Source organism: Ambystoma mexicanum (assembly GCF_040938575.1).
Source record: "Ambystoma mexicanum isolate Mex_15411 chromosome 12 unlocalized genomic scaffold, UKY_AmexF1_1 Mex_chr12_unloc.1, whole genome shotgun sequence".
Lineage (NCBI taxonomy): Eukaryota > Metazoa > Chordata > Amphibia > Caudata > Ambystomatidae > Ambystoma > Ambystoma mexicanum.
Genome location: NW_027182322.1, coordinates 5,615,995 through 5,684,053, shown reverse-complemented (window position 1 = coordinate 5,684,053; position 68,059 = coordinate 5,615,995). Strand labels below are relative to the sequence as shown.

Genomic DNA, 68,059 nt, shown 5'->3' with positions numbered 1-68,059 from the left:
GCACGTGCCAAATCACCCGAAGGCCACCACCATAAAATTCAGGCATTCATGTTCATGCGTCCTCCATGTTATGTCCTTATAAAGGGATGCATGTTCATGATGACTCCATGTCACACCTGCATACAAGGATGCATGTTCATGCCGCCTCGTTTTCTTGGCTTCATACAGGGATTTTATCTCCTCCCTGTCTCACCCTCATGCAGGGATGCATGACCAATGCTCCTTCCCTTCTCGCCCGCATACATGGATGCACGTTCATGTCTCCTCATTCTCTTGGCTTCATACGGGGATTTTATCTCCTCCCTGTCTCACCCTCAGGAAGGGATGCATGACCAATGCTCCTTCCCGTCTCGCCCGCATACATGGATGCACGTTCACGCCTCCTCCTTCTCTCGGCTTCATACGGGGATCATATCTCCTCCCTGTCTCACCCTCATGCAGGGATGCATGACCAATGCTCCTTCCTGTCTCGCCCGCATACATGGATGCACGTTCACGCCTCCTCCTTCTCTCGGCTTCATACGGGGATCATATCTCCTCCCTGTCTCACCCTCATGCAGGGATGCATGACCAATGCTCCTTCCCTTCTCGCCTGCATACATGGATGCACGTTCACGCCTCCTCCTTCTCTCGGCTTCATACGGGGATCATATCTCCTCCCTGTCTCACCCTCATGCAGGGATGCATGACCAATGCTCCTTCCTGTCTCGCCCGCATACATGGATGCACGTTCACGCCTCCTCCTTCTCTCGGCTTCATACGGGGATCATATCTCCTCCCTGTCTCACCCTCATGCAGGGATGCATGACCAATGCTCCTTCCCTTCTCGCCTGCATACATGGATGCACGTTCACGCCTCCTCCTTCTCTCGGCTTCATACGGGGATCATATCTCCTCAATGTCTCACCCTCACTTCCAACATGTGTAACTTCTTGTTCTCTTTGACGTCTGGGGCATGGGTGGCTACTGCACAGCTCTAGATGTCGCCCACCTGCAAGGTGCTATGGAAAGCACTTTTCCACATTGGACGTGCTATATTAACCCCCTCTCCCCAAATACAATAAAAATAAAGAAATATATGTGCTTCCATAATGTCTACCTTCTAATGTTTCATATGTGTAAGCACATTGTCCTCCTCCTGACCACATTCTAAAACTATGTGCAAATTGTTCCTTCCATAAACTGTCACTTCCTTGGCCCTTTATTTATAATGACTGTTATACTCTCTCTCTTTCCGCCACAGTATAAAAAAGCCTAGCACACCTCATGATTGGACTAAGAAATTCCTGTCATTTAGTTGGAAATGATTTTCCCATTATCCCCAAAAACTCCTCACTGTGTCTAAGAACGCTTTTTTTCACAGGACAATACAGATCAGATTGACTTGAAAGGTCCTTTCACGCGACTACAGAATGCCTCTCATTCCACTAAAAGATACGCCAGTGCCTACAATTGCCTAGGACTAGACTATGAGTCCCAATGTAGAAAGACCACAAGTCCACAGATATGCCTGTTTATTTAAACATCTGTATTATCATCAGCGTGTGACTGTAAAGGCGGGACCTTGCGCTCTCTGTAACGCGCTCCATTGGCAACATCAGTTAAATGTCGTTGGTTCAATCCCTCGCGGATGTTGTTTTTATTCCCATTTGTAACTGGGAAATACTGTTGCTGCAATACATATGTCTTAATCAAGCTAGTGGTTATTGACGTAAATGGCAGTGTTATAATGTTTCATGTACTGCAAATGTCACCACATAATGCGCTCTTAATTAGATTTGGTTGAAATACATTACAGTCACCCGATGAAAAAGTGTGCAAAGAGCATTAAAGAAACAAAAGGTTCATAACAGTAACAGGACATATCGAATTGTTTCAGTCCTCCACAGAGATTGCCAATGTATTAATGGAAATTCTAAAATATCTGCCCAACTGCCGTCACATTGCCTCACCGCAATGCCGTGACTCGGATTCGAACGGAGGTTGCTGCGGCCACAACACAGAGTACTAACCACTATACGATCACGGCGAGCTACTTGGGCTGCCACAATGTGATGTCCCACCTCTGTCATAAGCTGTACTCCATCTGTGATGTCATGACTCATGTTTGAATTAAAGGTTGGTTGTGATGTTATCCATGAGAATAAGTGGACACCTGATCCCCAGTCACTTATTTAAGATCTCAATAATCAAGTCAGAATCCAAATGAAAGTCATCAAAGTGGAGCCAATTAGAAATAATATAGTTACACAAACCTGGCAATGGTGCGGCAGCCAGGGCCGATAATGGCCCGCCAGCCTGAGAGCAGGAAAGTGTGAGAGCAGTGATGGTCTTGTGAGAGTTTACAGCTGTTATTGACCCTGTCCCCTTTCATTGCAGAGTTTTCTCCCTATAAGAAGTGCAGAGGCTCCCTCCGGGGTGCTAATAGTACATTTATTTTTTTGCGCAGGAGAAGTGCTCTTCACCAATTGCACGTGCCAAATCACCCGAAGGCCACCACCATAAAATTCAGGCATTCATGTTCATGCGTCCTCCATGTTATGTCCTTATAAAGGGATGCATGTTCATGATGACTCCATGTCACACCTGCATACAAGGATGCATGTTCATGCCGCCTCATTCTCTTGGCTTCATACAGGGATTTTATCTCCTCCCTGTCTCACCCTCATGCAGGGATGCATGACCAATGCTCCTTCCCTTCTCGCCCGCATACATGGATGCACGTTCATGTCTCCTCGTTCTCTCGGCTTCATACGGGGATTTTATCTCCTCCCTGTTTCACCCTCAGGAAGGGATGCATGACCAATGCTCCTTCCCGTCTCGCCCGCATACATGGATGCACGTTCACGCCTCCTCCTTTTCTCGGCTTCATACGGGGATCATATCTCCTCCCTGTCTCACCCCCATGCAGGGATGCATGACCAATGCTCCTTCCTGTCTCGCCCGCATACATGGATGCACGTTCACGCCTCCTCCTTCTCTCGGCTTCATACGGGGATCATATCTCCTCCCTGTCTCACCCTCATGCAGGGATGCATGACCAATGCTCCTTCCCTTCTCGCCTGCATACATGGATGCACGTTCACGCCTCCTCCTTCTCTCGGCTTCATACGGGGATCATATCTCCTCCCTGTCTCACCCTCATGCAGGGATGCATGACCAATGCTCCTTCCTGTCTCGCCCGCATACATGGATGCACGTTCACGCCTCCTCCTTCTCTCGGCTTCATACGGGGATCATATCTCCTCCCTGTCTCACCCTCATGCAGGGATGCATGACCAATGCTCCTTCCCTTCTCGCCTGCATACATGGATGCACGTTCACGCCTCCTCCTTCTCTCGGCTTCATTCGGGGATCATATCTCCTCAATGTCTCACCCTCACTTCCAACATGTGTAACTTCTTGTTCTCTTTGACGTCTGGGGCATGGGTGGCTACTGCACAGCTCTAGATGTCGCCCCCCTGCAAGGTGCTATGGAAAGCACTTTTCCACATTGGACGTGCTATATTAACCCCCTCTTCCCAAATACAATAAAAATAAAGAAATATTTGTGCTTCCATAATGTCTACCTTCTAATGTTTCATATGTGTAAGCACATTGTCCTCCTCCTGACCACATTCTAAAACTATGTGCAAATTGCTCCTTCCATAAACTGTCACTTCCTTGGCCCTTTATTTATAATGAGTGTTATACTCTCTCTCTTTCCGCCACAGTATAAAAAAGCCTAGCACACCTCATGATTGGACTAAGAAATTCCTGTCATTTAGTTGGAAATGATTTTCCCATTATCCCCAAAAACTCCTCACTGTGTCTAAGAACGCTTTTTTTCACAGGACAATACAGATCAGATTGACTTGAAAGGTCCTTTCACGCGACTACAGAATGCCTCTCATTCCACTAAAAGATACACCAGTGCCTACAATAGCCTAGGACTAGACTATGAGTCCCAATGTAGAAAGACCACAAGTCCACAGATATGCCTGTTTATTTAAACATCTGTATTATCATCAGCGTGTGACTGTAAAGGCGGGACCTCGCGCTCTCTGTAACGCGCTCCATTGGCAACATCAGTTAAATGTCGTTGGTTCAATCCCTCGCGGATGTTGTTTTTATTCCCATTTGTAACTGGGAAATACTGTCGCTGCAATACATATGTCTTAATCAAGCTAGTGGTTATTGACGTAAATGGCAGTGTTATAATGTTTCATGTACTGCAAATGGCACCACATAATGCGCTCTTAATTAGATTTGGTTGAAATACATTACAGTCACCCGATGAAAAAGTGTGCAAAGAGCATTAAAGAAACAAAAGGTTCATAACAGTAACAGGACATATCGAATTGTTTCAGTCCTCCACAGAGATTGCCAATGTATTAATGGAAATTCTAAAATATCTGCCCAACTGCCGTGACATTGCCTCACCGCAATGCCGTGACTCGGATTCGAACCAAGGTTGCTGCGGCCACAACGCAGAGTACTAACCACTATACGATCACGGCGAGCTACTTGGGCTGCTACAATGTGACGTTCCACCTCTATCATAAGCTGTACTACATCTGTGATGTCATGACTCATGTTTGAATTAAAGGTTGGTTGTGATGTTATCCATGAGAATAAGTGGACACCTGATCCCCAGTCACTTATTTAAGATCTCAATAATCAAGTCAGAATCCAAATGAAAGTCATCAAAGTGGAGCCAATTAGAAATAATATAGTTACACAAACCTGGCAATGGTGCGGCAGCCAGGGCCGATAATGGCCCGCCAGCCTGAGAGCAGGAAAGTGTGAGAGCAGTGATGGTCTTGTGAGAGTTTACAGCTGTTATTGACCCTGTCCCCTTCCATTTCAGAGTTTTCTCCCTATAAGAAGTGCAGAGGCTCCCTCCGGGGTGCTAATAGTACATTTATTTTTTTGCGCAGGAGAAGTGCTCTTCACCAATTGCACGTGCCAAATCACCCGAAGGCCACCACCATAAAATTCAGGCATTCATGTTCATGCGTCCTCCATGTTATGTCCTTATAAAGGGATGCATGTTCATGATGACTCCATGTCACACCTGCATACAAGGATGCATGTTCAAGCCGCCTCGTTCTCTTGGCTTCATACAGGGATTTTATCTCCTCCCTGTCTCACCCTCATGCAGGGATGCATGACCAATGCTCCTTCCCTTCTCGCCCGCATACATGGATGCACGTTCATGTCTCCTCGTTCTCTCGGCTTCATACAGGGATTTTATCTCCTCCCTGTCTCACCCTCAGGAAGGGATGCATGACCAATGCTCCTTCCCGTCTCGCCCGCATACATGGATGCACGTTCACGCCTCCTCCTTCTCTCAGCTTCATACGGGGATCATATCTCCTCCCTGTCTCACCCTCATGCAGGGATGCATGACCAATGCTCCTTCCTGTCTCGCCCGCATACATGGATGCACGTTCACGCCTCCTCCTTCTCTCGGCTTCATACGGGGATCATATCTCCTCCCTGTCTCACCCTCATGCAGGGATGTATGACCAATGCTCCTTCCCTTCTCGCCTGCATACATGGATGCACGTTCACGCCTCCTCCTTCTCTCGGCTTCATACGGGGATCATATCTCCTCCCTGTCTCACCCTCATGCAGGGATGCATGACCAATGCTCCTTCCTGTCTCGCCCGCATACATGGATGCACGTTCACGCGTCCTCCTTCTCTCGGCTTCATACGGGGATCATATCTCCTCCCTGTCTCACCCTCATGCAGGGATGCATGACCAATGCTCCTTCCCTTCTCGCCTGCATACATGGATGCACGTTCACGCCTCCTCCTTCTCTCGGCTTCATACGGGGATCATATCTCCTCAATGTCTCACCCTCACTTCCAACATGTGTAACTTCTTGTTCTCTTTGACGTCTGGGGCATGGGTGGCTACTGCACAGCTCTAGATGTCGCCCACCTGCAAGGTGCTATGGAAATCACTTTTCCACATTGGACGTGCTATATTAACCCCCTCTCCCCAAATACAATAAAAATAAAGAAATATATGTGCTTCCATAATGTCTACCTTCTAATGTTTCATATGTGTAAGCACATTGTCCTCCTCCTGACCACATTCTAAAACTATGTGCAAATTGTTCCTTCCATAAACTGTCACTTCCTTGGCCCTTTACTTATAATGACTGTTATACTCTCTCTCTTTCCGCCACAGTATAAAAAAGCCTAGCACACCTCATGATTGGACTAAGAAATTCCTGTCATTTAGTTGGAAATGATTTTCCCATTATCCCCAAAAACTCCTCACTGTGTCTAAGAACGCTTTTTTTCACAGGACAATACAGATCAGATTGACTTGAAAGGTCCTTTCACGCGACTACAGAATGCCTCTCATTCCACTAAAAGATACGCCAGTGCCTACAATAGCCTAGGACTAGACTATGACTCCCAATGTAGAAAGACCACAAGTCCACAGATATGCCTGTTTATTTAAACATCTGTATTATCATCAGCGTGTGACTGTAAAGGCAGGACCTCGCGCTCTCTGTAACGCGCTCCATTGGCAACATCAGTTAAATGTCGTTGGTTCAATCCCTCGCGGATGTTGTTTTTATTCCCATTTGTAACTGGGAAATACTGTCGCTGCAATACATATGTCTTAATCAAGCTAGTGGTTATTGACGTAAATGGCAGTGTTATAATGTTTCATGTACTGCAAATGTCACCACATAATGCGCTCTTAATTAGATTTGGTTGAAATACATTACAGTCACCCGATGAAAAAGTGTGCAAAGAGCATTAAAGAAACAAAAGGTTCATAACAGTAACAGGACATATCGAATTGTTTCAGTCCTCCACAGAGATTGCCAATGTATTAATGGAAATTCTAAAATATCTGCCCAACTGCCGTGACATTGCCTCACCGCAATGCCGTGACTCGGATTCGAACCGAGGTTGCTGCGGCCACAAGCTACTTGGGCTGCTACAATGTGACTTGCACCTCTATCATAAGCTGTACTCCATCTGTGATGTCATGACTCATGTTTGAATTAAAGGTTGGTTGTGATGTTATCCATGAGAATAAGTGGACACCTGATCCCCAGTCACTTATTTAAGATCTCAATAATCAAGTCAGAATCCAAATGAAAGTCATCAAAGTGGAGCCAATTAGAAATAATATAGTTACACAAACCTGGCAATGGTGCGGCAGCCAGGGCCGATAATGGCCCGCCAGCCTGAGAGCAGGAAAGTGTGAGAGCAGTGATGGTCTTGTGAGAGTTTACAGCTGTTATTGACCCTGTCCCCTTTCATTGCAGAGTTTTCTCCCTATAAGAAGTGCAGAGGCTCCCTCCGGGGTGCTAATAGTACTTTTATTTTTTTGCGCAGGAGAAGTGCTCTTCACCAATTGCACGTGCCAAATCACCCGAAGGCCACCACCATAAAATTCAGGCATTCATGTTCATGCGTCCTCCATGTTATGTCCTTATAAAGGGATGCATGTTCATGATGACTCCATGTCACACCTGCATACAAGGATGCATGTTCATGCCGCCTCGTTCTCTTGGCTTCATACAGGGATTTTATCTCCTCCCTGTCTCACCCTCATGCAGGGATGCATGACCAATGCTCCTTCCCTTCTCGCCCGCATACATGGATGCACATTCATGTCTCCTCGTTCTCTCGGCTTCATACGGGGATTTTATCTCCTCCCTGTCTCACCCTCAGGAAGGGATGCATGACCAATGCTCCTTCCCGTCTCGCCCGCATAACTGGATGCACGTTCATGCCTCCTCCTTCTCTCGGCTTCATACGGGGATCATATCTCCTCCCTGTCTCACCCTCATGCAGGGATGCATGACCAATGCTCCTTCCTGTCTCGCCCGCATACATGGATGCACGTTCACGCCTCCTCCTTCTCTCGGCTTCATACGGGGATCATATCTCCTCCCTGTCTCACCCTCATGCAGGGATGCATGACCAATGCTCCTTCCCTTCTCGCCTGCATACATGGATGCACGTTCACGCCTCCTCCTTCTCTCGGCTTCATACGGGGATCATATCTCCTCCCTGTCTCACCCTCATGCAGGGATGCATGACCAATGCTCCTTCCTGTCTCGCCCGCATACATGGATGCATGTTCACGCGTCCTCCTTCTCTCGGCTTCATACGGGGATCATATCTCCTCCCTGTCTCACCCTCATGCAGGGATGCATGACCAATGCTCCTTCCCTTCTCGCCTGCATACATGGATGCACGTTCACGCCTCCTCCTTCTCTCGGCTTCATACGGGGATCATATCTCCTCAATGTCTCACCCTCACTTCCAACATGTGTAACTTCTTGTTCTCTTTCACGTCTGGGGCATGGGTGGCTACTGCACAGCTCTAGATGTCGCCCACCTGCAAGGTGCTATGGAAAGCACTTTTCCACATTGGACGTGCTATATTAACCCCCTCTCCCCAAATACAATAAAAATAAAGAAATATTTGTGCTTCCATAATGTCTACCTTCTAATGTTTCATATGTGTAAGCACATTGTCCTCCTCCTGACCACATTCTAAAACTATGTGCAAATTGTTCCTTCCATAAACTGTCACTTCCTTGGCCCTTTATTTATAATGACTGTTATACTGTCTCTCTTTCCGCCACAGTATAAAAAAGCCTAGCACACCTCATGATTGGACTAAGAAATTCCTGTCATTTAGTTGGAAATGATTTTCCCATTATCCCCAAAAACTCCTCACTGTGTCTAAGAACGCTTTTTTTCACAGGACAATACAGATCAGATTGACTTGAAAGGTCCTTTCACGCGACTACAGAATGCCTCTCATTCCACTAAAAGATACGCCAGTGCCTACAATAGCCTAGGACTAGACTATGAGTCCCAATGTAGAAAGACCACAAGTCCACAGATATGCCTGTTAATTTAAACATCTGTATTATCATCAGCGTGTGACTGTAAAGGCGGGACCTCGCGCTCTCTGTAACGCGCTCCATTGGCAACATCAGTTAAATGTCGTTGGTTCAATCCCTCGCGGATGTTGTTTTTATTCCCATTTGTAACTGGGAAATACTGTCGCTGCAATACATATGTCTTAATCAAGTTGTGGTTATTGATGTAAATGGCAGTGTTATAATGTTTCACGTACTGCAAATGTCACCACATAATGCGCTCTTAATTAGATTTGGTTGAAATACATTACAGTCACCCGATGAAAAAGTGTGCAAACAGCATTAAAGAAACAAAAGGTTCATAACAGTAACAGGACATATCGAATTGTTTCAGTCCTCCTCAGAGATTGCCAATGTATTAATGGAATTTCTAAAATATCTGCCCAACTGCCGTGACATTGCCTCACCGCAATGCCGTGACTCGGATTCGAACCGAGGTTGCTGCGGCCAATACGCAGAGTACTAACCACTATACGATCACGGCGAGCTACTTGGGCTGCTACAATGTGACGTTCCACCTCTGTCATAAGCTGTACTCCATCTGTGATGTCATGACTCATGTTTGAATTAAAGGTTGGTTGTGATGTTATCCATGAGAATAAGTGGACACCTGATCCCCAGTCACTTATTTAAGATCTCAATAATCAAGTCAGAATCCAAATGAAAGTCATCAAAGTGGAGCCAATTAGAAATAATATAGTTACACAAACCTGGCAATGGTGTGGCAGCCAGGGCCGATAATGGCCCGCCAGCCTGAGAGCAGGAAAGTGTGAGAGCAGTGATGGTCTTGTGAGAGTTTACAGCTGTTATTGACCCTGTCCCCTTCCATTGCAGAGTTTTCTCCCTATAAGAAGTGCAGAGGCTCCCTCCAGGGTGCTAATAGTAGATTTATTTTTTTGCGCAGGAGAAGTGCTCTTCACCAATTGCACGTGCCAAATCACCCGAAGGCCACCACCATAAAATTCAGGCATTCATGTTCATGCGTCCTCCATGTTATGTCCTTATAAAGGGATGCATGTTCATGATGACTCCATGTCACACCTGCATACAAGGATGCATGTTCATGCCGCCTCGTTTTCTTGGCTTCATACAGGGATTTTATCTCCTCCCTGTCTCACCCTCATGCAGGGATGCATGACCAATGCTCCTTCCCTTCTCGCCCGCATACATGGATGCACGTTCATGTCTCCTCATTCTCTTGGCTTCATACGGGGATTTTATCTCCTCCCTGTCTCACCCTCAGGAAGGGATGCATGACCAATGCTCCTTCCCGTCTCGCCCGCATACATGGATGCACGTTCACGCCTCCTCCTTCTCTCGGCTTCATACGGGGATCATATCTCCTCCCTGTCTCACCCTCATGCAGGGATGCATGACCAATGCTCCTTCCTGTCTCGCCCGCATACATGGATGCACGTTCACGCCTCCTCCTTCTCTCGGCTTCATACGGGGATCATATCTCCTCCCTGTCTCACCCTCATGCAGGGATGCATGACCAATGCTCCTTCCCTTCTCGCCTGCATACATGGATGCACGTTCACGCCTCCTCCTTCTCTCGGCTTCATACGGGGATCATATCTCCTCCCTGTCTCACCCTCATGCAGGGATGCATGACCAATGCTCCTTCCTGTCTCGCCCGCATACATGGATGCACGTTCACGCCTCCTCCTTCTCTCGGCTTCATACGGGGATCATATCTCCTCCCTGTCTCACCCTCATGCAGGGATGCATGACCAATGCTCCTTCCCTTCTCGCCTGCATACATGGATGCACGTTCACGCCTCCTCCTTCTCTCGGCTTCATACGGGGATCATATCTCCTCAATGTCTCACCCTCACTTCCAACATGTGTAACTTCTTGTTCTCTTTGACGTCTGGGGCATGGGTGGCTACTGCACAGCTCTAGATGTCGCCCACCTGCAAGGTGCTATGGAAAGCACTTTTCCACATTGGACGTGCTATATTAACCCCCTCTCCCCAAATACAATAAAAATAAAGAAATATATGTGCTTCCATAATGTCTACCTTCTAATGTTTCATATGTGTAAGCACATTGTCCTCCTCCTGACCACATTCTAAAACTATGTGCAAATTGTTCCTTCCAAAAACTGTCACTTCCTTGGCCCTTTATTTATAATGACTGTTATACTCTCTCTCTTTCCGCCACAGTATAAAAAAGCCTAGCACACCTCATGATTGGACTAAGAAATTCCTGTCATTTAGTTGGAAATGATTTTCCCATTATCCCCAAAAACTCCTCACTGTGTCTAAGAACGCTTTTTTTCACAGGACAATACAGATCAGATTGACTTGAAAGGTCCTTTCACGCGACTACAGAATGCCTCTCATTCCACTAAAAGATACGCCAGTGCCTACAATAGCCTAGGACTAGACTATGAGTCCCAATGTAGAAAGACCACAAGTCCACAGATATGCCTGTTTATTTAAACATCTGTATTATCATCAGCGTGTGACTGTAAAGGCGGGACCTCGCGCTCTCTGTAACGCGCTCCATTGGCAACATCAGTTAAATGTCGTTGGTTCAATCCCTCGCGGATGTTGTTTTTATTCCCATTTGTAACTGGGAAATACTGTTGCTGCAATACATATGTCTTAATCAAGCTAGTGGTTATTGACGTAAATGGCAGTGTTATAATGTTTCATGTACTGCAAATGTCACCACATAATGCGCTCTTAATTAGATTTGGTTGAAATACATTACAGTCACCCGATGAAAAAGTGTGCAAAGAGCATTAAAGAAACAAAAGGTTCATAACAGTAACAGGACATATCGAATTGTTTCAGTCCTCCACAGAGATTCCCAATGTATTAATGGAAATTCTAAAATATCTGCCCAACTGCCGTCACATTGCCTCACCGCAATGCCGTGACTCGGATTCGAACGGAGGTTGCTGCGGCCACAACACAGAGTACTAACCACTATACGATCACGGCGAGCTACTTGGGCTGCCACAATGTGATGTCCCACCTCTGTCATAAGCTGTACTCCATCTGTGATGTCATGACTCATGTTTGAATTAAAGGTTGGTTGTGATGTTATCCATGAGAATAAGTGGACACCTGATCCCCAGTCACTTATTTAAGATCTCAATAATCAAGTCAGAATCCAAATGAAAGTCATCAAAGTGGAGCCAATTAGAAATAATATAGTTACACAAACCTGGCAATGGTGCGGCAGCCAGGGCCGATAATGGCCCGCCAGCCTGAGAGCAGGAAAGTGTGAGAGCAGTGATGGTCTTGTGAGAGTTTACAGCTGTTATTGACCCTGTCCCCTTTCATTGCAGAGTTTTCTCCCTATAAGAAGTGCAGAGGCTCCCTCCGGGGTGCTAATAGTACATTTATTTTTTTGCGCAGGAGAAGTGCTCTTCACCAATTGCACGTGCCAAATCACCCGTAGGCCACCACCATAAAATTCAGGCATTCATGTTCATGCATCCTCCATGTTATGTCCTTATAAAGGGATGCATGTTCATGATGACTCCATGTCACACCTGCATACAAGGATGCATGTTCATGCCGCCTCATTCTCTTGGCTTCATACAGGGATTTTATCTCCTCCCTGTCTCACCCTCATGCAGGGATGCATGACCAATGCTCCTTCCCTTCTCGCCCGCATACATGGATGCACGTTCATGTCTCCTCGTTCTCTCGGCTTCATACGGGGATTTTATCTCCTCCCTGTTTCACCCTCAGGAAGGGATGCATGACCAATGCTCCTTCCCGTCTCGCCCGCATACATGGATGCACGTTCACGCCTCCTCCTTTTCTCGGCTTCATACGGGGATCATATCTCCTCCCTGTCTCACCCCCATGCAGGGATGCATGACCAATGCTCCTTCCTGTCTCGCCCGCATACATGGATGCACGTTCACGCCTCCTCCTTCTCTCGGCTTCATACGGGGATCATATCTCCTCCCTGTCTCACCCTCATGCAGGGATGCATGACCAATGCTCCTTCCCTTCTCGCCTGCATACATGGATGCACGTTCACGCCTCCTCCTTCTCTCGGCTTCATACGGGGATCATATCTCCTCCCTGTCTCACCCTCATGCAGGGATGCATGACCAATGCTCCTTCCTGTCTCGCCCGCATACATGGATGCACGTTCACGCCTCCTCCTTCTCTCGGCTTCATACGGGGATCATATCTCCTCCCTGTCTCACCCTCATGCAGGGATGCATGACCAATGCTCCTTCCCTTCTCGCCTGCATACATGGATGCACGTTCACGCCTCCTCCTTCTCTCGGCTTCATTCGGGGATCATATCTCCTCAATGTCTCACCCTCACTTCCAACATGTGTAACTTCTTGTTCTCTTTGACGTCTGGGGCATGGGTGGCTACTGCACAGCTCTAGATGTCGCCCCCCTGCAAGGTGCTATGGAAAGCACTTTTCCACATTGGACGTGCTATATTAACCCCCTCTTCCCAAATACAATAAAAATAAAGAAATATATGTGCTTCCATAATGTCTACCTTCTAATGTTTCATATGTGTAAGCACATTGTCCTCCTCCTGACCACATTCTAAAACTATGTGCAAATTGTTCCTTCCATAAACTGTCACTTCCTTGGCCCTTTATTTATAATGAGTGTTATACTCTCTCTCTTTCCGCCACAGTATAAAAAAGCCTAGCACACCTCATGATTGGACTAAGAAATTCCTGTCATTTAGTTGGAAATGATTTTCCCATTATCCCCAAAAACTCCTCACTGTGTCTAAGAACGCTTTTTTTCACAGGACAATACAGATCAGATTGACTTGAAAGGTCCTTTCACGCGACTATAGAATGCCTCTCATTCCACTAAAAGATACACCAGTGCCTACAATAGCCTAGGACTAGACTATGAGTCCCAATGTAGAAAGACCACAAGTCCACAGATATGCCTGTTTATTTAAACATCTGTATTATCATCAGCGTGTGACTGTAAAGGCGGGACCTCGCGCTCTCTGTAACGCGCTCCGTTGGCAACATCAGTTAAATGTCGTTGGTTCAATCCCTCGCGGATGTTGTTTTTATTCCCATTTGTAACTGGGAAATACTGTCGCTGCAATACATATGTCTTAATCAAGCTAGTGGTTATTGACGTAAATGGCAGTGTTATAATGTTTCATGTACTGCAAATGGCACCACATAATGCGCTCTTAATTAGATTTGGTTGAAATACATTACAGTCACCCGATGAAAAAGTGTGCAAAGAGCATTAAAGAAACAAAAGGTTCATAACAGTAACAGGACATATCGAATTGTTTCAGTCCTCCACAGAGATTGCCAATGTATTAATGGAAATTCTAAAATATCTGCCCAACTGCCGTGACATTGCCTCACCGCAATGCCGTGACTCGGATTCGAACCAAGGTTGCTGCGGCCACAACGCAGAGTACTAACCACTATACGATCACGGCGAGCTACTTGGGCTGCTACAATGTGACGTTCCACCTCTATCATAAGCTGTACTCCATCTGTGATGTCATGACTCATGTTTGAATTAAAGGTTGGTTGTGATGTTATCCATGAGAATAAGTGGACACCTGATCCCCAGTCACTTATTTAAGATCTCAATAATCAAGTCAGAATCCAAATGAAAGTCATCAAAGTGGAGCCAATTAGAAATAATATAGTTACACAAACCTGGCAATGGTGCGGCAGCCAGGGCCGATAATGGCCCGCCAGCCTGAGAGCAGGAAAGTGTGAGAGCAGTGATGGTCTTGTGAGAGTTTACAGCTGTTATTGACCCTGTCCCCTTCCATTTCAGAGTTTTCTCCCTATAAGAAGTGCAGAGGCTCCCTCCGGGGTGCTAATAGTACATTTATTTTTTTGCGCAGGAGAAGTGCTCTTCACCAATTGCACGTGCCAAATCACCCGAAGGCCACCACCATAAAATTCAGGCATTCATGTTCATGCGTCCTCCATGTTATGTCCTTATAAAGGGATGCATGTTCATGATGACTCCATGTCACACCTGCATACAAGGATGCATGTTCAAGCCGCCTCGTTCTCTTGGCTTCATACAGGGATTTTATCTCCTCCCTGTCTCACCCTCATGCAGGGATGCATGACCAATGCTCCTTCCCTTCTCGCCCGCATACATGGATGCACGTTCATGTCTCCTCGTTCTCTCGGCTTCATACAGGGATTTTATCTCCTCCCTGTCTCACCCTCAGGAAGGGATGCATGACCAATGCTCCTTCCCGTCTCGCCCGCATACATGGATGCACGTTCACGCCTCCTCCTTCTCTCAGCTTCATACGGGGATCATATCTCCTCCCTGTCTCACCCTCATGCAGGGATGCATGACCAATGCTCCTTCCTGTCTCGCCCGCATACATGGATGCACGTTCACGCCTCCTCCTTCTCTCGGCTTCATACGGGGATCATATCTCCTCCCTGTCTCACCCTCATGCAGGGATGTATGACCAATGCTCCTTCCCTTCTCGCCTGCATACATGGATGCATGTTCACGCCTCCTCCTTCTCTCGGCTTCATACGGGGATCATATCTCCTCCCTGTCTCACCCTCATGCAGGGATGCATGACCAATGCTCCTTCCTGTCTCGCCCGCATACATGGATGCACGTTCACGCGTCCTCCTTCTCTCGGCTTCATACGGGGATCATATCTCCTCCCTGTCTCACCCTCATGCAGGGATGCATGACCAATGCTCCTTCCCTTCTCGCCTGCATACATGGATGCACGTTCACGCCTCCTCCTTCTCTCGGCTTCATACGGGGATCATATCTCCTCAATGTCTCACCCTCACTTCCAACATGTGTAACTTCTTGTTCTCTTTGACGTCTGGGGCATGGGTGGCTACTGCACAGCTCTAGATGTCGCCCACCTGCAAGGTGCTATGGAAATCACTTTTCCACATTGGACGTGCTATATTAACCCCCTCTCCCCAAATACAATAAAAATAAAGAAATATATGTGCTTCCATAATGTCTACCTTCTAATGTTTCATATGTGTAAGCACATTGTCCTCCTCCTGACCACATTCTAAAACTATGTGCAAATTGTTCCTTCCATAAACTGTCACTTCCTTGGCCCTTTACTTATAATGACTGTTATACTCTCTCTCTTTCCGCCACAGTATAAAAAAGCCTAGCACACCTCATGATTGGACTAAGAAATTCCTGTCATTTAGTTGGAAATGATTTTCCCATTATCCCCAAAAACTCCTCACTGTGTCTAAGAACGCTTTTTTTCACAGGACAATACAGATCAGATTGACTTGAAAGGTCCTTTCACGCGACTACAGAATGCCTCTCATTCCACTAAAAGATACGCCAGTGCCTACAATAGCCTAGGACTAGACTATGACTCCCAATGTAGAAAGACCACAAGTCCACAGATATGCCTGTTTATTTAAACATCTGTATTATCATCAGCGTGTGACTGTAAAGGCGGGACCTCGCGCTCTCTGTAACGCGCTCCATTGGCAACATCAGTTAAATGTCGTTGGTTCAATCCCTCGCGGATGTTGTTTTTATTCCCATTTGTAACTGGGAAATACTGTCGCTGCAATACATATGTCTTAATCAAGCTAGTGGTTATTGACGTAAATGGCAGTGTTATAATGTTTCATGTACTGCAAATGTCACCACATAATGCGCTCTTAATTAGATTTGGTTGAAATACATTACAGTCACCCAATGAAAAAGTGTGCAAAGAGCATTAAAGAAACAAAAGGTTCATAACAGTAACAGGACATATCGAATTGTTTCAGTCCTCCACAGAGATTGCCAATGTATTAATGGAAATTCTAAAATATCTGCCCAACTGCCGTGACATTGCCTCACCGCAATGCCGTGACTCGGATTCGAACCGAGGTTGCTGCGGCCACAAGCTACTTGGGCTGCTACAATGTGACTTGCACCTCTATCATAAGCTGTACTCCATCTGTGATGTCATGACTCATGTTTGAATTAAAGGTTGGTTGTGATGTTATCCATGAGAATAAGTGGACACCTGATCCCCAGTCACTTATTTAAGATCTCAATAATCAAGTCAGAATCCAAATGAAAGTCATCAAAGTGGAGCCAATTAGAAATAATATAGTTACACAAACCTGGCAATGGTGCGGCAGCCAGGGCCGATAATGGCCCGCCAGCCTGAGAGCAGGAAAGTGTGAGAGCAGTGATGGTCTTGTGAGAGTTTACAGCTGTTATTGACCCTGTCCCCTTTCATTGCAGAGTTTTCTCCCTATAAGAAGTGCAGAGGCTCCCTCCGGGGTGCTAATAGTACTTTTATTTTTTTGCGCAGGAGAAGTGCTCTTCACCAATTGCACGTGCCAAATCACCCGAAGGCCACCACCATAAAATTCAGGCATTCATGTTCATGCGTCCTCCATGTTTTGTCCTTATAAAGGGATGCATGTTCATGATGACTCCATGTCACACCTGCATACAAGGATGCATGTTCATGCCGCCTCGTTCTCTTGGCTTCATACAGGGATTTTATCTCCTCCCTGTCTCACCCTCATGCAGGGATGCATGACCAATGCTCCTTCCCTTCTCGCCCGCATACATGGATGCACGTTCATGTCTCCTCGTTCTCTCGGCTTCATACGGGGATTTTATCTCCTCCCTGTCTCACCCTCAGGAAGGGATGCATGACCAATGCTCCTTCCCGTCTCGCCCGCATACATGGATGCACGTTCATGCCTCCTCCTTCTCTCGGCTTCATACGGGGATCATATCTCCTCCCTGTCTCACCCTCATGCAGGGATGCATGACCAATGCTCCTTCCTGTCTCGCCCGCATACATGGATGCACGTTCACGCCTCCTCCTTCTCTCGGCTTCATACGGGGATCATATCTCCTCCCTGTCTCACCCTCATGCAGGGATGCATGACCAATGCTCCTTCCCTTCTCGCCTGCATACATGGATGCACGTTCACGCCTCCTCCTTCTCTCGGCTTCATACGGGGATCATATCTCCTCCCTGTCTCACCCTCATGCAGGGATGCATGACCAATGCTCCTTCCTGTCTCGCCCGCATACATGGATGCATGTTCACGCGTCCTCCTTCTCTCGGCTTCATACGGGGATCATATCTCCTCCCTGTCTCACCCTCATGCAGGGATGCATGACCAATGCTCCTTCCCTTCTCGCCTGCATACATGGATGCACGTTCACGCCTCCTCCTTCTCTCGGCTTCATACGGGGATCATATCTCCTCAATGTCTCACCCTCACTTCCAACATGTGTAACTTCTTGTTCTCTTTGACGTCTGGGGCATGGGTGGCTACTGTACAACTCTAGATGTCGCCCACTTGCAAGGTGCTATGGAAAGCACTTTTCCACATTGGACGTGCTATATTAACCCCCTCTCCCCAAATACAATAAAAATAAAGAAATATATGTGCTTCCATGATGTCTACCTTCTAATGTTTCATATGTGTAAGCACATTGTCCTCCTCCTGACCACATTCTAAAACTATGTGCAAATTGTTCCTTCCATAAACTGTCACTTCCTTGGCCCTTTATTTATAATGACTGTTATACTCTCTCTCTTTCCGCCACAGTATAAAAAAGCCTAGCACACCTCATGATTGGACTAAGAAATTCCTGTCATTTAGTTGGAAATGATTTTCCCATTATCCCCAAAAACGCCTCACTGTGTCTAAGAACGCTTTTTTTCACAGGACAATACAGATCAGATTGACTTGAAAGGTCCTTTCAGGCGACTACAGAATGCCTCTCATTCCACTAAAAGATACGCCAGTGCCTACAATAGCCTAGGACTAGACTATGAGTCCCAATGTAGAAAGACCACAAGTCCACAGACATGCCTGTTTATTTAAACATCTGTATTATCATCAGCGTGTGACTGTAAAGGCGGGACCTCGCGCTCTCTGTAACGCGCTCCATTGGCAACATCAGTTAAATGTCGTTGGTTCAATCCCTCGCGGATGTTGTTTTTATTCCCATTTGTAACTGGGAAATACTGTCGCTGCAATACATATGTCTTAATCAAGCTAGTGGTTATTGACGTAATTGGCAGTGTTATAATGTTTCATGTACTGCAAATGTCACCACATAATGCGCTCTTAATTAGATTTGGTTGAAATACATTACAGTCACCCGATGAAAAAGTGTGCAAAGAGCATTAAAGAAACAAAAGGTTCATAACAGTAACAGGACATATCGAATTGTTTCAGTCCTCCACAGAGATTGCCAATGTATTAATGGAAATTCTAAAATATCTGCCCAACTGCCGTGACATTGCCTCACCGCAATGCCGTGACTCGGATTCGAACCGAGGTTGCTGCGGCCACAACGCAGCAGAGTACTAACCACTATATGATCACGGCGAGCTACTTGGGCTGCTACAATGTGACGTTCCACCTCTATCATAAGCTGTACTCCATCTGTGATGTCATGACTCATGTTTGAATTAAAGGTTGGTTGTGATGTTATAAATGAGAATAAGTGGACACCTGATCCCCAGTCACTTATTTAAGATCTCAATAATCAAGTCAGAATCCAAATGAAAGTCATCAAAGTGGAGCCAATTAGAAATAATACAGTTACACAAACCTGGCAATCGTGCGGCAGCCAGGGCCGATAATGGCCCGCCAGCCTGAGAGCAGGAAAGTGTGAGAGCAGTGATGGTCTTGTGAGAGTTTACAGCTGTTATTGACCCTGTCCCCTTCCATTGCAGAGTTTTCTCCCTATAAGAAGTGCAGAGGCTCCCTCCGGGGTGCTAATAGTACATTTATTTTTTTGCGCAGGAGAAGTGCTCTTCACCAATTGCACGTGCCAAATCACCCGAAGTCCACCACCATAAAATTCAGGCATTCATGTTCATGCGTCCTCCATGTTATGTCCTTATAAAGGGATGCATGTTCATGATGACTCCATGTCACACCTGCATACAAGGATGCATGTTCATGCCGCCTCGTTCTCTTGGCTTCATACAGGGATTTTATCTCCTCCCTGTCTCACCCTCATGCAGGGATGCATGACCAATGCTCCTTCCCTTCTCGCCCGCATACATGGATGCACGTTCACGCCTCCTTCTTCTCTCGGCTTCATACGGGGATCATATCTCCTCCCTGTCTCACCCTCATGCAGGGATGCATGACCAATGCTCCTTCCCTTCTCGCCTGCATACATGGATGCACGTTCACGCCTCCTCCTTCTCTCGGCTTCATACGGGGATCATATCTCCTCCCTGTCTCACCCTCATGCAGGGATGCATGACCAATGCTCCTTCCCTTCTTGCCTGCATACATGGATGCACGTTCATGCCTCCTCCTTCTCTCGGCTTCATACGGGGATCATATCTCCTCAATGTCTCACCCTCACTTCCAACATGTGTAACTTCTTGTTCTCTTTGACGTCTGGGGCATGGGTGGCTACTGCACAGCTCTAGATGTCGCCCACCTGCAAGGTGCTATGGAAAGCACTTTTCCACATTGGACGTGCTATATTAACCCCCTCTCCCCAAATACAATAAAAATAAAGAAATATATGTGCTTCCATAATGTCTACCTTCTAATGTTTCATATGTGTAAGCACATTGTCCTCCTCCTGACCACATTCTAAAACTATGTGCAAATTGTTCCTTCCATAAACTGTCACTTCCTTGGCCCTTTATTTATAATGACTGTTATACTCTCTCTCTTTCCGCCACAGTATAAAAAAGCCTAGCACACCTCATGATTGGACTAAGAAATTCCTGTCATTTAGTTGGAAATGATTTTCCCATTATCCCCAAAAACTCCTCACTGTGTCTAAGAACGCTTTTTTTCACAGGACAATACAGATCAGATTGACTTGAAAGGTCCTTTCACGCGACTACAGAATGCCTCTCATTCCACTAAAAGATACGCCAGTGCCTACAATAGCCTAGGACTAGACTATGAGTCCCAATGTAGAAAGACCACAAGTCCACAGATATGCCTGTTTATTTAAACATCTGTATTATCATCAGCGTGTGACTGTAAAGGCGGGACCTCGCGCTCTCTGTAACGCGCTCCATTGGCAACATCAGTTAAATGTCGTTGGTTCAATCCCTCGCGGATGTTGTTTTTATTCCCATTTGTAACTGGGAAATACTGTCGCTGCAATACATATGTCTTAATCAAGCTAGTGGTTATTGACGTAAATGGCAGTGTTATAATGTTTCATGTACTGCAAATGTCACCACATAATGCGCTCTTAATTAGATTTGGTTGAAATACATTACAGTCACCCGATGAAAAAGTGTGCAAAGAGCATTAAAGAAACAAAAGGTTCATAAAAGTAACAGGACATATCGAATTGTTTCAGTCCTCCACAGAGATTGCCAATGTATTAATGGAAGTTCTAAAATATCTGCCCAACTGCCGTGACATTGCCTCACCGCAATGCCGTGACTCGGATTCGAACCGAGGTTGCTGCGGCCACAACGCAGAGTACTAACCACTATACGATCACGGCGAGATACTTGGGCTGCTACAATGTGTCGTTCCACCTCTATCATAAGCTGTACTCCATCTGTGATGTCATGACTCATGTTTGAATTAAAGGTTGGTTGTGATGTTATCCATGAGAATAAGTGGACACCTGATCCCCAGTCACTTATTTAAGATCTCAATAATCAAGTCAGAATCCAAATGAAAGTCATCAAAGTGGAGCCAATTAGAAATAATATAGTTACACAAACCTGGCAATGGTGCGGCAGCCAGGGCCGATAATGGCCCGCCAGCCTGAGAGCAGGAAAGTGTGAGAGCAGTGATGGTCTTGTGAGAGTTTACAGCTGTTATTGACCCTGTCCCCTTCCATTGCAGAGTTTTCTCCCTATAAGAAGTGCAGAGGCTCCCTCCGGGGTGCTAATAGTAAATTTATTTTTTTGCGCAGGAGAAGTGCTCTTCACCAATTGCACGTGCCAAATCACCCGAAGGCCACCACCATAAAATTCAGGCATTCATGTTCATGCGTCCTCCATGTTATGTCCTTATAAAGGGATGCATGTTCATGATGACTCCATGTCACACCTGCATACAAGGATGCATGTTCATGCCGCCTCATTCTCTTGGCTTCATACAGGGATTTTATCTCCTCCCTGTCTCACCCTCATGCAGGGATGCATGACCAATGCTCCTTCCCTTCTCTCCCGCATACATGGATGCACGTTCATGTCTCCTCGTTCTCTCGGCTTCATACAGGGATTTTATCTCCTCCCTGTCTCACCCTCAGGAAGGGATGCATGATCAATGCTCCTTCCCGTCTCGCCCGCATACATGGATGCACGTTCACGCCTCCTCCTTCTCTCGGCTTCATACGGGGATCATATCTCCTCCCTGTCTCACCCTCATGCAGGGATGCATGACCAATGCTCCTTCCCTTCTCGCCTGCATACATGGATGCACGTTCACGCCTCCTCCTTCTCTCGGCTTCATACGGGGATCATATCTCCTCCCTGTCTCACCCTCATGCAGGGATGCATGACCAATGCTCCTTCCCTTCTCGCCTGCATACATGGATGCACGTTCACGCCTCCTCCTTTTCTCGGCTTCATACGGGGATCATATCTCCTCAATGTCTCACCCTCACTTCCAACATGTGTAACTTCTTGTTCTCTTTGACGTCTGGGGCATGGGTGGCTACTGCACAGCTCTAGATGTCGCCCACCTGCAAGGTGCTATGGAAAGCACTTTTCCACATTGGACGTGCTATATTAACCCCCTCTCCCCAAATACAATAAAAATAAAGAAATATATGTGCTTCCATAATGTCTACCTTCTAATGTTTCATATGTGTAAGCACATTGTCCTCCTCCTGACCACATTCTAAAACTATGTGCAAATTGTTCCTTCCATAAACTGTCACTTCCTTGGCCCTTTATTTATAATGACTGTTGTACTCTCTCTCTTTCCGCCACAGTATAAAAAAGCCTAGCACACCTCATGATTGGACTAAGAAATTCCTGTCATTTAGTTGGAAATGATTTTCCCATTATCCCCAAAAACTCCTCACTGTGTCTAAGAACGCTTTTTTTCACAGGACAATACAGATCAGATTGACTTGAAAGGTCCTTTCACGCGACTACAGAATGCCTCTCATTCCACTAAAAGATACGCCAGTGCCTACAATAGCCTAGGACTAGACTATGAGTCCCAATGTAGAAAGACCACAAGTCCACAGATATGCCTGTTTATTTAAACATCTGTATTATCATCAGCGTGTGACTGTAAAGGCGGGACCTCGCGCTCTCTGTAACGCGCTCCATTGGCAACATCAGTTAAATGTCGTTGGTTCAATCCCTCGCGGATGTTGTTTTTATTCCCATTTGTAACTGGGAAATACTGTCGCTGCAATACATATGTTTTAATCAAGCTAGTGGTTATTGACGTAAATGGCAGTGTTATAATGTTTCATGTACTGCAAATGTCACCACATAATGCGCTCTTAATTAGATTTGGTTGAAATACATTACAGTCACCCGATGAAAAAGTGTGCAAAGAGCATTAAAGAAACAAAAGGTTCATAACAGTAACAGGACATATCGAATTGTTTCAGTCCTCCACAGAGATTGCCAATGTATTAATGGAAATTCTAAAATATCTGCCCAACTGCTGTGACATTGCCTCACCGCAATGCCGTGACTCGGATTCGAACCGAGGTTGCTGCGGCCACAACGCAGAGTACTAACCACTATACGATCACGGCGAGCTACTTGGGCTGCTACAATGTGTCGTTCCACCTCTATCATAAGCTGTACTCCATCTGTGATGTCATGACTCATGTTTGAATTAAAGGTTGGTTGTGATGTTATCCAGGAGAATAAGTGGACACCTGATCCCCAGTCACTTATTTAAGATCTCAATAATCAAGTCAGAATCCAAATGAAAGTCATCAAAGTGGAGCCAATTAGAAATAATATAGTTGCACAAACCTGGCAATCGTGCGGCAGCCAGGGCCGATAATGGCCCGCCAGCCTGAGAGCAGGAAAGTGTGAGAGCAGTGATGGTCTTGTGAGAGTTTACAGCTGTTATTGACCCTGTCCCCTTCCATTGCAGAGTTTTCTCCCTATAAGAAGTGCAGAGGCTCCCTCCGGGGTGCTAATAGTAAATTTATTTTTTTGCGCAGGAGAAGTGCTCTTCACCAATTGCACGTGCCAAATCACCCGAAGGCCACCACCATAAAATTCAGGCATTCATGTTCATGCGTCCTCCATGTTATGTCCTTATAAAGGGATGCATGTTCATGATGACTCCATGTCACACCTGCATACAAGGATGCATGTTCATGCCGCCTCATTCTCTTGGCTTCATACAGGGATTTTATCTCCTCCCTGTCTCACCCTCATGCAGGGATGCATGACCAATGCTCCTTCCCTTCTCGCCCGCATACATGGATGCACGTTCATGTCTCCTCGTTCTCTCGGCTTCATACAGGGATTTTATCTCCTCCCTGTCTCACCCTCAGGAAGGGATGCATGATCAATGCTCCTTCCCGTCTCGCCCGCATACATGGATGCACGTTCACGCCTCCTCCTTCTCTCGGCTTCATACGGGGATCATATCTCCTCCCTGTCTCACCCTCATGCAGGGATGCATGACCAATGCTCCTTCCCTTCTCGCCTGCATACATGGATGCACGTTCACGCCTCCTCCTTCTCTCGGCTTCATACGGGGATCATATCTCCTCCCTGTCTCACCCTCATGCAGGGATGCATGACCAATGCTCCTTCCCTTCTCGCCTGCATACATGGATGCACGTTCACGCCTCCTCCTTTTCTCGGCTTCATACGGGGATCATATCTCCTCAATGTCTCACCCTCACTTCCAACATGTGTAACTTCTTGTTCTCTTTGACGTCTGGGGCATGGGTGGCTACTGCACAGCTCTAGATGTCGCCCACCTGCAAGGTGCTATGGAAAGCACTTTTCCACATTGGACGTGCTATATTAACCCCCTCTCCCCAAATACAATAAAAATAAAGAAATATATGTGCTTCCATAATGTCTACCTTCTAATGTTTCATATGTGTAAGCACATTGTCCTCCTCCTGACCACATTCTAAAACTATGTGCAAATTGTTCCTTCCATAAACTGTCACTTCCTTGGCCCTTTATTTATAATGACTGTTATACTCTCTCTCTTTCCGCCACAGTATAAAAAAGCCTAGCACACCTCATGATTGGACTAAGAAATTCCTGTCATTTAGTTGGAAATGATTTTCCCATTATCCCCAAAAACTCCTCACTGTGTCTAAGAACGCTTTTTTTCACAGGACAATACAGATCAGATTGACTTGAAAGGTCCTTTCACGCGACTACAGAATGCCTCTCATTCCACTAAAAGATACGCCAGTGCCTACAATAGCCTAGGACTAGACTATGAGTCCCAATGTAGAAAGACCACAAGTCCACAGATATGCCTGTTTATTTAAACATCTGTATTATCATCAGCGTGTGACTGTAAAGGCGGGACCTCGCGCTCTCTGTAACGCGCTCCATTGGCAACATCAGTTAAATGTCGTTGGTTCAATCCCTCGCGGATGTTGTTTTTATTCCCATTTGTAACTGGGAAATACTGTCGCTGCAATACATATGTCTTAATCAAGCTAGTGGTTATTGACGTAAATGGCAGTGTTATAATGTTTCATGTACTGCAAATGTCACCACATAATGCGCTCTTAATTAGATTTGGTTGAAATACATTACAGTCACCCGATGAAAAAGTGTGCAAAGAGCATTGTAGAAACAAAAGGTTCATAACAGTAACAGGACATATCGAATTGTTTCAGTCCTCCACAGAGATTGCCAATGTATTAATGGAAATTCTAAAATATCTGCCCAACTGCCGTGACATTGCCTCACCGCAATGCCGTGACTCGGATTCGAACCGAGGTTGCTGCGGCCACAACGCAGAGTACTAACCACTATACGATCACGGCGAGCTACTTGGGCTGCTACAATGTGTCGTTCCACCTCTATCATAAGCTGTACTCCATCTGTGATGTCATGACTCATGTTTGAATTAAAGGTTGGTTGTGATGTTATCCAGGAGAATAAGTGGACACCTGATCCCCAGTCACTTATTTAAGATCTCAATAATCAAGTCAGAATCCAAATGAAAGTCATCAAAGTGGAGCCAATTAGAAATAATATAGTTACACAAACCTGGCAATCGTGCGGCAGCCAGGGCCGATAATGGCCCGCCAGCCTGAGAGCAGGAAAGTGTGAGAGCAGTGATGGTCTTGTGAGAGTTTACAGCTGTTATTGACCCTGTCCCCTTCCATTTCAGAGTTTTCTCCCTATAAGAAGTGCAGAGGCTCCCTCCGGGGTGCTAATAGTAAATTTATTTTTTTGCGCAGGAGAAGTGCTCTTCACCAATTGCACGTGCCAAATCACCCGAAGGCCACCACCATAAAATTCAGGCATTCATGTTCATGCGTCCTCCATGTTATGTCCTTATAAAGGGATGCATGTTCATGATGACTCCATGTCACACCTGCATACAAGGATGCATGTTCATGCCGCCTCATTCTCTTGGCTTCATACAGGGATTTTATCTCCTCCCTGTCTCACCCTCATGCAGGGATGCATGACCAATGCTCCTTCCCTTCTCGCCCGCATACATGGATGCACGTTCATGTCTCCTCGTTCTCTCGGCTTCATACAGGGATTTTATCTCCTCCCTGTCTCACCCTCATGCAGGGATGCATGACCAATGCTCCTTCCCTTCTCGCCTGCATACATGGATGCACGTTCACGCCTCCTCCTTCTCTCGGCTTCATGCGGGGATCATATCTCCTCCCTGTCTCACCCTCATGCAGGGATGCATGACCAATGCTCCTTCCCTTCTCGCCTGCATACATGGATGCACGTTCACGCCTCCTCCTTTTCTCGGCTTCATACGGGGATCATATCTCCTCAATGTCTCACCCTCACTTCCAACATGTGTAACTTCTTGTTCTCTTTGACGTCTGGGGCATGGGTGGCTACTGCACAGCTCTAGATGTCGCCCACCTGCAAGGTGCTATGGAAAGCACTTTTCCACATTGGACGTGCTATATTAACCCCCTCTCCCCAAATACAATAAAAATAAAGAAATATATGTGCTTCCATAATGTCTACCTTCTAATGTTTCATATGTGTAAGCACATTGTCCTCCTCCTGACCACATTCTAAAACTATGTGCAAATTGTTCCTTCCATAAACTGTCACTTCCTTGGCCCTTTATTTATAATGACTGTTATACTCTCTCTCTTTCCGCCACAGTATAAAAAAGCCTAGCACACCTCATGATTGGACTAAGAAATTCCTGTCATTTAGTTGGAAATGATTTTCCCATTATCCCCAAAAACTCCTCACTGTGTCTAAGAACGCTTTTTTTCACAGGACAATACAGATCAGATTGACTTGAAAGGTCCTTTCACGCGACTACAGAATGCCTCTCATTCCACTAAAAGATACGCCAGTGCCTACAATAGCCTAGGACTAGACTACGAGTCCCAATGTAGAAAGACCACAAGTCCACAGATATGCCTGTTTATTTAAACATCTGTATTATCATCAGCGTGTGACTGTAAAGGCGGGACCTCGCGCTCTCTGTAACGCGCTCCATTGGTAACATCAGTTAAATGTCGTTGGTTCAATCCCTCGCGGATGTTGTTTTTATTCCCATTTGTAACTGGGAAATACTGTCGCTGCAATACATATGTCTTAATCAAGCTAGTGGTTATTGACGTAAATGGCAGTGTTATAATGTTTCATGTACTGCAAATGTCACCACATAATGCGCTCTTAATTAGATTTGGTTGAAATACATTACAGTCACCCGATGAAAAAGTGTGCAAAGAGCATTAAAGAAACAAAAGGTTCATAACAGTAACAGGACATATCGAATTGTTTCAGTCCTCCACAGAGATTGCCAATGTATTAATGGAAATTCTAAAATATCTGCCCAACTGCCGTGACATTGCCTCACCGCAATGCTGTGACTCGGATTCGAACCGAGGTTGCTGCGACTCGGATTCGAACCGAGGTTGCTGCGGCCACAACGCAGAGTACTAACCACTATACGATCACGGCGAGCTACTTGGGCTGCTACAATGTGTCGTTCCACCTCTATCATAAGCTGTACTCCATCTGTGATGTCATGACTCATGTTTGAATTAAAGGTTGGTTGTGATGTTATCCATGAGAATAAGTGGACACCTGATCCCCAGTCACTTATTTAAGATCTCAATAATCAAGTCAGAATCTAAATGAAAGTCATCAAAGTGGAGCCAATTAGAAATAATATAGTTACACAAACCTGGCAATGGTGCGGCAGCCAGGGCCGATAATGGCCCGCCAGCCTGAGAGCAGGAAAGTGTGAGAGCAGTGATGGTCTTGTGAGAGTTTACAGCTGTTATTGACCCTGTCCCCTTCCATTGCAGAGTTTTCTCCCTATAAGAAGTGCAGAGGCTCCCTCTGGGGTGCTAATAGTACATTTATTTTTTTGCGCAGGAGAAGTGCTCTTCACCAATTGCACGTGCCAAATCGCCCGAAGGCCACCACCATAAAATTCAGGCATTTATGTTCATGCGTCCTCCATGTTATGTCCTTATAAAGGGATGCATGTTCATGATGACTCCATGTCACACCTGCATACAAGGATGCATGTTCATGCTGCCTCGTTCTCTTGGCTTCATACAGGGATTTTATCTCCTCCCTGTCTCACCCTCATGCAGGGATGTATGACCAATGCTCCTTCCCTTCTCGCCCGCATAAATGGATGCACGTTCATGTCTCCTCGTTCTCTCGGCTTCATACAGGGATTTTATCTCCTCCCTGTCTCACCCTCAGGAAGGGATGCATGATCAATGCTCCTTCCCGTCTCGCCCGCATACATGGATGCACGTTCACGCCTCCTCCTTCTCTCGGCTTCATACGGGGATCATATCTCCTCCCTGTCTCACCCTCATGCAGGGATGCATGACCAATGCTCCTTCCCTTCTCGCCTGCATACATGGATGCACGTTCACGCCTCCTCCTTCTCTCGGCTTCATACGGGGATCATATCTCCTCCCTGTCTCACCCTCATGCAGGGATGCATGACCAATGCTCCTTCCTGTCTCGCCCGCATACATGGATGCACGTTCACGCCTCCTCCTTCTCTCGGCTTCATACGGGGATCATATCTCCTCCCTGTCTCACCGTCATGCAGGGATGCATGACCAATGCTCCTTCCCTTCTCGCCTGCATACATGGATGCACGTTCACGCCTCCTCCTTCTCTCGGCTTCATACGGGGATCATATCTCCTCAATGTCTCACCCTCACTTCCAACATGTGTAACTTCTTGTTCTCTTTGACGTCTGGAGCATGGGTGGCTACTGCACAGCTCTAGATGTCGCCCACCTGCAAGGTGCTATGAAAAGCACTTTTCCACATTGGACGTGCTATATTAACCCCCTCTCCCCAAATACAATAAAAATAAAGAAATATATGTGCTTCCATAATGTCTACCTTCTAATGTTTCATATGTGTAAGCACATTGTCCTCCTCCTGACCACATTCTAAAACTATGTGCAAATTGTTCCTTCCATAAACTGTCACTTCCTTGGCCCTTTATTTATAATGACTGTTATACTCTCTCTCTTTCCGCCACAGTACAAAAAAGCCTAGCACACCTCATGATTGGACTAAGAAATTCCTGTCATTTAGTTGGAAATTATTTTCCCATTATCCCCAAAAACTCCTCACTGTGTCTAAGAACGCTTTTTTTCACAGGACAATACAGATCAGATTGACTTGAAAGGTCCTTTCACGCGACTACAGAATGCCTCTCATTCCACTAAAAGATACGCCAGTGCCTACAATAGCCTAGGACTAGACTATGAGTCCCAATGTAGAAAGACCACAAGTCCACAGATATGCCTGTTTATTTAAACATCTGTATTATCATCAGCATGTGACTGTAAAGGCGGGACCTTGCGCTCTCTGTAACGCGCTCCATTGGCAACATCAGTTAAATGTCGTTGGTTCAATCCCTCGCGGATGTTGTTTTTATTCCCATTTGTAACTGGGAAATACTGTCGCAGCAATACATATGTCTTAATCAAGCTAGTGGTTATTGACGTAAATGGCAGTGTTATAATGTTTCATGTACTGCAAATGTCACCACATAATGCGCTCTTAATTAGATTTGGTTGAAATACATTACAGTCACCCGATGAAAAAGTGTGCAAAGAGCATTAAAGAAACAAAAGGTTCATAACAGTAACAGGACATATCGAATTGTTTCAGTCCTCCACAGAGATTGCCAATGTATTAATGGAAATTGTAAAATATCTGCCCAACTGCGGTGACATTGCCTCACTGCAATGCCGTGACTCGGATTCGAACCGAGGTTGCTGCGGCCACAACGCAGAGTACTAACCACTATACGATCACGGCGAACTACTTGGGCTGCTACAATGTGACGTTCCACCTCTATCATAAGCTGTACTCCATCTGTGATGTCATGACTCATGTTTGAATTAAAGGTTGGTTGTGATGTTATCCATGAGAATAAGTGGACACCTGATCCCCAGTCACTTATTTAAGATCTCAATAATCAAGTCAGAATCCAAATGAAAGTCATCAAAGTGGAGCCAATTAGAAATAATATAGTTACACAAACCTGGCAATCGTGCGGCAGCCAGGGCCGATAATGGCCCGCCAGCCTGAGAGCAGGAAAGTGTGAGAGCAGTGATGGTCTTGTGAGAGTTTACAGCTGTTATTGACCCTGTCCCCTTCCATTGCAGAGTTTTCTCCCTATAAGAAGTGCAGAGGCTCCCTCCGGGGTGCTAATAGTACATTTATTTTTTTGCGCAGGAGAAGTGCTCTTCACCAATTGCACGTGCCAAATCACCCGAAGGCCACCACCATAAAATTCAGGCATTCATGTTCATGCGTCCTCCATGTTATGTCCTTATAAAGGGATGCATGTTCATGATGACTCCATGTCGCACCTGCATACAAGGATGCATGTTCATGCCGCCTCGTTCTCTTGGCTTCATACAGGGATTTTATCTCCTCCCCTGTCTCACCCTCATGCAGGGATGCATGACCAATGCTCCTTCCCTTCTCGCCCGCATACATGGATGCACGTTCATGTCTCCTCGTTCTCTCGGCTTCATACGGGGATTTTATCTCCTCCCTGTCTCACCCTCAGGAAGGGATGCATGACCAATGCTCCTTCCCGTCTCGCCCGCATACATGGATGCACGTTCACGCCTCCTCCTTCTCTCGGCTTCATACGGGGATCATATCTCCTCCCTGTCTCACCCTCATGCAGGGATGCATGACCAAGGCTCCTTCCTGTCTCGCCCGCATACATGGATGCACGTTCACGCCTCCTCCTTCTCTCGGCTTCATACAGGGATCATATCTCCTCCCTGTCTCACCCTCATGCAGGGATGCATGACCAATGCTCCTTCCCTTCTCGCCTGCATACATGGATGCACGTTCACGCCTCCTCCTTCTCTCGGCTTCATACGGGGATCATATCTCCTCCCTGTCTCACCGTCATGCAGGGATGCATGACCAATGCTCCTTCCCTTCTCGCCTGCATACATGGATGCACGTTCACGCCTCCTCCTTCTCTCGGCTTCATACGGGGATCATATCTCCTCAATGTCTCACCCTCACTTCCAACATGTGTAACTTCTTGTTCTCTTTGACGTCTGGAGCATGGGTGGCTACTGCACAGCTCTAGATGTCGCCCACCTGCAAGGTGCTATGAAAAGCACTTTTCCACATTGGACGTGCTATATTAACCCCCTCTCCCCAAATACAATAAAAATAAAGAAATATATGTGCTTCCATAATGTCTACCTTCTAATGTTTCATATGTGTAAGCACATTGTCCTCCTCCTGACCACATTCTAAAACTATGTGCAAATTGTTCCTTCCATAAACTGTCACTTCCTTGGCCCTTTATTTATAATGACTGTTATACTCTCTCTCTTTCCGCCACAGTACAAAAAAGCCTAGCACACCTCATGATTGGACTAAGAAATTCCTGTCATTTAGTTGGAAATTATTTTCCCATTATCCCCAAAAACTCCTCACTGTGTCTAAGAACGCTTTTTTTCACAGGACAATACAGATCAGATTGACTTGAAAGGTCCTTTCACGCGACTACAGAATGCCTCTCCTTCCACTAAAAGATACGCCAGTGCCTACAATAGCCTAGGACTAGACTATGAGTCCCAATGTAGAAAGACCACAAGTCCACAGATATGCCTGTTTATTTAAACATCTGTATTATCATCAGCATGTGACTGTAAAGGCGGGACCTTGCGCTCTCTGTAACGCGCTCCATTGGCAACATCAGTTAAATGTCGTTGGTTCAATCCCTCGCGGATGTTGTTTTTATTCCCATTTGTAACTGGGAAATACTGTCGCAGCAATACATATGTCTTAATCAAGCTAGTGGTTATTGACGTAAATGGCAGTGTTATAATGTTTCATGTACTGCAAATGTCACCACATAATGCGCTCTTAATTAGATTTGGTTGAAATACATTACAGTCACCCGATGAAAAAGTGTGCAAAGAGCATTAAAGAAACAAAAGGTTCATAACAGTAACAGGACATATCGAATTGTTTCAGTCCTCCACAGAGATTGCCAATGTATTAATGGAAATTCTAAAATATCCGGCCAACTGCAGTGACATTGCCACACCGCAATGCCGTGACTCGGATTCGAACCGAGGTTGCTGCGGCCACAACGCAGAGTACTAACCACTATACGATCACAGCGAACTACTTGGGCTGCTACAATGTGACGTTCCACCTCTATCATAAGCTGTACTCCATCTGTGATGTCATGACTCATGTTTGAATTAAAGGTTGGTTGTGATGTTATCCATGAGAATAAGTGGACACCTGATCCCCAGTCACTTATTTAAGATCTCAATAATCAAGTCAGAATCCAAATGAAAGTCATCAAAGTGGAGCCAATTAGAAATAATATAGTTACACAAACCTGGCAATCGTGCGGCAGCCAGGGCCGATAATGGCCCGCCAGCCTGAGAGCAGGAAAGTGTGAGAGCAGTGATGGTCTTGTGAGAGTTTACAGCTGTTATTGACCCTGTCCCCTTCCATTGCAGAGTTTTCTCCCTATAAGAAGTGCAGAGGCTCCCTCCGGGGTGCTAATAGTACATTTATTTTTTTGCGCAGGAGAAGTGCTCTTCACCAATTGCACGTGCCAAATCACCCGAAGGCCACCACCATAAAATTCAGGCATTCATGTTCATGCGTCCTCCATGTTATGTCCTTATAAAGGGATGCATGTTCATGATGACTCCATGTCGCACCTGCATACAAGGATGCATGTTCATGCCGCCTCGTTCTCTTGGCTTCATACAGGGATTTTATCTCCTCCCCTGTCTCACCCTCATGCAGGGATGCATGACCAATGCTCCTTCCCTTCTCGCCCGCATACATGGATGCACGTTCATGTCTCCTCGTTCTCTCGGCTTCATACGGGGATTTTATCTCCTCCCTGTCTCACCCTCAGGAAGGGATGCATGACCAATGCTCCTTCCCGTCTCGCCCGCATACATGGATGCCCGTTCACGCCTCCTCCTTCTCTCGGCTTCATACGGGGATCATATCTCCTCCCTGTCTCACCCTCATGCAGGGATGCATGACCAAGGCTCCTTCCTGTCTCGCCCGCATACATGGATGCACGTTCACGCCTCCTCCTTCTCTCGGCTTCATACGGGGATCATATCTCCTCCCTGTCTCACCCTCATGCAGGGATGCATGACCAATGCTCCTTCCCTTCTCGCCTGCATACATGGATGCACGTTCACGCCTCCTCCTTCTCTCGGCTTCATACGGGGATCATATCTCCTCCCTGTCTCACCGTCATGCAGGGATGCATGACCAATGCTCCTTCCCTTCTCGCCTGCATACATGGATGCACGTTCACGCCTCCTCCTTCTCTCGGCTTCATACGGGGATCATATCTCCTCAATGTCTCACCCTCACTTCCAACATGTGTAACTTCTTGTTCTCTTTGACGTCTGGAGCATGGGTGGCTACTGCACAGCTCTAGATGTCGCCCACCTGCAAGGTGCTATGAAAAGCACTTTTCCACATTGGACGTGCTATATTAACCCCCTCTCCCCAAATACAATAAAAATAAAGAAATATATGTGCTTCCATAATGTCTACCTTCTAATGTTTCATATGTGTAAGCACATTGTCCTCCTCCTGACCACATTCTAAAACTATGTGCAAATTGTTCCTTCCATAAACTGTCACTTCCTTGGCCCTTTATTTATAATGACTGTTATACTCTCTCTCTTTCCGCCACAGTACAAAAAAGCCTAGCACACCTCATGATTGGACTAAGAAATTCCTGTCATTTAGTTGGAAATTATTTTCCCATTATCCCCAAAAACTCCTCACTGTGTCTAAGAACGCTTTTTTTCACAGGACAATACAGATCAGATTGACTTGAAAGGTCCTTTCACGCGACTACAGAATGCCTCTCATTCCACTAAAAGATATGCCAGTGCCTACAATAGCCTAGGACTAGACTATGAGTCCCAATGTAGAAAGACCACAAGTCCACAGATATGCCTGTTTATTTAAACATCTGTATTATCATCAGCATGTGACTGTAAAGGCGGGACCTTGCGCTCTCTGTAACGCGCTCCATTGGCAACATCAGTTAAATGTCGTTGGTTCAATCCCTCGCGGATGTTGTTTTTATTCCCATTTGTAACTGGGAAATACTGTTGCAGCAATACATATGTCTTAATCAAGCTAGTGGTTATTGACGTAAATGGCAGTGTTATAATGTTTCATGTACTGCAAATGTCACCACATAATGCGCTCTTAATTAGATTTGGTTGAAATACATTACAGTCACCCGATGAAAAAGTGTGCAAAGAGCATTAAAGAAACAAAAGGTTCATAACAGTAACAGGACATATCGAATTGTTTCAGTCCTCCACAGAGATTGCCAATGTATTAATGGAAATTGTAAAATATCTGCCCAACTGCGGTGACATTGCCTCACCGCAATGCCGTGACTCGGATTCGAACCGAGGTTGCTGCGGCCACAACGCAGAGTACTAACCACTATAAGATCACGGCGAACTACTTGGGCTGCTACAATGTGACGTTCCACCTCTATCATAAGCTGTACTCCATCTGTGATGTCATGACTCATGTTTGAATTAAAGGTTGGTTGTGATGTTATCCATGAGAATAAGTGGACACCTGATCCCCAGTCACTTATTTAAGATCTCAATAATCAAGTCAGAATCCAAATGAAAGTCATCAAAGTGGAGCCAATTAGAAATAATATAGTTACACAAACCTGGCAATGGTGCGGCAGCCAGGGCCGATAATGGCCCGCCAGCCTGAGAGCAGGAAAGTGTGAGAGCAGTGATGGTCTTGTGAGAGTTTACAGCTGTTATTGACCCTGTCCCCTTTCATTGCAGAGTTTTCTCCCTATAAGAAGTGCAGAGGCTCCCTCCGGGGTGCTAATAGTACATTTATTTTTTTGCGCAGGAGAAGTGCTCTTCACCAATTGCACGTGCCAAATCACCCGTAGGCCACCACCATAAAATTCAGGCATTCATGTTCATGCGTCCTCCATGTTATGTCCTTATAAAGGGATGCATGTTCATGATGACTCCATGTCACACCTGCATACAAGGATGCATGTTCATGCCGCCTCATTCTCTTGGCTTCATACAGGGATTTTATCTCCTCCCTGTCTCACCCTCATGCAGGGATGCATGACCAATGCTCCTTCCCTTCTCGCCCGCATACATGGATGCACGTTCATGTCTCCTCGTTCTCTCGGCTTCATACGGGGATTTTATCTCCTCCCTGTTTCACCCTCAGGAAGGGATGCATGACCAATGCTCCTTCCCGTCTCGCCCGCATACATGGATGCACGTTCACGCCTCCTCCTTTTCTCGGCTTCATACGGGGATCATATCTCCTCCCTGTCTCACCCCCATGCAGGGATGCATGACCAATGCTCCTTCCTGTCTCGCCCGCATACATGGATGCACGTTCACGCCTCCTCCTTCTCTCGGCTTCATACGGGGATCATATCTCCTCCCTGTCTCACCCTCATGCAGGGATGCATGACCAATGCTCCTTCCCTTCTCGCCTGCATACATGGATGCACGTTCACGCCTCCTCCTTCTCTCGGCTTCATACGGGGATCATATCTCCTCCCTGTCTCACCCTCATGCAGGGATGCATGACCAATGCTCCTTCCTGTCTCGCCCGCATACATGGATGCACGTTCACGCCTCCTCCTTCTCTCGGCTTCATACGGGGATCATATCTCCTCCCTGTCTCACCCTCATGCAGGGATGCATGACCAATGCTCCTTCCCTTCTCGCCTGCATACATGGATGCACGTTCACGCCTCCTCCTTCTCTCGGCTTCATTCGGGGATCATATCTCCTCAATGTCTCACCCTCACTTCTAACATGTGTAACTTCTTGTTCTCTTTGACGTCTGGGGCATGGGTGGCTACTGCACAGCTCTAGATGTCGCCCCCCTGCAAGGTGCTATGGAAAGCACTTTTCCACATTGGACGTGCTATATTAACCCCCTCTTCCCAAATACAATAAAAATAAAGAAATATATGTGCTTCCATAATGTCTACCTTCTAATGTTTCATATGTGTAAGCACATTGTCCTCCTCCTGACCACATTCTAAAACTATGTGCAAATTGTTCCTTCCATAAACTGTCACTTCCTTGGCCCTTTATTTATAATGAGTGTTATACTCTCTCTCTTTCCGCCACAGTATAAAAAAGCCTAGCACACCTCATGATTGGACTAAGAAATTCCTGTCATTTAGTTGGAAATGATTTTCCCATTATCCCCAAAAACTCCTCACTGTGTCTAAGAACGTTTTTTTTCACAGGACAATACAGATCAGATTGACTTGAAAGGTCCTTTCACGCGACTACAGAATGCCTCTCATTCCACTAAAAGATACACCAGTGCCTACAATAGCCTAGGACTAGACTATGAGTCCCAATGTAGAAAGACCACAAGTCCACAGATATGCCTGTTTATTTAAACATCTGTATTATCATCAGCGTGTGACTGTAAAGGCGGGACCTCGCGCTCTCTGTAACGCGCTCCATTGGCAACATCAGTTAAATGTCTTTGGTTCAATCCCTCGCGGATGTTGTTTTTATTCCCATTTGTAACTGGGAAATACTGTCGCTGCAATACATATGTCTTAATCAAGCTAGTGGTTATTGACGTAAATGGCAGTGTTATAATGTTTCATGTACTGCAAATGGCACCACATAATGCGCTCTTAATTAGATTTGGTTGAAATACATTACAGTCACCCGATGAAAAAGTGTGCAAAGAGCATTAAAGAAACAAAAGGTTCATAACAGTAACAGGACATATCGAATTGTTTCAGTCCTCCACAGAGATTGCCAATGTATTAATGGAAATTCTAAAATATCTGCCCAACTGCCGTGACATTGCCTCACCGCAATGCCGTGACTCGGATTCGAACCAAGGTTGCTGCGGCCACAACGCAGAGTACTAACCACTATACGATCACGGCGAGCTACTTGGGCTGCTACAATGTGACGTTCCACCTCTATCATAAGCTGTACTCCATCTGTGATGTCATGACTCATGTTTGAATTAAAGGTTGGTTGTGATGTTATCCATGAGAATAAGTGGACACCTGATCCCCAGTCACTTATTTAAGATCTCAATAATCAAGTCAGAATCCAAATGAAAGTCATCAAAGTGGAGCCAATTAGAAATAATATAGTTACACAAACCTGGCAATGGTGCGGCAGCCAGGGCCGATAATGGCCCGCCAGCCTGAGAGCAGGAAAGTGTGAGAGCAGTGATGGTCTTGTGAGAGTTTACAGCTGTTATTGACCCTGTCCCCTTCCATTTCAGAGTTTTCTCCCTATAAGAAGTGCAGAGGCTCCCTCCGGGGTGCTAATAGTACATTTATTTTTTTGCGCAGGAGAAGTGCTCTTCACCAATTGCACGTGCCAAATCACCCGAAGGCCACCACCATAAAATTCAGGCATTCATGTTCATGCGTCCTCCATGTTATGTCCTTATAAAGGGATGCATGTTCATGATGACTCCATGTCACACCTGCATACAAGGATGCATGTTCAAGCCGCCTCGTTCTCTTGGCTTCATACAGGGATTTTATCTCCTCCCTGTCTCACCCTCATGCAGGGATGCATGACCAATGCTCCTTCCCTTCTCGCCCGCATACATGGATGCACGTTCATGTCTCCTCGTTCTCTCGGCTTCATACAGGGATTTTATCTCCTCCCTGTCTCACCCTCAGGAAGGGATGCATGACCAATGCTCCTTCCCGTCTCGCCCGCATACATGGATGCACGTTCACGCCTCCTCCTTCTCTCAGCTTCATACGGGGATCATATCTCCTCCCTGTCTCACCCTCATGCAGGGATGCATGACCAATGCTCCTTCCTGTCTCGCCCGCATACATGGATGCACGTTCACGCCTCCTCCTTCTCTCGGCTTCATACGGGGATCATATCTCCTCCCTGTCTCACCCTCATGCAGGGATGTATGACCAATGCTCCTTCCCTTCTCGCCTGCATACATGGATGCACGTTCACGCCTCCTCCTTCTCTCGGCTTCATACGGGGATCATATCTCCTCCCTGTCTCACCCTCATGCAGGGATGCATGACCAATGCTCCTTCCTGTCTCGCCCGCATACATGGATGCACGTTCACGCGTCCTCCTTCTCTCGGCTTCATACGGGGATCATATCTCCTCCCTGTCTCACCCTCATGCAGGGATGCATGACCAATGCTCCTTCCCTTCTCGCCTGCATACATGGATGCACGTTCACGCCTCCTCCTTCTCTCGGCTTCATACGGGGATCATATCTCCTCAATGTCTCACCCTCACTTCCAACATGTGTAACTTCTTGTTCTCTTTGACGTCTGGGGAATGGGTGGCTACTGCACAGCTCTAGATGTCGCCCACCTGCAAGGTGCTATGGAAATCACTTTTCCACATTGGACGTGCTATATTAACCCCCTCTCCCCAAATACAATAAAAATAAAGAAATATATGTGCTTCCATAATGTCTACCTTCTAATGTTTCATATGTGTAAGCACATTGTCCTCCTCCTGACCACATTCTAAAACTATGTGCAAATTGTTCCTTCCATAAACTGTCACTTCCTTGGCCCTTTACTTATAATGACTGTTATACTCTCTCTCTTTCCGCCACAGTATAAAAAAGCCTAGCACACCTCATGATTGGACTAAGAAATTCCTGTCATTTAGTTGGAAATGATTTTCCCATTATCCCCAAAAACTCCTCACTGTGTCTAAGAACGCTTTTTTTCACAGGACAATACAGATCAGATTGACTTGAAAGGTCCTTTCACGCGACTACAGAATGCCTCTCATTCCACTAAAAGATACGCCAGTGCCTACAATAGCCTAGGACTAGACTATGACTCCCAATGTAGAAAGACCACAAGTCCACAGATATGCCTGTTTATTTAAACATCTGTATTATCATCAGCGTGTGACTGTAAAGGCGGGACCTCGCGCTCTCTGTAACGCGCTCCATTGGCAACATCAGTTAAATGTCGTAGGTTCAATCCCTCGCGGATGTTGTTTTTATTCCCATTTGTAACTGGGAAATACTGTCGCTGCAATACATATGTCTTAATCAAGCTAGTGGTTATTGACGTAAATGGCAGTGTTATAATGTTTCATGTACTGCAAATGTCACCACATAATGCGCTCTTAATTAGATTTGGTTGAAATACATTACAGTCACCCGATGAAAAAGTGTGCAAAGAGCATTAAAGAAACAAAAGGTTCATAACAGTAACAGGACATATCGAATTGTTTCAGTCCTCCACAGAGATTGCCAATGTATTAATGGAAATTCTAAAATATCTGCCCAACTGCCGTGACATTGCCTCACCGCAATGCCGTGACTCGGATTCGAACCGAGGTTGCTGCGGCCACAACGCAGAGTACTAACCACTATACGATCACGGCGAGCTACTTGGGCTACTACAATGTGAAGTTCCACCTCTATCATAAGCTGTAATCCATCTGTGATGTCATGGCTCATGTTTGAATTAAAGGTTGGTTGTGATGTTATCCATGAGAATAAGTGGACACCTGATCCCCAGTCACTTATTTAAGATCTCAATAATCAAGTCAGAATCCAAATGAAAGTCATCAAAGTGGAGCCAATTAGAAATAATATAGTTACACAAACCTGGCAATGGTGCGGCAGCCAGGGCCGATAATGGCCCGCCAGCCTGAGAGCAGGAAAGTGTGAGAGCAGTGATGGTCTTGTGAGAGTTTACAGCTGTTATTGACCCTGTCCCCTTTCATTGCAGAGTTTTCTCCCTATAAGAAGTGCAGAGGCTCCCTCCGGGGTGCTAATAGTACTTTTATTTTTTTGCGCAGGAGAAGTGCTCTTCACCAATTGCACGTGCCAAATCACCCGAAGGCCACCACCATAAAATTCAGGCATTCATGTTCATGCGTCCTCCATGTTTTGTCCTTATAAAGGGATGCATGTTCATGATGACTCCATGTCACACCTGCATACAAGGATGCATGTTCATGCCGCCTCGTTCTCTTGGCTTCATACAGGGATTTTATCTCCTCCCTGTCTCACCCTCATGCAGGGATGCATGACCAATGCTCCTTCCCTTCTCGCCCGCATACATGGATGCACGTTCATGTCTCCTCGTTCTCTCGGCTTCATACGGGGATTTTATCTCCTCCCTGTCTCACCCTCAGGAAGGGATGCATGACCAATGCTCCTTCCCGTCTCGCCCGCATACATGGATGCACGTTCATGCCTCCTCCTTCTCTCGGCTTCATACGGGGATCATATCTCCTCCCTGTCTCACCCTCATGCAGGGATGCATGACCAATGCTCCTTCCCGTCTCGCCCGCATACATGGATGCACGTTCACGCCTCCTCCTTCTCTCGGCTTCATACGGGGATCATATCTCCTCCCTGTCTCACCCTCATGCAGGGATGCATGACCAATGCTCCTTCCCTTCTCGCCTGCATACATGGATGCACGTTCACGCCTCCTCCTTCTCTCGGCTTCATACGGGGATCATATCTCCTCCCTGTCTCACCCTCATGCAGGGATGCATGACCAATGCTCCTTCCTGTCTCGCCCGCATACATGGATGCATGTTCACGCGTCCTCCTTCTCTCGGCTTCATACGGGGATCATATCTCCTCCCTGTCTCACCCTCATGCAGGGATGCATGACCAATGCTCCTTCCCTTCTCGCCTGCATACATGGATGCACGTTCACGCCTCCTCCTTCTCTCGGCTTCATACGGGGATCATATCTCCTCAATGTCTCACCCTCACTTCCAACATGTGTAACTTCTTGTTCTCTTTGACGTCTGGGGCATGGGTGGCTACTGTACAACTCTAGATGTCGCCCACTTGCAAGGTGCTATGAAAAGCACTTTTCCACATTGGACGTGCTATATTAACCCCCTCTCCCCAAATACAATAAAAATAAAGAAATATATGTGCTTCCATAATGTCTACCTTCTAATGTTTCATATGTGTAAGCACATTGTCCTCCTCCTGACCACATTCTAAAACTATGTGCAAAATGTTCCTTCCATAAACTGTCACTTCCTTGGCCCTTTATTTATAATGACTGTTATACTCTCTCTCTTTCCGCCACAGTATAAAAAAGCCTAGCACACCTCATGATTGGACTAAGAAATTCCTGTCATTTAGTTGGAAATGATTTTCCCATTATCCCCAAAAACGCCTCACTGTGTCTAAGAACGCTTTTTTTCACAGGACAATACAGATCAGATTGACTTGAAAGGTCCTTTCAGGCGACTACAGAATGCCTCTCATTCCACTAAAAGATACGCCAGTGCCTACAATAGCCTAGGACTAGACTATGAGTCCCAATGTAGAAAGACCACAAGTCCACAGACATGCCTGTTTATTTAAACATCTGTATTATCATCAGCGTGTGACTGTAAAGGCGGGACCTCGCGCTCTCTGTAACGCGCTCCATTGGCAACATCAGTTATATGTCGTTGGTTCAATCCCTCGCGGATGTTGTTTTTATTCCCATTTGTAACTGGGAAATACTGTCGCTGCAATACATATGTCTTAATCAAGCTAGTGGTTATTGACGTAATTGGCAGTGTTATAATGTTTCATGTACTGCAAATGTCACCACATAATGCGCTCTTAATTAGATTTGGTTGAAATACATTACAGTCACCCGATGAAAAAGTGTGCAAAGAGCATTAAAGAAACAAAAGGTTCATAACAGTAACAGGACATATCAAATTGTTTCAGTCCTCCACAGAGATTGCCAATGTATTAATGGAAATTCTAAAATATCTGCCCAACTGCCGTGACATTGCCTCACCGCAATGCCGTGACTCGGATTCGAACCGAGGTTGCTGCCGCCACAACGCAGAGTACTATCACGGTGAGCTACTTGGGCTGCTACAATGTGACGTTCCACCTCTATCATAAGCTGTACTCCATCTGTGATGTCATGACTCATGTTTGAATTAAAGGTTGGTTGTGATGTTATAAATGAGAATAAGTGGACACCTGATCCCCAGTCACTTATTTAAGATCTCAATAATCAAGTCAGAATCCAAATGAAAGTCATCAAAGTGGAGCCAATTAGAAATAATATAGTTACACAAACCTGGCAATTGTGCGGCAGCCCGGGCCGATAATGGCCCGCCAGCCTGAGAGCAGGAAAGTGTGAGAGCAGTGATGGTCTTGTGAGAGTTTACAGCTGTTATTGACCCTGTCCCCTTCCATTGCAGAGTTTTCTCCCTATAAGAAGTGCAGAGGCTCCCTCCGGGGTGCTAATAGTAAATTTATTTTTTTGCGCAGGAGAAGTGCTCTTCACCAATTGCACGTGCCAAATCACCCGAAGGCCACCACCATAAAATTCAGGCATTCATGTTCATGCGTCCTCCATGTTATGTCCTTATAAAGGGATGCATGTTCATGATGACTCCATGTCACACCTGCATACAAGGATGCATGTTCATGCCGCCTCATTCTCTTGGCTTCATACAGGGATTTTATCTCCTCCCTGTCTCACCCTCATGCAGGGATGCATGACCAATGCTCCTTCCCTTCTCGCCCGCATACATGGATGCACGTTCATGTCTCCTCGTTCTCTCGGCTTCATACAGGGATTTTATCTCCTCCCTGTCTCACCCTCAGGAAGGGATGCATGATCAATGCTCCTTCCCGTCTCGCCCGCATACATGGATGCACGTTCACGCCTCCTCCTTCTCTCGGCTTCATACGGGGATCATATCTCCTCCCTGTCTCACCCTCATGCAGGGATGCATGACCAATGCTCCTTCCCTTCTCGCCTGCATACATGGATGCACGTTCACGCCTCCTCCTTCTCTCGGCTTCATACGGGGATCATATCTCCTCCCTGTCTCACCCTCATGCAGGGATGCATGACCAATGCTCCTTCCCTTCTCGCCTGCATACATGGATGCACGTTCACGCCTCCTCCTTTTCTCGGCTTCATACGGGGATCATATCTCCTCAATGTCTCACCCTCACTTCCAACATGTGTAACTTCTTGTTCTCTTTGACGTCTGGGGCATGGGTGGCTACTGCACAGCTCTAGATGTCGCCCACCTGCAAGGTGCTATGGAAAGCACTTTTCCACATTGGACGTGCTATATTAACCCCCTCTCCCCAAATACAATAAAAATAAAGAAATATATGTGCTTCCATAATGTCTACCTTCTAATGTTTCATATGTGTAAGCACATTGTCCTCCTCCTGACCACATTCTAAAACTATGTGCAAATTGTTCCTTCCATAAACTGTCACTTCCTTGGCCCTTTATTTATAATGACTGTTATACTCTCTCTCTTTCCGCCACAGTATAAAAAAGCCTAGCACACCTCATGATTGGACTAAGAAATTCCTGTCATTTAGTTGGAAATGATTTTCCCATTATCCCCAAAAACTCCTCACTGTGTCTAAGAACGCTTTTTTTCACAGGACAATACAGATCAGATTGACTTGAAAGGTCCTTTCACGCGACTACAGAATGCCTCTCATTCCACTAAAAGATACGCCAGTGCCTACAATAGCCTAGGACTAGACTATGAGTCCCAATGTAGAAAGACCACAAGTCCACAGATATGCCTGTTTATTTAAACATCTGTATTATCATCAGCGTGTGACTGTAAAGGCGGGACCTCGCGCTCTCTGTAACGCGCTCCATTGGCAACATCAGTTAAATGTCGTTGGTTCAATCCCTCGCGGATGTTGTTTTTATTCCCATTTGTAACTGGGAAATACTGTCGCTGCAATACATATGTCTTAATCAAGCTAGTGGTTATTGACGTAAATGGCAGTGTTATAATGTTTCATGTACTGCAAATGTCACCACATAATGCGCTCTTAATTAGATTTGGTTGAAATACATTACAGTCACCCGATGAAAAAGTGTGCAAAGAGCATTAAAGAAACAAAAGGTTCATAACAGTAACAGGACATATCGAATTGTTTCAGTCCTCCACAGAGATTGCCAATGTATTAATGGAAATTCTAAAATATCTGCCCAACTGCCGTGACATTGCCTCACCGCAATGCCGTGACTCGGATTCGAACCGAGGTTGCTGCGGCCACAACGCAGAGTACTAACCACTATAAGATCACGGCGAGCTACTTTGGCTGCTACAATGTGTCGTTCCACCTCTATCATAAGCTGTACTCCATCTGTGATGTCATGACTCATGTTTGAATTAAAGGTTGGTTGTGATGTTATCCAGGAGAATAAGTGGACACCTGATCCCCAGTCACTTATTTAAGATCTCAATAATCAAGTCAGAATCCAAATGAAAGTCATCAAAGTGGAGCCAATTAGAAATAATATAGTTACACAAACCTGGCAATCGTGCGGCAGCCAGGGCCGATAATGGCCCGCCAGCCTGAGAGCAGGAAAGTGTGAGAGCAGTGATGGTCTTGTGAGAGTTTACAGCTGTTATTGACCCTGTCCCCTTCCATTGCAGAGTTTTCTCCCTATAAGAAGTGCAGAGGCTCCCTCCGGGGTGCTAATAGTAAATTTATTTTTTTGCGCAGGAGAAGTGCTCTTCACCAATTGCACGTGCCAAATCACCCGAAGGCCACCACCATAAAATTCAGGCATTCATGTTCATGCGTCCTCCATGTTATGTCCTTATAAAGGGATGCATGTTCATGATGACTCCATGTCACACCTGCATACAAGGATGCATGTTCATGCCGCCTCATTCTCTTGGCTTCATACAGGGATTTTATCTCCTCCCTGTCTCACCCTCATGCAGGGATGCATGACCAATGCTCCTTCCCTTCTCGCCCGCATACATGGATGCACGTTCATGTCTCCTCGTTCTCTCGGCTTCATACAGGGATTTTATCTCCTCCCTGTCTCACCCTCATGCAGGGATGCATGACCAATGCTCCTTCCCTTCTCGCCTGCATACATGGATGCACGTTCACGCCTCCTCCTTCTCTCGGCTTCATGCGGGGATCATATCTCCTCCCTGTCTCACCCTCATGCAGGGATGCATGACCAATGCTCCTTCCCTTCTCGCCTGCATACATGGATGCACGTTCACGCCTCCTCCTTTTCTCGGCTTCATACGGGGATCATATCTCCTCAATGTCTCACCCTCACTTCCAACATGTGTAACTTCTTGTTCTCTTTGACGTCTGGGGCATGGGTGGCTACTGCACAGCTCTAGATGTCGCCCACCTGCAAGGTGCTATGGAAAGCACTTTTCCACATTGGACGTGCTATATTAACCCCCTCTCCCCAAATACAATAAAAATAAAGAAATATATGTGCTTCCATAATGTCTACCTTCTAATGTTTCATATGTGTAAGCACATTGTCCTCCTCCTGACCACATTCTAAAACTATGTGCAAATTGTTCCTTCCATAAACTGTCACTTCCTTGGCCCTTTATTTATAATGACTGTTATACTCTCTCTCTTTCCGCCACAGTATAAAAAAGCCTAGCACACCTCATGATTGGACTAAGAAATTCCTGTCATTTAGTTGGAAATGATTTTCCCATTATCCCCAAAAACTCCTCACTGTGTCTAAGAACGCTTTTTTTCACAGGACAATACAGATCAGATTGACTTGAAAGGTCCTTTCACGCGACTACAGAATGCCTCTCATTCCACTAAAAGATACGCCAGTGCCTACAATAGCCTAGGACTAGACTACGAGTCCCAATGTAGAAAGACCACAAGTCCACAGATATGCCTGTTTATTTAAACATCTGTATTATCATCAGCGTGTGACTGTAAAGGCAGGACCTCGCGCTCTCTGTAACGCGCTCCATTGGCAACATCAGTTAAATGTCGTTGGTTCAATCCCTCGCGGATGTTGTTTTTATTCCCATTTGTAACTGGGAAATACTGTCGCTGCAATACATATGTCTTAATCAAGCTAGTGGTTATTGACGTAAATGGCAGTGTTATAATGTTTCATGTACTGCAAATGTCACCACATAATGCGCTCTTAATTAGATTTGGTTGAAATACATTACAGTCACCCGATGAAAAAGTGTGCAAAGAGCATTAAAGAAACAAAAGGTTCATAACAGTAACAGGACATATCGAATTGTTTCAGTCCTCCACAGAGATTGCCAATGTATTAATGGAAATTCTAAAATGTCTGCCCAACTGCCGTGACATTGCCTCACCGCAATGCCGTGACTCGGATTCGAACCGAGGTTGCTGCGGCCACAACGCAGAGTACTAACCACTATACGATCACGGCGAGCTACTTGGGCTGCTACAATGTGTCGTTCCACCTCTATCATAAGCTGTACTCCATCTGTGATGTCATGACTCATGTTTGAATTAAAGGTTGGTTGTGATGTTATCCATGAGAATAAGTGGACACCTGATCCCCAGTCACTTATTTAAGATCTCAATAATCAAGTCAGAATCCAAATGAAAGTCATCAAAGTGGAGCCAATTAGAAATAATATAGTTACACAAACCTGGCAATGGTGCGGCAGCCAGGGCCGATAATGGCCCGCCAGCCTGAGAGCAGGAAAGTGTGAGAGCAGTGATGGTCTTGTGAGAGTTTACAGCTGTTATTGACCCTGTCCCCTTCCATTGCAGAGTTTTCTCCCTATAAGAAGTGCAGAGGCTCCCTCCGGGGTGCTAATAGTAAATTTATTTTTTTGCGCAGGAGAAGTGCTCTTCACCAATTGCACGTGCCAAATCACCCGAAGGCCACCACCATAAAATTCAGGCATTCATGTTCATGCGTCCTCCATGTTATGTCCTTATAAAGGGATGCATGTTCATGATGACTCCATGTCACACCTGCATACAAGGATGCATGTTCATGCCGCCTCATTCTCTTGGCTTCATACAGGGATTTTATCTCCTCCCTGTCTCACCCTCATGCAGGGATGCATGACCAATGCTCCTTCCCTTCTCTCCCGCATACATGGATGCACGTTCATGTCTCCTCGTTCTCTCGGCTTCATACAGGGATTTTATCTCCTCCCTGTCTCACCCTCAGGAAGGGATGCATGATCAATGCTCCTTCCCGTCTCGCCCGCATACATGGATGCACGTTCACGCCTCCTCCTTCTCTCGGCTTCATACGGGGATCATATCTCCTCCCTGTCTCACCCTCATGCAGGGATGCATGACCAAGGCTCCTTCCCTTCTCGCCTGCATACATGGATGCACGTTCACGCCTCCTCCTTCTCTCGGCTTCATACGGGGATCATATCTCCTCCCTGTCTCACCCTCATGCAGGGATGCATGACCAATGCTCCTTCCCTTCTCGCCTGCATACATGGATGCACGTTCACGCCTCCTCCTTTTCTCGGCTTCATACGGGGATCATATCTCCTCAATGTCTCACCCTCACTTCCAACATGTGTAACTTCTTGTTCTCTTTGACGTCTGGGGCATGGGTGGCCACAGCACAGCTCTAGATGTCGCCCACCTGCAAGGTGCTATGGAAAGCACTTTTCCACATTGGACGTGCTATATTAACCCCCTCTCCCCAAATACAATAAAAATAAAGAAATATATGTGCTTCCATAATGTCTACCTTCTAATGTTTCATATGTGTAAGCACATTGTCCTCCTCCTGACCACATTCTAAAACTATGTGCAAATTGTTCCTTCCATAAACTGTCACTTCCTTGGCCCTTTATTTATAATGACTGTTGTACTCTCTCTCTTTCCGCCACAGTATAAAAAAGCCTAGCACACCTCATGATTGGACTAAGAAATTCCTGTCATTTAGTTGGAAATGATTTTCCCATTATCCCCAAAAACTCCTCACTGTGTCTAAGAACGCTTTTTTTCACAGGACAATACAGATCAGATTGACTTGAAAGGTCCTTTCACGCGACTACAGAATGCCTCTCATTCCACTAAAAGATACGCCAGTGCCTACAATAGCCTAGGACTAGACTATGAGTCCCAATGTAGAAAGACCACAAGTCCACAGATATGCCTGTTTATTTAAACATCTGTATTATCATCAGCGTGTGACTGTAAAGGCGGGACCTCGCGCTCTCTGTAACGCGCTCCATTGGCAACATCAGTTAAATGTCGTTGGTTCAATCCCTCGCGGATGTTGTTTTTATTCCCATTTGTAACTGGGAAATACTGTCGCTGCAATACATATGTCTTAATCAAGCTAGTGGTTATTGACGTAAATGGCAGTGTTATAATGTTTCATGTACTGCAAATGTCACCACATAATGCACTCTTAATTAGATTTGGTTGAAATACATTACAGTCACCCGATGAAAAAGTGTGCAAAGAGCATTAAAGAAACAAAAGGTTCATAACAGTAACAGGACATATCGAATTGTTTCAGTCCTCCACAGAGATTGCCAATGTATTAATGGAAATTCTAAAATATCTGCCCAACTGCCGTGACATTGCCTCACCGCAATGCCGTGACTCGGATTCGAACCGAGGTTGCTGCGGCCACAACGCAGAGTACTAACCACTATACGATCACGGCGAGCTACTTGGGCTGCTACAATGTGTCGTTCCACCTCTATCATAAGCTGTACTCCATCTGTGATGTCATGACTCATGTTTGAATTAAAGGTTGGTTGTGATGTTATCCAGGAGAATAAGTGGACACCTGATCCCCAGTCACTTATTTAAGATCTCAATAATCAAGTCAGAATCCAAATGAAAGTCATCAAAGTGGAGCCAATTAGAAATAATATAGTTACACAAACTTGGCAATCGTGCGGCAGCCCGGGCCGATAATGGCCCGCCAGCCTGAGAGCAGGAAAGTGTGAGAGCAGTGATGGTCTTGTGAGAGTTTACAGCTGTTATTGACCCTGTCCCCTTCCATTGCAGAGTTTTCTCCCTATAAGAAGTGCAGAGGCTCCCTCCGGGGTGCTAATAGTAAATTTATTTTTTTGCGCAGGAGAAGTGCTCTTCACCAATTGCACGTGCCAAATCACCCGAAGGCCACCACCATAAAATTCAGGCATTCATGTTCAGGCGTCCTCCATGTTATGTCCTTATAAAGGGATGCATGTTCATGATGACTCCATGTCACACCTGCATACAAGGATGCATGTTCATGCCGCCTCATTCTCTTGGCTTCATACAGGGATTTTATCTCCTCCCTGTCTCACCCTCATGCAGGGATGCATGACCAATGCTCCTTCCCTTCTCGCCCGCATACATGGATGCACGTTCATGTCTCCTCGTTCTCTCGGCTTCATACAGGGATTTTATCTCCTCCCTGTCTCACCCTCAGGAAGGGATGCATGATCAATGCTCCTTCCCGTCTCGCCCGCATACATGGATGCACGTTCACGCCTCCTCCTTCTCTCGGCTTCATACGGGGATCATATCTCCTCCCTGTCTCACCCTCATGCAGGGATGCATGACCAATGCTCCTTCCCTTCTCGCCTGCATACATGGATGCACGTTCACGCCTCCTCCTTCTCTCGGCTTCATACGGGGATCATATCTCCTCCCTGTCTCACCCTCATGCAGGGATGCATGACCAATGCTCCTTCCCTTCTCGCCTGCATACATGGATGCACGTTCACGCCTCCTCCTTTTCTCGGCTTCATACGGGGATCATATCTCCTCAATGTCTCACCCTCACTTCCAACATGTGTAACTTCTTGTTCTCTTTGACGTCTGGGGCATGGGTGGCTACTGCACAGCTCTAGATGTCGCCCACCTGCAAGGTGCTATGGAAAGCACTTTTCCACATTGGACGTGCTATATTAACCCCCTCTCCCCAAATACAATAAAAATAAAGAAATATATGTGCTTCCATAATGTCTACCTTCTAATGTTTCATATGTGTAAGCACATTGTCCTCCTCCTGACCACATTCTAAAACTATGTGCAAATTGTTCCTTCCATAAACTGTCACTTCCTTGGCCCTTTATTTATAATGACTGTTATACTCTCTCTCTTTCCGCCACAGTATAAAAAAGCCTAGCACACCTCATGATTGGACTAAGAAATTCCTGTCATTTAGTTGGAAATGATTTTCCCATTATCCCCAAAAACTCCTCACTGTGTCTAAGAACGCTTTTTTTCACAGGACAATACAGATCAGATTGACTTGAAAGGTCCTTTCACGCGACTACAGAATGCCTCTCATTCCACTAAAAGATACGCCAGTGCCTACAATAGCCTAGGACTAGACTATGAGTCCCAATGTAGAAAGACCACAAGTCCACAGATATGCCTGTTTATTTAAACATCTGTATTATCATCAGCGTGTGACTGTAAAGGCGGGACCTCGCGCTCTCTGTAACGCGCTCCATTGGCAACATCAGTTAAATGTCGTTGGTTCAATCCCTCGCGGATGTTGTTTTTATTCCCATTTGTAACTGGGAAATACTGTCGCTGCAATACATATGTCTTAATCAAGCTAGTGGTTATTGACGTAAATGGCAGTGTTATAATGTTTCATGTACTGCAAATGTCACCACATAATGCGCTCTTAATTAGATTTGGTTGAAATACATTACAGTCACCCGATGAAAAAGTGTGCAAAGAGCATTAAAGAAACAAAAGGTTCATAACAGTAACAGGACATATCGAATTGTTTCAGTCCTCCACAGAGATTGCCAATGTATTAATGGAAATTCTAAAATATCTGCCCAACTGCCGTGACATTGCCTCACCGCAATGCCGTGACTCGGATTCGAACCGAGGTTGCTGCGGCCACAACGCAGAGTACTAACCACTATAAGATCACGGCGAGCTACTTGGGCTGCTACAATGTGTCGTTCCACCTCTATCATAAGCTGTACTCCATCTGTGATGTCATGACTCATGTTTGAATTAAAGGTTGGTTGTGATGTTATCCAGGAGAATAAGTGGACACCTGATCCCCAGTCACTTATTTAAGATCTCAATAATCAAGTCAGAATCCAAATGAAAGTCATCAAAGTGGAGCCAATTAGAAATAATATAGTTACACAAACCTGGCAATCGTGCGGCAGCCAGGGCCGATAATGGCCCGCCAGCCTGAGAGCAGGAAAGTGTGAGAGCAGTGATGGTCTTGTGAGAGTTTACAGCTGTTATTGACCCTGTCCCCTTCCATTGCAGAGTTTTCTCCCTATAAGAAGTGCAGAGGCTCCCTCCGGGGTGCTAATAGTAAATTTATTTTTTTGCGCAGGAGAAGTGCTCTTCACCAATTGCACGTGCCAAATCACCCGAAGGCCACCACCATAAAATTCAGGCATTCATGTTCATGCGTCCTCCATGTTATGTCCTTATAAAGGGATGCATGTTCATGATGACTCCATGTCACACCTGCATACAAGGATGCATGTTCATGCCGCCTCATTCTCTTGGCTTCATACAGGGATTTTATCTCCTCCCTGTCTCACCCTCATGCAGGGATGCATGACCAATGCTCCTTCCCTTCTCGCCCGCATACATGGATGCACGTTCATGTCTCCTCGTTCTCTCGGCTTCATACAGGGATTTTATCTCCTCCCTGTCTCACCCCCATGCAGGGATGCATGACCAATGCTCCTTCCCTTCTCGCCTGCATACATGGATGCACGTTCACGCCTCCTCCTTCTCTCGGCTTCATGCGGGGATCATATCTCCTCCCTGTCTCACCCTCATGCAGGGATGCATGACCAATGCTCCTTCCCTTCTCGCCTGCATACATGGATGCACGTTCACGCCTCCTCCTTTTCTCGGCTTCATACGGGGATCATATCTCCTCAATGTCTCACCCTCACTTCCAACATGTGTAACTTCTTGTTCTCTTTGACGTCTGGGGCATGGGTGGCTACTGCACAGCTCTAGATGTCGCCCACCTGCAAGGTGCTATGGAAAGCACTTTTCCACATTGGACGTGCTATATTAACCCCCTCTCCCCAAATACAATAAAAATAAAGAAATATATGTGCTTCCATAATGTCTACCTTCTAATGTTTCATATGTGTAAGCACATTGTCCTCCTCCTGACCACATTCTAAAACTATGTGCAAATTGTTCCTTCCATAAACTGTCACTTCCTTGGCCCTTTATTTATAATGACTGTTATACTCTCTCTCTTTCCGCCACAGTATAAAAAAGCCTAGCACACCTCATGATTGGACTAAGAAATTCCTGTCATTTAGTTGGAAATGATTTTCCCATTATCCCCAAAAACTCCTCACTGTGTCTAAGAACGCTTTTTTTCACAGGACAATACAGATCAGATTGACTTGAAAGGTCCTTTCACGCGACTACAGAATGCCTCTCATTCCACTAAAAGATACGCCAGTGCCTACAATAGCCTAGGACTAGACTACGAGTCCCAATGTAGAAAGACCACAAGTCCACAGATATGCCTGTTTATTTAAACATCTGTATTATCATCAGCGTGTGACTGTAAAGGCGGGACCTCGCGCTCTCTGTAACGCGCTCCATTGGCAACATCAGTTAAATGTCGTTGGTTCAATCCCTCGCGGATGTTGTTTTTATTCCCATTTGTAACTGGGAAATACTGTCGCTGCAATACATATGTCTTAATCAAGCTAGTGGTTATTGACGTAAATGGCAGTGTTATAATGTTTCATGTACTGCAAATGTCACCACATAATGCGCTCTTAATTAGATTTGGTTGAAATACATTACAGTCACCCGATGAAAAAGTGTGCAAAGAGCATTAAAGAAACAAAAGGTTCATAACAGTAACAGGACATATCGAATTGTTTCAGTCCTCCACAGAGATTGCCAATATATTAATGGAAATTCTAAAATGTCTGCCCAACTGCCGTGACATTGCCTCACCGCAATGCCGTGACTCGGATTCGAACCGAGGTTGCTGCGGCCACAACGCAGAGTACTAACCACTATACGATCACGGCAAGCTACTTGGGCTGCTACAATGTGTCGTTCCACCTCTATCATAAGCTGTACTCCATCTGTGATGTCATGACTCATGTTTGAATTAAAGGTTGGTTGTGATGTTATCCATGAGAATAAGTGGACACCTGATCCCCAGTCACTTATTTAAGATCTCAATAATCAAGTCAGAATCCAAATGAAAGTCATCAAAGTGGAGCCAATTAGAAATAATATAGTTACACAAACCTGGCAATGGTGCGGCAGCCAGGGCCGATAATGGCCCGCCAGCCTGAGAGCAGGAAAGTGTGAGAGCAGTGATGGTCTTGTGAGAGTTTACAGCTGTTATTGACCCTGTCCCCTTCCATTGCAGAGTTTTCTCCCTATAAGAAGTGCAGAGGCTCCCTCTGGGGTGCTAATAGTACATTTATTTTTTTGCGCAGGAGAAGTGCTCTTCACCAATTGCACGTGCCAAATCACCCGAAGGCCACCACCATAAAATTCAGGCATTTATGTTCATGCGTCCTCCATGTTATGTCCTTATAAAGGGATGCATGTTCATGATGACTCCATGTCACACCTGCATACAAGGATGCATGTTCATGCCGCCTCGTTCTCTTGGCTTCATACAGGGATTTTATCTCCTCCCTGTCTCACCCTCATGCAGGGATGTATGACCAATGCTCCTTCCCTTCTCGCCCGCATACATGGATGCACGTTCATGTCTCCTCGTTCTCTCGGCTTCATACAGGGATTTTATCTCCTCCCTGTCTCACCCTCAGGAAGGGATGCATGATCAATGCTCCTTCCCGTCTCGCCCGCATACATGGATGCACGTTCACGCCTCCTCCCCTCCTCCTTCTCTCGGCTTCATACGGGGATCATATCTCCTCCCTGTCTCACCCTCATGCAGGGATGCATGACCAATGCTCCTTCCCTTCTCGCCTGCATACATGGATGCACGTTCACGCCTCCTCCTTCTCTCGGCTTCATACGGGGATCATATCTCCTCCCTGTCTCACCCTCATGCAGGGATGCATGACCAATGCTCCTTCCTGTCTCGCCCGCATACATGGATGCACGTTCACGCCTCCTCCTTCTCTCGGCTTCATACGGGGATCATATCTCCTCCCTGTCTCACCGTCATGCAGGGATGCATGACCAATGCTCCTTCCCTTCTCGCCTGCATACATGGATGCACGTTCACGCCTCCTCCTTCTCTCGGCTTCATACGGGGATCATATCTCCTCAATGTCTCACCCTCACTTCCAACATGTGTAACTTCTTGTTCTCTTTGACGTCTGGAGCATGGGTGGCTACTGCACAGCTCTAGATGTCGCCCACCTGCAAGGTGCTATGAAAAGCACTTTTCCACATTGGACGTGCTATATTAACCCCCTCTCCCCAAATACAATAAAAATAAAGAAATATATGTGCTTCCATAATGTCTACCTTCTAATGTTTCATATGTGTAAGCACATTGTCCTCCTCCTGACCACATTCTAAAACTATGTGCAAATTGTTCCTTCCATAAACTGTCACTTCCTTGGCCCTTTATTTATAATGACTGTTATACTCTCTCTCTTTCCGCCACAGTACAAAAAAGCCTAGCACACCTCATGATTGGACTAAGAAATTCCTGTCATTTAGTTGGAAATTATTTTCCCATTATCCCCAAAAACTCCTCACTGTGTCTAAGAACGCTTTTTTTCACAGGACAATACAGATCAGATTGACTTGAAAGGTCCTTTCACGCGACTACAGAATGCCTCTCATTCCACTAAAAGATACGCCAGTGCCTACAATAGCCTAGGACTAGACTATGAGTCCCAATGTAGAAAGACCACAAGTCCACAGATATGCCTGTTTATTTAAACATCTGTATTATCATCAGCATGTGACTGTAAAGGCGGGACCTTGCGCTCTCTGTAACGCGCTCCATTGGCAACATCAGTTAAATGTCGTTGGTTCAATCCCTCGCGGATGTTGTTTTTATTCCCATTTGTAACTGGGAAATACTGTCGCAGCAATACATATGTCTTAATCAAGCTAGTGGTTATTGACGTAAATGGCAGTGTTATAATGTTTCATGTACTGCAAATGTCACCACATAATGCGCTCTTAATTAGATTTGGTTGAAATACATTACAGTCACCCGATGAAAAAGTGTGCAAAGAGCATTAAAGAAACAAAAGGTTCATAACAGTAACAGGACATATCGAATTGTTTCAGTCCTCCACAGAGATTGCCAATGTATTAATGGAAATTGTAAAATATCTGCCCAACTGCGGTGACATTGCCTCACCGCAATGCCGTGACTCGGATTCGAACCGAGGTTGCTGCGGCCACAACGCAGAGTACTAACCACTATACGATCACGGCGAACTACTTGGGCTGCTACAATGTGACGTTCCACCTCTATCATAAGCTGTACTCCATCTGTGATGTCATGACTCATGTTTGAATTAAAGGTTGGTTGTGATGTTATCCATGAGAATAAGTGGACACCTGATCCCCAGTCACTTATTTAAGATCTCAATAATCAAGTCAGAATCCAAATGAAAGTCATCAAAGTGGAGCCAATTAGAAATAATATAGTTACACAAACCTGGCAATCGTGCGGCAGCCAGGGCCGATAATGGCCTGCCAGCCTGAGAGCAGGAAAGTGTGAGAGCAGTGATGGTCTTGTGAGAGTTTACAGCTGTTATTGACCCTGTCCCCTTCCATTGCAGAGTTTTCTCCCTATAAGAAGTGCAGAGGCTCCCTCCGGGGTGCTAATAGTACATTTATTTTTTTGCGCAGGAGAAGTGCTCTTCACCAATTGCACGTGCCAAATCACCCGAAGGCCACCACCATAAAATTCAGGCATTCATGTTCATGCGTCCTCCATGTTATGTCCTTATAAAGGGATGCATGTTCATGATGACTCCATGTCGCACCTGCATACAAGGATGCATGTTCATGCCGCCTCGTTCTCTTGGCTTTATACAGGGATTTTATCTCCTCCCCTGTCTCACCCTCATGCAGGGATGCATGACCAATGCTCCTTCCCTTCTCGCCCGCATACATGGATGCACGTTCATGTCTCCTCGTTCTCTCGGCTTCATACGGGGATTTTATCTCCTCCCTGTCTCACCCTCAGGAAGGGATGCATGACCAATGCTCCTTCCCGTCTCGCCCGCATACATGGATGCACGTTCACGCCTCCTCCTTCTCTCGGCTTCATACGGGGATCATATCTCCTCCCTGTCTCACCCTCATGCAGGGATGCATGACCAAGGCTCCTTCCTGTCTCGCCGCGCATACATGGATGCACGTTCACGCCTCCTCCTTCTCTCGGCTTCATACGGGGATCATATCTCCTCCCTGTCTCACCCTCATGCAGGGATGCATGACCAATGCTCCTTCCCTTCTCGCCTGCATACATGGATGCACGTTCACGCCTCCTCCTTCTCTCGGCTTCATACGGGGATCATATCTCCTCCCTGTCTCACCGTCATGCAGGGATGCATGACCAATGCTCCTTCCCTTCTCGCCTGCATACATGGATGCACGTTCACGCCTCCTCCTTCTCTCGGCTTCATACGGGGATCATATCTCCTCAATGTCTCACCCTCACTTCCAACATGTGTAACTTCTTGTTCTCTTTGACGTCTGGAGCATGGGTGGCTACTGCACAGCTCTAGATGTCGCCCACCTGCAAGGTGCTATGAAAAGCACTTTTCCACATTGGACGTGCTATATTAACCCCCTCTCCCCAAATACAATAAAAATAAAGAAATATATGTGCTTCCATAATGTCTACCTTCTAATTTTTCATATGTGTAAGCACATTGTCCTCCTCCTGACCACATTCTAAAACTATGTGCAAATTGTTCCTTCCATAAACTGTCACTTCCTTGGCCCTTTATTTATAATGACTGTTATACTCTCTCTCTTTCCGCCACAGTACAAAAAAGCCTAGCACACCTCATGATTGGACTAAGAAATTCCTGTCATTTAGTTGGAAATTATTTTCCCATTATCCCCAAAAACTCCTCACTGTGTCTAAGAACGCTTTTTTTCACAGGACAATACAGATCAGATTGACTTGAAAGGTCCTTTCACGCGACTACAGAATGCCTCTCATTCCACTAAAAGATACGCCAGTGCCTACAATAGCCTAGGACTAGACTATGAGTCCCAATGTAGAAAGACCACAAGTCCACAGATATGCCTGTTTATTTAAACATCTGTATTATCATCAGCATGTGACTGTAAAGGCGGGACCTTGCGCTCTCTGTAACGCGCTCCATTGGCAACATCAGTTAAATGTCGTTGGTTCAATCCCTCGCGGATGTTGTTTTTATTCCCATTTGTAACTGGGAAATACTGTCGCAGCAATACATATGTCTTAATCAAGCTAGTGGTTATTGACGTAAATGGCAGTGTTATAATGTTTCATGTACTGCAAATGTCACCACATAATGCGCTCTTAATTAGATTTGGTTGAAATACATTACAGTCACCCGATGAAAAAGTGTGCAAAGAGCATTAAAGAAACAAAAGGTTCATAACAGTAACAGGACATATCGAATTGTTTCAGTCCTCCACAGAGATTGCCAATGTATTAATGGAAATTGTAAAATATCTGCCCAACTGCGGTGACATTGCCTCACCGCAATGCCGTGACTCGGATTCGAACCGAGGTTGCTGCGGCCACAACGCAGAGTACTAACCACTATACGATCACGGCGAACTACTTGGGCTGCTACAATGTGACGTTCCACCTCTATCATAAGCTGTACTCCATCTGTGATGTCATGACTCATGTTTGAATTAAAGGTTGGTTGTGATGTTATCCATGAGAATAAGTGGACACCTGATCCCCAGTCACTTATTTAAGATCTCAATAATCAAGTCAGAATCCAAATGAAAGTCATCAAAGTGGAGCCAATTAGAAATAATATAGTTACACAAACCTGGCAATCGTGCGGCAGCCAGGGCCGATAATGGCCCGCCAGCCTGAGAGCAGGAAAGTGTGAGAGCAGTGATGGTCTTGTGAGAGTTTACAGCTGTTATTGACCCTGTCCCCTTCCATTGCAGAGTTTTCTCCCTATAAGAAGTGCAGAGGCTCCCTCCGGGGTGCTAATAGTACATTTATTTTTTTGCGCAGGAGAAGTGCTCTTCACCAATTGCACGTGCCAAATCACCCGAAGGCCACCACCATAAAATTCAGGCATTCATGTTCATGCGTCCTCCATGTTATGTCCTTATAAAGGGATGCATGTTCATGATGACTCCATGTCGCACCTGCATACAAGGATGCATGTTCATGCCGCCTCGTTCTCTTGGCTTCATACAGGGATTTTATCTCCTCCCCTGTCTCACCCTCATGCAGGGATGCATGACCAATGCTCCTTCCCTTCTCGCCCGCATACATGGATGCACGTTCATGTCTCCTCGTTCTCTCGGCTTCATACGGGGATTTTATCTCCTCCCTGTCTCACCCTCAGGAAGGGATGCATGACCAATGCTCCTTCCCGTCTCGCCCGCATACATGGATGCACGTTCACGCCTCCTCCTTCTCTCGGCTTCATACGGGGATCATATCTCCTCCCTGTCTCACCCTCATGCAGGGATGCATGACCAAGGCTCCTTCCTGTCTCGCCCGCATACATGGATGCACGTTCACGCCTCCTCCTTCTCTCGGCTTCATACGGGGATCATATCTCCTCCCTGTCTCACCCTCATGCAGGGATGCATGACCAATGCTCCTTCCCTTCTCGCCTGCATACATGGATGCACGTTCACGCCTCCTCCTTCTCTCGGCTTCATACGGGGATCATATCTCCTCCCTGTCTCACCGTCATGCAGGGATGCATGACCAATGCTCCTTCCCTTCTCGCCTGCATACATGGATGCACGTTCACGCCTCCTCCTTCTCTCGGCTTCATACGGGGATCATATCTCCTCAATGTCTCACCCTCACTTCCAACATGTGTAACTTCTTGTTCTCTTTGACGTCTGGAGCATGGGTGGCTACCGCACAGCTCTAGATGTCGCCCACCTGCAAGGTGCTATGAAAAGCACTTTTCCACATTGGACGTGCTATATTAACCCCCTCTCCCCAAATACAATAAAAATAAAGAAATATATGTGCTTCCATAATGTCTACCTTCTAATGTTTCATATGTGTAAGCACATTGTCCTCCTCCTGACCACATTCTAAAACTATGTGCAAATTGTTCCTTCCATAAACTGTCACTTCCTTGGCCCTTTATTTATAATGACTGTTATACTCTCTCTCTTTCCGCCACAGTACAAAAAAGCCTAGCACACCTCATGATTGGACTAAGAAATTCCTGTCATTTAGTTGGAAATTATTTTCCCATTATCCCCAAAAACTCCTCACTGTGTCTAAGAACGCTTTTTTTCACAGGACAATACAGATCAGATTGACTTGAAAGGTCCTTTCACGCGACTACAGAATGCCTCTCATTCCACTAAAAGATACGCCAGTGCCTACAATAGCCTAGGACTAGACTATGAGTCCCAATGTAGAAAGACCACAAGTCCACAGATATGCCTGTTTATTTAAACATCTGTATTATCATCAGCATGTGACTGTAAAGGCGGGACATTGCGCTCTCTGTAACGCGCTCCATTGGCAACATCAGTTAAATGTCGTTGGTTCAATCCCTCGCGGATGTTGTTTTTATTCCCATTTGTAACTGGGAAATACTGTCGCAGCAATACATATGTCTTAATCAAGCTAGTGGTTATTGACGTAAATGGCAGTGTTATAATGTTTCATGTACTGCAAATGTCACCACATAATGCGCTCTTAATTAGATTTGGTTGAAATACATTACAGTCACCCGATGAAAAAGTGTGCAAAGAGCATTAAAGAAACAAAAGGTTCATAACAGTAACAGGACATATCGAATTGTTTCAGTCCTCCACAGAGATTGCCAATGTATTAATGGAAATTCTAAAATATCTGCCCAACTGCCGTGACATTGCCTCACCGCAATGCCGTGACTCGGATTCGAACCGAGGTTGCTGCGGCCACAACGCAGAGTACTAACCACTATACGATCACGGCGAACTACTTGGGCTGCTACAATGTGACGTTCCACCTCTATCATAAGCTGTACTCCATCTGTGATGTCATGACTCATGTTTGAATTAAAGGTTGGTTGTGATGTTATCCATGAGAATAAGTGGACACCTGATCCCCAGTCACTTATTTAAGATCTCAATAATCAAGTCAGAATCCAAATGAAAGTCATCAAAGTGGAGCCAATTAGAAATAATATAGTTACACAAACCTGGCAATCGTGCGGCAGCCAGGGCCGATAATGGCCCGCCAGCCTGAGAGCAGGAAAGTGTGAGAGCAGTGATGGTCTTGTGAGAGTTTACAGCTGTTATTGACCCTGTCCCCTTCCATTGCAGAGTTTTCTCCCTATAAGAAGTGCAGAGGCTCCCTCCGGGGTGCTAATAGTACATTTATTTTTTTGCGCAGGAGAAGTGCTCTTCACCAATTGCACGTGCCAAATCACCCGAAGGCCACCACCATAAAATTCAGGCATTCATGTTCATGCGTTCTCCATGTTATGTCCTTATAAAGGGATGCATGTTCATGATGACTCCATGTCGCACCTGCATACAAGGATGCATGTTCATGCCGCCTCGTTCTTTTGGCTTCATACAGGGATTTTATCTCCTCCCCTGTCTCACCCTCATGCAGGGATGCATGACCAATGCTCCTTCCCTTCTCGCCCGCATACATGGATGCACGTTCATGTCTCCTCGTTCTCTCGGCTTCATACGGGGATTTTATCTCCTCCCTGTCTCACCCTCAGGAAGGGATGCATGACCAATGCTCCTTCCCGTCTCGCCCGCATACATGGATGCACGTTCACGCCTCCTCCTTCTCTCGGCTTCATACGGGGATCATATCTCCTCCCTGTCTCACCCTCATGCAGGGATGCATGACCAAGGCTCCTTCCTGTCTCGCCCGCATACATGGATGCACGTTCACGCCTCCTCCTTCTCTCGGCTTCATACGGGGATCATATCTCCTCCCTGTCTCACCCTCATGCAGGGATGCATGACCAATGCTCCTTCCCTTCTCGCCTGCATACATGGATGCACGTTCACGCCTCCTCCTTCTCTCGGCTTCATACGGGGATCATATCTCCTCCCTGTCTCACCCTCATGCAGGGATGCATGACCAATGCTCCTTCCTGTCTCGCCCGCATACATGGATGCACGTTCACGCCTCCTCCTTCTCTCGGCTTCATACGGGGATCATATCTCCTCCCTGTCTCACCCTCATGCAGGGATGCATGACCAATGCTCCTTCCCTTCTCGCCTGCATACATGGATGCACGTTCACGCCTCCTCCTTCTCTCGGCTTCATACGGGGATCATATCTCCTCAATGTCTCACCCTCACTTCCAACATGTGTAACTTCTTGTTCTCTTTGACGTCTGGGGCATGGGTGGCTACTGCACAGCTCTAGATGTCGCCCACCTGCAAGGTGCTATGGAAAGCACTTTTCCACATTGGACGTGCTATATTAACCCCCTCTCCCCAAATACAATAAAAATAAAGAAATATATGTGCTTCCATAATGTCTACCTTCTAATGTTTCATATGTGTAAGCACATTGTCCTCCTCCTGACCACATTCTAAAACTATGTGCAAATTGTTCCTTCCATAAACTGTCACTTCCTTGGCCCTTTATTTATAATGACTGTTATACTCTCTCTCTTTCCGCCAAAGTATAAAAAAGCCTAGCACACCTCATGATTGGACTAAGAAATTCCTGTCATTTAGTTGGAAATGATTTTCCCATTATCCCCAAAAACTCCTCACTGTGTCTAAGAACGCTTTTTTTCACAGGACAATACAGATCAGATTGACTTGAAAGGTCCTTTCACGCGACTACAGAATCCCTCTCATTCCACTAAAAGATACGCCAGTGCCTACAATAGCCTAGGACTAGACTATGAGTCCCAATGTAGAAAGACCACAAGTCCACAGATATGCCTGTTTATTTAAACATCAGTATTATCATCAGCGTGTGACTGTAAAGGCGGGACCTTGCGCTCTCTGTAACGCGCTCCATTGGCAACATCAGTTAAATGTCGTTGGTTCAATCCCTCGCGGATGTTGTTTTTATTCCCATTTGTAACTGGGAAATACTGTCGCTGCAATACATATGTCTTAATCAAGCTAGTGGTTATTGACGTAAATGGCAGTGTTATAATGTTTCATGTACTGCAAATGTCACCACATAATGCGCTCTTAATTAGATTTGGTTGAAATACATTACAGTCACCCGATGAAAAAGTGTGCAAAGAGCATTAAAGAAACAAAAGGTTCATAACAGTAACAGGACATATCGAATTGTTTCAGTCCTCCACAGAGATTGCCAATGTATTAATGGAAATTGTAAAATATCTGCCCAACTGCAGTGACATTGCCTCACCGCAATGCTGTGACTCGGATTCCAACCGAGTTTGCTGCGGCCACCACGCAGAGTACTAACCACTATACGATCACGGCGAGCTACTTGGGCTGCTACAATGTGACGTTCCACCTCTATCATAAGCTGTACTCCATCTGTGATGTCATGACTCATGTTTGAATTAAAGGTTGGTTGTGATGTTATCCATGAGAATAAGTGGACACCTGATCCCCAGTCACTTATTTAAGATCTCAATAATCAAGTCGGAATCCAAATGAAAGTCATCAAAGTGGAGCCAATTAGAAATATTACAGTTACACAAACCTGGCAATGGTGCGGCAGCCAGGGCCGATAATGGCCCGCCAGCCTGAGAGCAGGAAAGTGTGAGAGCAGTGATGGTCTTGTGAGAGTTTACAGCTGTTATTGACCCTGTCCCCTTCCATTGCAGAGTTTTCTCCCTATAAGAAGTGCAGAGGCTCCCTCCGGGGTGCTAATAGTACATTTATTTTTTTGCGCAGGAGAAGTGCTCTTCACCAATTGCACGTGCCAAATCACCCGAAGGCCACCACCATAAAATTCAGGCATTCATGTTCATGCGTCCTCCATGTTATGTCCTTATAAAGGGATGCATGTTCATGATGACTCCATGTCACACCTGCATACAAGGATGCATGTTCATGCCGCCTCGTTCTTTTGGCTTCATACAGGGATTTTATCTCCTCCCTGTCTCACCCTCATGCAGGGATGCATGACCAATGCTCCTTCCCTTCTCGCCCGCATACATGGATGCCCGTTCATGTCTCCTCGTTCTCTCGGCTTCATACGGGGATTTTATCTCCTCCCTGTCTCACCCTCAGGAAGGGATGCATGACCAATGCTCCTTCCCGTCTCGCCCGCATAAATGGATGCACATTCACGCCTCCTCCTTCTCTCGGCTTCATACGGGGATCATATCTCCTCCCTGTCTCACCCTCATGCAGGGATGCATGACCAATGCTCCTTCCCTTCTCGCCTGCATACATGGATGCACGTTCACTCCTCCTCCTTCTCTCGGCTTCATACGGGGATCATATCTCCTCCCTGTCTCACCCTCATGCAGGGATGCATGACCAACGCTCCTTCCTTTCTCGCCCGCATACATGGATGCACGTTCACGCCTCCTCCTTCTCTCGGCTTCATACGGGGATCATATCTCCTCCCTGTCTCACCCTCATGCAGGGATGCATGACCAATGCTCCTTCCCTTCTCGCCTGCATACATGGATGCACGTTCACGCCTCCTCCTTCTCTCGGCTTCATACGGGGATCATATCTTCTCAATGTCTCACCCTCACTTCCAACATGTGTAACTTCTTGTTCTCTTTGACGTCTGGGGCATGGGTGGCTACTGCACAGCTCTAGATGTCGCCCACCTGCAAGGTGCTATGGAAAGCACTTTTCCACATTGGACGTGCTATATTAACCCCCTCTCCCCAAATACAATAAAAATAAAGAAATATATGTGCTTCCATAATGTCTACCTTCTAATGTTTCATATGTGTAAGCACATTGTCCTCCTCCTGACCACATTCTAAAACTATGTGCAAATTGTTCCTTCCATAAACTGTCACTTCCTTGGCCCTTTATTTATAATGACTGTTATACTCTCTCTCTTTCCGCCACAGTATAAAAAAGCCTAGCACACCTCATGATTGGACTAAGAAATTCCTGTCATTTAGTTGGAAATGATTTTCCCATTATCCCCAAAAACTCCTCACTGTGTCTAAGAACGCTTTTTTTCACAGGACAATACAGATCAGATTGACTTGAAAGGTCCTTTCACGCGACTACAGAATGCCTCTCATTCCACTAAAAGATACGCCAGTGCCTACAATAGCCTAGGACTAGACTATGAGTCCCAATGTAGAAAGACCACAAGTCCACAGATATGCCTGTTTATTTAAACATCTGTATTATCATCAGAGTGTGACTGTAAAGGCGGGACCTCGCGCTCTCTGTAACGCGCTCCATTGGCAACATCAGTTAAATGTCGTTGGTTCAATCCCTCGCGGATGTTGTTTTTATTCCCATTTGTAACTGGGAAATACTGTCACTGCAATACATATGTCTTAATCAAGCTAGTGGTTATTGACGTAAATGGCAGTGTTATAATGTTTCATGTACTGCAAATGTCACCACATAATGCGCTCTTAATTAGATTTGGTTGAAATACATTACAGTCACCCGATGAAAAAGTGTGCAAAGAGCATTAAAGAAACAAAAGGTTCATAACAGTAACAGGACATATCGAATTGTTTCAGTCCTCCACAGAGATTGCCAATGTATTAATGGAAATTCTAAAATATCTGCCCAACTGCCGCAATGCAGTGACTCGGATTCGAACCGAGGTTGCTGCGGCCACAACGCAGAGTACTAACCACTATACGATCACGGCGAGCTACTTGGGCTGCTACAATGTGACGTTCCAACTCTATCATAAGCTGTACTCCATCTGTGATGTCATGACTCATGTTTGAATTAAAGGTTGGTTGTGATGTTATCCATGAGAATAAGTGGACACCTGATCCCCAGTCACTTATTTAAGATCTCAATAATCAAGTCAGAATCCAAATGAAAGTCATCAAAGTGGAGCCAATTAGAAATAATATAGTTACACAAACCTGGCAATGGTGCGGCAGCCAGGGCCGATAATGGCCCGCCAGCCTGAGAGCAGGAAAGTGTGAGAGCAGTGATGGTCTTGTGAGAGTTTACAGCTGTTATTGACCCTGTCCCCTTCCATTGCAGAGTTTTATCCCTATAAGAAGTGCAGAGGCTCCCTCCGGGGTGCTAATAGTACATTTATTTTTTTGCGCAGGAGAAGTGCTCTTCACCAATTGCACGTGCCAAATCACCCGAAGGCCACCACCATAAAATTCAGGCATTCATGTTCATGCGTCCTCCATGTTATGTCCTTATAAAGGGATGCATGTTCATGATGACTCCATGTCACACCTGCATACAAGGATGCATGTTCATGCCACCTCGTTCTCTTGGCTTCATACAGGGATTTTATCTCCTCCCTGTCTCACCCTCATGCAGGGATGCATGACCAATGCTCCTTCCCTTCTCGCCCGCATACATGGATGCACGTTCATGTCTCCTCGTTCTCTCGGCTTCATACTGGGATTTTATCTCCTCCCTGTCTCACCCTCAGGAAGGGATGCATGACCAATGCTCCTTCCCGTCTCGCCCGCATACATGGATGCACGTTCACGCCTCCTCCTTCTCTCGGCTTCATACGGGGATCATATCTACTCCCTGTCTCACCCTCATGCAGGGATGCATGACCAATGCTCCTTCCTGTCTCGCCAGCATACATGGATGCACGTTCACGCCTCCTCCTTCTCTCGGCTTCATACGGGGATCATATCTCCTCCCTGTCTCACCCTCATGCAGGGATGCATGACCAATGCTCCTTCCCTTCTCGCCTGCATACATGGATGCACGTTCACGCCTCCTCCTTCTCTCGGCTTCATACGGGGATCATATCTCCTCCCTGTCTCACCCTCATGCAGGGATGCATGACCAACGCTCCTTCCTGTCTCGCCCGCATACATGGATTCACGTTCACGCCTCCTCCTTCTCTCGGCTTCATACGGGGATCATATCTCCTCCCTGTCTCACCCTCATGCAGGGATGCATGACCAACGCTCCTTCCTGTCTCGCCCGCATACATGGATGCACGTTCACGCCTCCTCCTTCTCTCGGCTTCATACGGGGATCATATCTCCTCCCTGTCTCACCCTCATGCAGGGATGCAATGCTCCTTTCCTTCTCGCCTGCATACATGGATGCACGTTCACGCCTCCTCCTTCTCTCGGCTTCATACGGGGATCATATCTCCTCAATGTCTCACCCTCACTTCCAACATGTGTAACTTCTTGTTCTCTTTGACGTCTGGGGCATGGGTGGCTACTGCACAGCTCTAGATGTCGCCCACCTGCAAGGTGCTATGGAAAGCACTTTTCCACATTGGACGTGCTATATTAACCCCCTCTCCCCAAATACAATAAAAACAAAGAAATATATGTGCTTCCATAATGTCTACCTTCTAATGTTTCATATGTGTAAGCACATTGTCCTCCTCCTGACCACATTCTAAAACTATGTGCAAATTGTTCCTTCCATAAACTGTCACTTCCTTGGCCCTTTATTTATAATGACTGTTATACTCTCTCTCTTTCCGCCACAGTATAAAAAAGCCTAGCACACCTCATGATTGGACTAAGAAATTCCTGTCATTTAGTTGGAAATGATTTTCCCATTATCCCCAAAAACTCCTCACTGTGTCTAAGAACGCTTTTTTTCACAGGACAATACAGATCAGATTGACTTGAAAGGTCCTTTCACGCGACTACAGAATGCCTCTCATTCCACTAAAAGATACGCCAGTGCCTACAATAGCCTAGGACTAGACTATGAGTCCCAATGTAGAAAGACCACAAGTCCACAGATATGCCTGTTTATTTAAACATCTGTATTATCATCAGCGTGTGACTGTAAAGGCGGGACCTTGCGCTCTCTGTAACGCGCTCCATTGGCAACATCAGTTAAATGTCGTTGGTTCAATCCCTCGCGGATGTTGTTTTTATTCCCATTTGTAACTGGGAAATACTGTCGCTGCAATACATATGTCTTAATCAAGCTAGTGGTTATTGACGTAAATGGCAGTGTTATAATGTTTCATGTACTGCAAATGTCACCACATAATGCGCTCTTAATTAGATTTGGTTGAAATACATTACAGTCACCCGATGAAAAAGTGTGCAAAGAGCATTAAAGAAACAAAAGGTTCATAACAGTAACAGGACATATCGAATTGTTTCAGTCCTCCACAGAGATTGCCAATGTATTAATGGAAATTGTAAAATATCTGCCCAACTGCAGTGACATTGCCTCACCGCAATGCTGTGACTCGGATTCCAACCGAGTTTGCTGCGGCCACCACGCAGAGTACTAACCACTATACGATCACGGCGAGCTACTTGGGCTGCTACAATGTGACGTTCCACCTCTATCATAAGCTGTACTCCATCTGTGATGTCATGACTCATGTTTGAATTAAAGGTTGGTTGTGATGTTATCCATGAGAATAAGTGGACACCTGATCCCCAGTCACTTATTTAAGATCTCAATAATCAAGTCGGAATCCAAATGAAAGTCATCAAAGTGGAGCCAATTAGAAATATTACAGTTACACAAACCTGGCAATGGTGCGGCAGCCAGGGCCGATAATGGC

The 68,059-nt window shown here is 45.9% G+C and overlaps 15 non-coding genes across 15 annotated transcripts; all 15 read right to left on the bottom strand.

Annotated features, from left to right (window-relative positions):
- Nucleotides 1–4,427: 4,427 nt before the first annotated feature.
- On the bottom strand, nt 4,428–4,499 carry TRNAH-GUG (transfer RNA histidin (anticodon GUG)). The gene has a single exon. It is a non-coding gene; the product is annotated as a tRNA-His (tRNA).
- Nucleotides 4,500–14,272: 9,773 nt separating this feature from the next.
- On the bottom strand, nt 14,273–14,344 carry TRNAH-GUG (transfer RNA histidin (anticodon GUG)). Its single transcript has one exon. It is a non-coding gene; the product is annotated as a tRNA-His (tRNA).
- Nucleotides 14,345–21,294: 6,950 nt separating this feature from the next.
- On the bottom strand, nt 21,295–21,366 carry TRNAH-GUG (transfer RNA histidin (anticodon GUG)). The gene has a single exon. It is a non-coding gene; the product is annotated as a tRNA-His (tRNA).
- Nucleotides 21,367–23,526: 2,160 nt separating this feature from the next.
- TRNAH-GUG (transfer RNA histidin (anticodon GUG)) lies at nt 23,527–23,598 on the bottom strand. The gene has a single exon. It is a non-coding gene; the product is annotated as a tRNA-His (tRNA).
- A 2,160-nt stretch (nt 23,599–25,758) lies between these two features.
- Nucleotides 25,759–25,830, bottom strand: TRNAH-GUG (transfer RNA histidin (anticodon GUG)). The gene has a single exon. It is a non-coding gene; the product is annotated as a tRNA-His (tRNA).
- Nucleotides 25,831–30,249: 4,419 nt separating this feature from the next.
- On the bottom strand, nt 30,250–30,321 carry TRNAH-GUG (transfer RNA histidin (anticodon GUG)). Its single transcript has one exon. It is a non-coding gene; the product is annotated as a tRNA-His (tRNA).
- Nucleotides 30,322–32,601: 2,280 nt separating this feature from the next.
- On the bottom strand, nt 32,602–32,673 carry TRNAH-GUG (transfer RNA histidin (anticodon GUG)). The gene has a single exon. It is a non-coding gene; the product is annotated as a tRNA-His (tRNA).
- A 4,750-nt stretch (nt 32,674–37,423) lies between these two features.
- TRNAH-GUG (transfer RNA histidin (anticodon GUG)) lies at nt 37,424–37,495 on the bottom strand. The gene has a single exon. It is a non-coding gene; the product is annotated as a tRNA-His (tRNA).
- A 2,398-nt stretch (nt 37,496–39,893) lies between these two features.
- TRNAH-GUG (transfer RNA histidin (anticodon GUG)) lies at nt 39,894–39,965 on the bottom strand. Its single transcript has one exon. It is a non-coding gene; the product is annotated as a tRNA-His (tRNA).
- A 6,731-nt stretch (nt 39,966–46,696) lies between these two features.
- Nucleotides 46,697–46,768, bottom strand: TRNAH-GUG (transfer RNA histidin (anticodon GUG)). The gene has a single exon. It is a non-coding gene; the product is annotated as a tRNA-His (tRNA).
- A 2,160-nt stretch (nt 46,769–48,928) lies between these two features.
- TRNAH-GUG (transfer RNA histidin (anticodon GUG)) lies at nt 48,929–49,000 on the bottom strand. The gene has a single exon. It is a non-coding gene; the product is annotated as a tRNA-His (tRNA).
- Nucleotides 49,001–53,273: 4,273 nt separating this feature from the next.
- On the bottom strand, nt 53,274–53,345 carry TRNAH-GUG (transfer RNA histidin (anticodon GUG)). The gene has a single exon. It is a non-coding gene; the product is annotated as a tRNA-His (tRNA).
- A 2,287-nt stretch (nt 53,346–55,632) lies between these two features.
- TRNAH-GUG (transfer RNA histidin (anticodon GUG)) lies at nt 55,633–55,704 on the bottom strand. Its single transcript has one exon. It is a non-coding gene; the product is annotated as a tRNA-His (tRNA).
- Nucleotides 55,705–57,985: 2,281 nt separating this feature from the next.
- TRNAH-GUG (transfer RNA histidin (anticodon GUG)) lies at nt 57,986–58,057 on the bottom strand. The gene has a single exon. It is a non-coding gene; the product is annotated as a tRNA-His (tRNA).
- Nucleotides 58,058–60,337: 2,280 nt separating this feature from the next.
- TRNAH-GUG (transfer RNA histidin (anticodon GUG)) lies at nt 60,338–60,409 on the bottom strand. Its single transcript has one exon. It is a non-coding gene; the product is annotated as a tRNA-His (tRNA).
- Nucleotides 60,410–68,059: the final 7,650 nt, after the last annotated feature.